At 34.2% G+C, this 69,866-nt stretch overlaps 10 protein-coding genes, 1 long non-coding RNA gene and 2 other non-coding genes across 14 annotated transcripts in view; 4 read left to right on the top strand and 9 right to left on the bottom strand.

Moving 5' to 3' along the window:
• LOC123881629 overlaps positions 1 to 2,529 on the top strand; it is a 6,255-nt gene extending 3,726 nt beyond the window's left edge. The window contains exons 6-13 of the mRNA XM_045930349.1: positions 1 to 62; positions 464 to 522; positions 613 to 718; positions 850 to 929; positions 1,268 to 1,585; positions 1,671 to 1,799; positions 1,909 to 2,129; positions 2,234 to 2,529. The exon at positions 1 to 62 is cut by the window's left edge and continues 421 nt beyond it. Of these exons, the coding sequence (XP_045786305.1) occupies positions 1 to 62; positions 464 to 522; positions 613 to 718; positions 850 to 929; positions 1,268 to 1,585; positions 1,671 to 1,731 (686 nt within the window). The 3' untranslated portion in view covers positions 1,732 to 1,799; positions 1,909 to 2,129; positions 2,234 to 2,529. The remainder of the gene's footprint in view (positions 63 to 463; positions 523 to 612; positions 719 to 849; positions 930 to 1,267; positions 1,586 to 1,670; positions 1,800 to 1,908; positions 2,130 to 2,233) is intronic.
• Positions 2,463 to 4,164, bottom strand: LOC123881630 (salicylic acid-binding protein 2-like). Of its 2 annotated transcripts, none has more exons than XM_045930350.1 (3): positions 3,482 to 4,164; positions 3,032 to 3,157; positions 2,463 to 2,912 (listed from the first exon to the last, which is right to left on the bottom strand). In XM_045930350.1, exons 1-3 carry the CDS (start codon positions 3,857 to 3,859, stop codon positions 2,613 to 2,615), a joined length of 804 nt encoding a protein of 267 aa, XP_045786306.1. In that variant the 5' UTR covers positions 3,860 to 4,164; the 3' UTR covers positions 2,463 to 2,612. The 2 variants fall into 2 exon arrangements, with proteins under 2 accessions (XP_045786306.1, XP_045786307.1); XM_045930351.1 differs by having other exon boundaries at positions 2,463 to 2,897.
• Positions 4,165 to 10,082: 5,918 nt separating this feature from the next.
• On the bottom strand, positions 10,083 to 12,256 carry LOC123881628 (salicylic acid-binding protein 2-like). The gene is made up of 3 exons (XM_045930347.1): positions 11,703 to 12,256; positions 10,732 to 10,857; positions 10,083 to 10,547 (listed from the first exon to the last, which is right to left on the bottom strand). The coding sequence occupies exons 1-3, from the start codon at positions 12,078 to 12,080 to the stop codon at positions 10,263 to 10,265; spliced, it is 789 nt and encodes a 262-aa protein (XP_045786303.1). The 5' UTR covers positions 12,081 to 12,256; the 3' UTR covers positions 10,083 to 10,262.
• Positions 12,257 to 13,390: 1,134 nt separating this feature from the next.
• Positions 13,391 to 16,216, bottom strand: LOC123881627 (salicylic acid-binding protein 2-like). Its single transcript, XM_045930346.1, has 3 exons — positions 15,408 to 16,216; positions 14,253 to 14,378; positions 13,391 to 14,053 (listed from the first exon to the last, which is right to left on the bottom strand). Exons 1-3 carry the CDS (start codon positions 15,783 to 15,785, stop codon positions 13,763 to 13,765), a joined length of 795 nt encoding a protein of 264 aa, XP_045786302.1. The 5' UTR covers positions 15,786 to 16,216; the 3' UTR covers positions 13,391 to 13,762.
• A 1,347-nt stretch (positions 16,217 to 17,563) lies between these two features.
• Positions 17,564 to 22,524, bottom strand: LOC123881626 (autophagy-related protein 101). The gene is made up of 8 exons (XM_045930345.1): positions 22,306 to 22,524; positions 22,190 to 22,226; positions 21,996 to 22,081; positions 21,764 to 21,859; positions 20,809 to 20,971; positions 20,513 to 20,678; positions 18,028 to 18,105; positions 17,564 to 17,985 (listed from the first exon to the last, which is right to left on the bottom strand). The coding sequence occupies exons 1-7, from the start codon at positions 22,336 to 22,338 to the stop codon at positions 18,030 to 18,032; spliced, it is 657 nt and encodes a 218-aa protein (XP_045786301.1). The 5' UTR covers positions 22,339 to 22,524; the 3' UTR covers positions 17,564 to 17,985; positions 18,028 to 18,029.
• A 9,821-nt stretch (positions 22,525 to 32,345) lies between these two features.
• Positions 32,346 to 34,970, top strand: LOC123922791. The gene has a single exon (XM_045975481.1). It carries the CDS (start codon positions 32,346 to 32,348, stop codon positions 34,968 to 34,970), a length of 2,625 nt encoding a protein of 874 aa, XP_045831437.1.
• On the bottom strand, positions 32,847 to 32,953 carry LOC123882506. Its single transcript, XR_006799836.1, has one exon. It is a non-coding gene; the product is annotated as a small nucleolar RNA R71 (small nucleolar RNA).
• Positions 34,971 to 51,619: 16,649 nt separating the features above from the next.
• On the top strand, positions 51,620 to 58,524 carry LOC123881623. The gene is made up of 2 exons (XR_006799546.1): positions 51,620 to 52,225; positions 57,994 to 58,524. It is a non-coding gene; the product is annotated as an uncharacterized LOC123881623 (long non-coding RNA).
• On the top strand, positions 53,306 to 58,524 carry LOC123881620. Its single transcript, XM_045930342.1, has one exon. It carries the CDS (start codon positions 53,586 to 53,588, stop codon positions 56,286 to 56,288), a length of 2,703 nt encoding a protein of 900 aa, XP_045786298.1. The 5' UTR covers positions 53,306 to 53,585; the 3' UTR covers positions 56,289 to 58,524.
• On the bottom strand, positions 54,099 to 54,205 carry LOC123882507. The gene has a single exon (XR_006799837.1). It is a non-coding gene; the product is annotated as a small nucleolar RNA R71 (small nucleolar RNA).
• Positions 58,525 to 61,599: 3,075 nt separating the features above from the next.
• On the bottom strand, positions 61,600 to 64,644 carry LOC123881622 (salicylic acid-binding protein 2-like). Its single transcript, XM_045930344.1, has 3 exons — positions 63,193 to 64,644; positions 62,225 to 62,350; positions 61,600 to 62,040 (listed from the first exon to the last, which is right to left on the bottom strand). The coding sequence occupies exons 1-3, from the start codon at positions 63,568 to 63,570 to the stop codon at positions 61,756 to 61,758; spliced, it is 789 nt and encodes a 262-aa protein (XP_045786300.1). The 5' UTR covers positions 63,571 to 64,644; the 3' UTR covers positions 61,600 to 61,755.
• A 56-nt stretch (positions 64,645 to 64,700) lies between these two features.
• Positions 64,701 to 67,213, bottom strand: LOC123881621 (salicylic acid-binding protein 2-like). Its single transcript, XM_045930343.1, has 3 exons — positions 66,719 to 67,213; positions 65,563 to 65,688; positions 64,701 to 65,377 (listed from the first exon to the last, which is right to left on the bottom strand). Exons 1-3 carry the CDS (start codon positions 67,094 to 67,096, stop codon positions 65,093 to 65,095), a joined length of 789 nt encoding a protein of 262 aa, XP_045786299.1. The 5' UTR covers positions 67,097 to 67,213; the 3' UTR covers positions 64,701 to 65,092.
• A 1,660-nt stretch (positions 67,214 to 68,873) lies between these two features.
• Positions 68,874 to 69,866, bottom strand: part of LOC123881619 (autophagy-related protein 101-like) — a 4,676-nt gene continuing 3,683 nt past the window's right edge. The window contains exon 7 of the mRNA XM_045930341.1: positions 68,874 to 69,412. Within this exon, the coding sequence (XP_045786297.1) occupies positions 69,337 to 69,412 (76 nt within the window). The 3' untranslated portion in view covers positions 68,874 to 69,336. The remainder of the gene's footprint in view (positions 69,413 to 69,866) is intronic.

Here is a 69,866-nt window from a genome sequence, read left to right as displayed (position 1 = left end):
AAAACTACTCCGAGATATGTATGAACTTCATGTCATCTTTTCTCCAGCTATATCTTCGTGAGGTATGTCTAATCACCTTTTCCATGTTGTTTGTGCAAAGTAGCTTATGAGTGTGAAGCTTGTCTGGCATGGCCATTGTTTTTACAACAGTTTTTTGCTCCGAAAATTTAGCTTTCTTAAACTCTGGAGTCATATGAATCTTTGATATGGATGATGAGTCTGACAAGTCCAGCTTGGTGAAGCATGAATTTTTTTATTAAAAAAAGCTCTGCTATGTTCATACCGATGTACCTCAAATTTTTATGGGAATGTTTGGAAATCCCTATGCTTTCTAGATTAAAAATATATTTGCAAAACTGCGGCTTTAATGAGAGTCCAGAGTCTTATATTCTTTAGCAAAATAGTTAAGTTTCTTGACATCATCTTGTAGTTTCATCAATGTTATTTAACACTTGAATGGCAGGATGATCTATTGTTTGAAGTGCTTTTGCAATTGCTTAGCATTTCATCTCTCCAGCAACAGTAAGCAAGTGTATTAAACCTTTATACTTTTGCTAGTAGCCACTTAATCAAAATATTCACTCTCATGATAATGAGTTTTTGTTGACGTAGGTTTGGAAGAAAAGGTGTTGCATATCAAGATGTAAAAAGAGATTTTCCTTTTGATCTGTCTGAAATTTTTAATCCTTTTCACCTTTTCCACCTGTTTCTTTCCGAGGCTAGTACTACACTACCTTAGTACATGCAGATAATTCATCATCTACTTCATTATTTTATTTTATTTTTTTTTAATTTAAAAACACAAATAATTCTTATTAATTGTGGTATCCTTTACTTGCTAATCTTCAGATACATTATGATCATCAAGTGCTTCTTGACTATCTCATTTCAAAAGATACTGGAATTAGCTGTGCTAAATATCTTCTGAGGTATTAATATACTGACTATTTTGGACCACAAAATGTCCTTACCGAGTTTCTGTGATTATAAACAAGCAGGGAAAGTTATAATCATATCTGGTTTTAGTGACTGATTTTCTGCCATATGCTTGGAGCATGTCTTATTTTTCCCTTGTGGTGTTTCGATGTTATGGTTGGTTTGTTGCATCTACGACTCATGTATGGTTAGTTTAATGTCAAGGGTGAAGCAATTCTAGAAAGAGAACTACTGATTAAATCGTGACTTTTGGTGTTTGTACTTACCCCAACACTTATTGCTATTTCAAAATTGGGATTTACTTTTTCCTCTTTTGCACATTTGTTGATAGATGCATGCATTTGATATGCAACTCATGGAAATTATTTGTGGAATTTCCATCATCTGGAGAACTTTTAAATCAATCATCTTGCAAGAGAAGAAAACTTTTAGGGGATGGTCTACAGTTTGTTGCAGATGAAACACCTTCTTCAGTTGACAATAACGGAAGTATTGAATTGAATATCAAGAATTTTAAGGCTGACTTCAAGCACCGTAATATTGAACAATTCAAGAAAGCTGCAGAATGTTTACTATCTTTGAACAATTCCATTGGAAATCTTCATCAAAAGAGCCTGTTTCCATATAATCCTGAAGTGCTTCTGAGACGGTACATTGCTTAACAATGATTTATTTCAATTTATTTCTTGTATACATTCAAGTTCAACAAATAATAATGAACTTAATTCTTGTAGTCTAAGAAAATTTCAAGAGTTATGCTGCCAGGAAAAGTTATTCGACGGACAGAAAACTTGAGTAATTAACTGAACTACTTGAATCTTGCCAATCTTGTGATTATTGATGGTTATAGAACTACATATTTGGTGAGTAGGCCTTTCTTCTTTAGTTATTTCAAAAAAATTACCAGCACTTATTTTGTTATCATGCTCAAATGTTAATTTGCTGATTGAATGGAACACTTAATGAAAACAGGTAGTGGTAGCATTGATGGACAGAAAGGAGAGAGAAATGGCTGCTAGTAGTGTCCTTATAATCTTGGGCCACTCCACATGTTTTGAGTTTTCGAGAGAGAAAGGAGAGAAAAATGGCTGCTGGTATGTGATAGCATGGATATCGAGTGCATAGAATCTAAAATCGCGATGTATACTATAGGATTTTGTGCCTTGTTCCTGCCACTGTTTCCATTCTTGAAGGTACCAGTCCTTTCACTCGAAACTATTTGGTAGCAGCGCGATCTTCCCTTGGAACCTTTTGTGATATGTCCTATTAGTGATAAGTTTTTTTTATCATGTTTCAGGGTGAGCAATGCTGTAATGCTTTGGAGATTATACCCACGACCAATCCCTAGCTGGAGGGGTTGCAGTCTACACAGGCAAGGGAGGAGGATCCAAGTCCGAAAGAGAAGTCACATACTTTTAGAGGTTCAATTGTCTAATCATGAGTAAACCATAGGTGAACGGTATTTATAATCCAAAAGTTGTATACATGCATGTAAAATAAACAATCCGGAGATTTCTATAAGAGAGTGCAACAACATACTCTTTATTATTAGTTAAAATTCATATAAGTCACACCAAATTATTTAGTAGGTCATACAGATTTGGTAATGTAGAAAGTATTGCTAGCATTATTCTATTACAATTCGAACACATAAAGCTAGAGTCCATTTCATGACTTCATGCGTATTTAATAGATATCTGATTGAGAGAATCACATAGTTCTTGTGGCTTGCAAAGCATAGCCATATGATCTGTGTCTTTGATCTCGAATACATCATTAATCCCAGCATTTTGGATCATCCAGTGTTGAAATTTCAATGTAATTGCAAGGTCATCATCGCAAACAATAAAAGCAAGTGGAACTGACCCATAACCCTGTTTAGTGAATAAGTTCTTTTGCTGAGTCAAGTCTTCCATAAAGAGGGACCCTGGCCTCGATAAAATCTTGGCCAATTCAAGATCCTGCCAAATCCCATTCTTTGTTTTTGTTAGTATCATCGTTTTATTTTTACTATTGCAAACCTCAAGTGAAGGCTAAACGTGTCATATATTGCAAATGCATTATTTTAAGAGCAGTAAATTTTAGTAACGTGTACCTCAATGGAGGATTGTTGATAGAGCTTACTGGACAAGACTTTGGGACCAAATGACATTGCTGTTTTGTTTCCACTCTGGAAGTATTCAGAGTCTAACCGTGCATCCGCCGGGTAACTTTCAATTTGCTGTTAAAGTTTATAAAAAAATAAATAATTATTACTTTATCTGTTTTATAAAAAAGTGTCTCAAAATAATTTCTTTGTACGTGCCTCCCCATAATGTAGCTGAAATGGTTGAGGCGAGACATCGGAAGGAATTGGCGACAGAGCTTTTTTTTTTTAGAATTCTTGCTGCTAATATAACAGATTGTAATCAAATATTTAGAAAACAAATGCAGCATACATTGCAGCATATATTGTGACTTGAATTCTACTATATTTCGGAATAAGTTATCTGGTAAATTGATGATTAACTCTGTAACCTTATATTGTAAGACTCAGAAAACAAACCTTTTCCAGTACATAAGATGCAGCGTGTTCAGTGTCAGGAGCAAAAGCTGTTAAGAAAACACCAACAGCTACTTTTTCTGGAAACTTTTCCATTGCAAGAGCTATGTTAAGTCCTCCAAGGCTATGACCAACAAGAATCACCTTTTCATTTGGTGGAATTGTCGCCAATAGCTGCAACAAAGGTTCAGAGTATTCTGAAAGTGTATTAACATCTTCAATTTTCTTCAAGTTAGTTCCAGAAGCTGCAAGGTCAAGTACTGTAACAAGGTGACCAGCAGATTCTAAGAGTGGTTTGACCTTGTACCAACACCAAGCGCCATGGCATGCACCATGTACAAGAACATAATGTTTCCTATCTATTAAATTTTCAGTACTCATAATGTGTATTGTTGTTATTGTGGTTAATTGCTGTATTGTTGCTTAATATTGCTTCTCCAGACTCCATCATTCCTCTATATATACATATATATAGCCATTTATAAAAGCAAGGAAAGTTAAAGATCGGTTAATCTTGCCGTATTGTGGACTAAATGCGTTGGTGTGTAAAATTTGAGTTTAACGTCTTATATTAAATTGGAGGTTGCTATTGTGGTTAATTGTTGCTTAATATTACTTCTCCATCATTATTCTATTGTTGACTAACTGTGTTGATGGTTACCAATCGTTAGTTGGTTCAGTGGTGATTGGCGCTGAACTTGGTAGGGAGGACCACGGTTCGATCTCCTGCAACTGCGATCGAAAGGGTGCTGAAACCATTTGATGTCAGAACTGTCCCTCGAACCAGATTAAATTGGTAGCGAAAGCAAAGAAAATAACTGTGTTGATGGTTAAGTTTGATTTTGAAGTCTTTATATTGAATGAGAAAATAGATATTGAACAACGCTTGAGTTTGAGTTACAAGTTAATTAGCAGAAGTTATCTTTGGAGAGATTGAGTGAAAGAGAGAAAAGTAAAAAAAAATTCTTTCAACTTATGTGCACTTCACTAAGATGGAAAATTAATTCGTCAAAAAAAAAAAAGGAAAAAAAAAACTTTGTACCAGGATGATAAAATTATATATTATTTTTTTGAAATAAACACCAAGATATCGTTTGACCTATCTTTTTTCCTCTAGTAAGAAAAAAGTTCCAATAAAAAAAAAAACAACTTCTATATTTAATATTTGAAAAAATTATAATATTTTTTTTAGATAAATTAAGAGCATTATAAAACATCATAGTAGACATCAGAGAGACATTTAATAACACTAATTGTATGTCTCTTTGCTCATATATAGAAATACAGTATATAAAAAGGGGAAACTATATAAAATGGGGTTCAAACCTTACCCCGATAAAAAAGCAAATGAAAGGAAAGAAATAAAATAAAAATAAAATAGATTTACCAAACAAAAAATAAGATATTGTCAAATATATCTTTTAACCCTATTATAATAATTAAAAAAAACTTTTAACCTTTTTTTTTTTAATTTTTTTTTTTACCAAATAACTTTAATTTTAGCTTTAAAGCTATTATTTATAGCTTTATGGTTAAAATAGCTTCTACACCTAAAAAAAGTCAGGTCAAACGGTACCTAATGTATCGTTTGACATACCTTTTTTCCTCTTCTTTTCCTTGGAAGTAAGAAAATAGGTCAAATAACAATTTTTAAAAGCTTTAGTATATTTTTTTTAAAGCTCTAGTAAGAAAAAAAAAAGCTTCTATATTTTAAGAAAAATTCTAATATATTGTCAAACATATTTTTAATCCTATTATAATAAAAAACTTTTAACCTTCTTTTTTTTAAAAAAGTAACATTTACCAAACAACTTTAATTTTAGTTCTAAAACTATTATTTTTAATTTTATGGTAAAAATAGCTTCTACATCTAAAAAAAGCTGGGCTAAACGGTACCTAAATATATGTGAAATTACACTTATTTAATTAAATAGAAAGAAAAAAGGCGATTTAGTATACTGGTTATATTTATAGGCCTAAAATGATCACAAATTATTCACATATGAATATGATACATTAAGAAGAAGAGTAATTTGTATGGTAGATATGAAAGGAGGAAAGTCCAAGATCGATTTATCTTGGCTAATTGGTACTCCATGGCTATTACAACCTTGACTAAATAGAACGTAAATTTTGACACGAAACTTAAATAAATATTATATTGATACATGTGGATAAAATGAGACAAATTTAATTTTAATTTCTTCTGTTATTTGCTTATGTTTTTTATATCGTCCCGATATTTATTTATTTTTGTTTGCTTTTCTTTTAGTGTTTTTCCTACAATCACAAATATGAGGCACATTTTATTTTGACCTTTAGCGGCAAATGTCCAAAAGGATTCACACAAAAAAATAATTGCTCTACTAATTCCAACTATTTAGAAGCCTGATTCTAAATATTAAATTTTTTTTTTTTACTAACAATAAATTGGTCCAAGTGATAAGAGTCTTGGTTCCCTTAAGCATGTGATCAGGGATTCGATTCCTGGCTTATGCGTATGGAGAAAATTCGGTTGAAAGGGGATAACCCACCTTGTGTGCCCCACAAGTTCCTCGAAAGAGATTAGTCATCGCTAACAGCGGTAAAAACTTCGTACTAATATCATGGTAACCCCAAAAAAAATATTTTTTGAAAAAAGCAAAATAATAAAAAGAGTAATCGTCATTTAAATTGTAAATAACATTAATAACCTACAAAATAATCATTTTTTTTTTTGACAAAAAATAATCATCTTTGTTTTTTTTTTTTTGAAGCAAAAATAATCATCTTTGTTATTAACGTACAAAATATTCATATTCTCATTATAGTTTACACATGTTCTGTTTGTTACCATGAGTCCGTTTAGATTGGTTTATTTTTTAGCTAATGCAAAAAAAGCTTATTCAAATAAATAAGTTTTTGCATATAAATTATTTTTTTATAAGTTCAAATTGTCTACCCTCAGGGCCAGGCTTGATTGTCATGCCTACTAATGATCCGTACCTTAATTTTTTTTTTATAATTGGAGTTTCATTACATGACATAGATGATATCAAAATTGATGATACAGTACCATATATCAATTTAATACCATCAATTTAAATTAAAAAATGAATATAATATGAACCACTTGTTAATAATGTATGATACGCAAAATGATATCACCATTTGAGCAAAATATGCATGAGTTGCATAAATATTACATAACATTGTAGGGATCACTTATTAGTATAATATGATACTCAAAGTAGTATCACAATTGATAATGTTCTAAGTTACTAAGATAAATTTATGATACAAATATGACAATTATTATAGAACAGAAGGAGCGAATACCTTTCATTTATTCATCATGAATTTTAAAAAGAATATAAGTAGTCAAAAAGAATATAGCTCAATATTTCAAAAAAGAAAGTCAATGTTGATCCTAACGTTTGAAATGAGCAAAATAAGTTTTTTTTTTTTTTAAAGCTGGATATCCGAACTAAAAACCGACTAAACATTTTAACTTTTGATGAGCTTCATTTATAGTTTATAAAAAAGATCAACGCAAAAAAACAGTAGTTAGCGTAGAGACACCCATAATCTACGAATTAGCTATCTAGTTGATTAACTACAAAAGTTTAGTTTGTACTTTTTAAAATGAGAAATGATAATTCAACACAAAAGTGATAAAAATACGGTTTCAGAATTTTTAAATAGTTTTTTGGCCCTGATTTGCGTGCAACATGTGTAAATAAGAACATGTCCATCTTTTATTTATATTTTTTTGTGTCTAAATAACAGCTATCTTTTAAAATACTAAGGAGCATAATATAATATGTTAGAATTAGCACTCATTAGCTTTCCATTATTCTGAAAATCAAAATACAACAGAATACACATAACTCGGTTCCAGACTATTTTTATTTTTGGTACAAAAGAGTGCCGAAGCCCAAACCCAGTTTCGGACTATTAAATCACATATTTGCTTAAAGATGTATATATACATGCAACACACTTTTTAACACATTATTACTAGTTAAAACTAGGGGTAAACCCGTGCGTTGCACGGGTTCGATTAAATATATAATTAAAATATTTTTATAAATGAAAAATAATAATTGTTATAAATATAATAATATCATATAGTTAAATGATAGATATTAAAATAGCTTATTTAACTCCTCTTCATTGTATTATTGGTCAAAAAAGAATAAGAAAATATGAGATATAAGAGCAATTTAAAGTTCGCTTATAGAGATGTCGTAAAATAAATTATAACCTTTAACTTCTAAACTTTTGCATAGGTCATATACATTCAAATTATTTCTAATGTAGTTGAGACATACATATTTTTTTTTTACAAAACATACCAAATCCATGGTTTAAATAGAAGGAAAACTTCCGATCAAATTGACGTGCTCCACAATCATCACACTGCAATGACCACATTTATTCCATAAAGCAATCTTTAAACTTCAGTCCTTAAAAAGGTGAAAAATGGATATTGAAAATAGAATAACATTCATATATATACTTAAAAAGATAAAGATATATAGTGGCTGACTTACTTGTTGAGAATATATATAGACATAATTTGCTAAAATGTCTATACACATACAAAATAATTTAAATACAAAAAATGAGAGAGCATGACTAAACAAAAAGTATGTGATACAGGTGAATAGATATTAGTTATATAAGGTCCATGGTTACATTGAGAAGCATTCCAACGGTCATAAGATTTAATTGTAATGAATGTTTAATTATCATTGCATTATATTTTTACAAATTAACTATGCAAAGGTTAATTTATAGCATAAGAAATTAGAACTTTTTATGCAAAAACCACAATAAAACATGGAGTTTTATTCTTTTCATTTTAGTGTGTCGTTTCTTTTGCAGATAATCAAAAGTCACACTATTAATTGGTGTTTCCAATTATTTGCAATTAAGCATAAAATAAATCTCATAACCGATTTCAATTATTTTTTCTTCTATGGACTAATAATAGACATATTGTTCTCGTATTTATCAATTATCTTTTGTAAAAATTCTGGTATCAAATATAAAATTATATTCATAGTTATACAATAACTTTAGTAAAATTACATATTATTAATTTTTTTTCCTAAGGAAGATTTTTTTTTTTTTGTTTATCAGAGAAGTTTTTCTCAATTACATTATATAAGAATACATAATTGTTTGTTGATATATCTTCTTGTGAGAATTTCATTTTAGAATTCCAACAATCATGAGAATTTGATGGTCATAGTATCATTTATGTCTCTCTCTAAACCATAACCGAGATATAAATTTGTAGGTCTTATAATATTAGTTGGTCACTTTTAATTAAATTTTTCATTTTTCATTATTGATATATTCTTTTGTAAGAAATTCTCTTAGTGCCACATCATCACAAAGAAGGCCTAAGAGCAATTCAAGCTTCCTTTTAATAGTAAAAGAAGATGTTATATCAATTTTCAAGATATAATTTGCCCGATCAATATAATAGATATCCAACCATAAAAATTATGGATTAACATATATGAAGAATATGAAATACAAAATGGATAAATAATAAAAGGGTGAAACTAAATATACAATAGATAATAAGATATTCTTATATGAGTGACCATTTGTTTTACAAATTTCTCAATAGATACTTTGGTCAATATTCTGCCATAGAAATCAATAAATTAGTGAAGGCATACATGAAAAGTAAGAAAAGAACATAAGACATTATTAAAAGTTGAAGAATACGTACCCAAGAGTTATTTTGGAGAAAGTAAATGATGACTCACACAAAAAATCTATAAATTAGTAAATACATTTTTCTTCCTCTGGTTCTATCACATGGATCTGGAGTAAGTAGACTAAAATAATATAATCGTTCTATGTTCTCGATAACAAATGAATAACCGATATCAATAAATAAATGAGAAAAATAAGATTGTTTACTTACAATCATTGTTATGCTAAAAAAAATATTTTAAAGATAACTTTTAAATGAACAATATAATTTGATAAGAGTAATTGAGAATATCGACCTTTTCATCCATTAACATTCTATTTGTAGTGAAAAATTATTTCTTTCAACCTACAAATGAAGAACAAAAACTAAACATTAGTACAAATGAATATTGTTGGATATCAATACATAGCACCATGGTAGAAATACGCTCAAAGATTGAGTGAAAATGTCAAATATTAAGATTTAGAAATGAGTAGAAAAAGAATGTGGGGTGGTGGTTATAAAGAGTGAGAGTGAACCTATTAGTCACTAAACTTTCTCATTTTATAAGTTATATTTGGAGGAATGTAAAAGGATGCATACAATTATGATGATTTTTTTGGTTACTCATACAATTATGATGATGCTAATTTAGTTTTTTTTAGATTTAATTTAATAAGTTAAAAGAAATAAGTAAAAGATTTTAATAGAGATTAGAAACATTTTCTTAGAGTGACACATCATCAAAATGCTTGCCTATGAGCAACTCAACCTTCCTTTTACTAGTAAAAGATTCTGAAAATCAAAATACAACAGAATACACATAACTCGGTTCCAGACTATTTTTATTTTTGGTACAAAAGAGTGCCGAAGCCCAAACCCAGTTTCGGACTATTAAATCACATATTTGCTTAAAGATGTATATATACATGCAACACACTTTTTAACACATTATTACTAGTTAAAATTTATTTGAGTCACACAAAATTGTGTAGATCTCATACAAATTGTGTATTAGAGAAAGTATTGTCAGCATTATTCTATTCCTATAATTCAAACACATAAACCTAAAACCACTTCATGACTTCATGTGTATTTAGTAGATATCTGATTGAGAGAATCATATAGTTGTTGTGGCTTGCAAAGCATAGCCATATGATCTGCGCCTTTGATCTCAAGTACATCATTAATTCCAGCATTTTGGATCATCCAGTGTTGAAATTTCAATGGAATTCCAAGGTCATCTTTGCAAACAACAAAAGCACGTGGAACTGAGCCATAACCCTGTTTGGAGAATAAGTTCTTTTGCTGAATCAAGTCTTCAATAAAGAGGGACCCTGGCCTCAATAAAGTCTTGGCCAATTCAAGATCCTGCCAAATCCAATTTTTTTTGTTTTTTATATCAGTATCATCATTTTATTTTGGTAAAATTATTTTCTACTTTTAATTTTAGGTAACAATTTAATATTTTAATCCAGGTCATCCTACTTATTCATCTTAAGAGTAGATAGAGCTACTTGACCGAAAAAGAAAAAAAAAAGTATCATGTAGTTACCTCAGTGGAGGATTGTTGATAGAGCTTATTGGACAAGAATTTGGGACCAAACAACATAGATTTTTTGCTTCCACTCTGGAAATTTTCAGTGTCCAACCATTCAGCCGCGGGAATACTCTCAATAAACTGTTAAAGTTTATAAAAAAATAAATATGATTAATGGTAAAGATAATTATTGTCAAGAGTTTCTCAATAGAAATGATCTGAAAATATATTTATAGGTGAAGAATTTTTTTTATCTTATAAATCAATTTTATAAAATTCAAATAAGTCCAATTCAAAGTTCTAGGACTCAATCAATTTCATATCTCTTGACATTTAAGATTGAAGCAAAAAGTAAAAGAAGTTATATGTATTCAGACTAAAACATTAATTATTGATACTTAAAAATAGAGTATACTAATACTAATACTCCATCCTTCTCATTTTATAACATTTTCTTTGATTAAATGAATTATTTATATGTCTTGTTTTGACCGTATTTTATTAAAAATATATAAATGTAAATATTATCATATAAGATATTGTTTGATTTGTTTCGATGTATATTTTTAAAATATCAAATTTCTATAATTTGTACTAATAGAGAATTAACGATATTCGTAATCAAAAGTATGTATTGGCATACTTGGAACGGTAAAAGAGTACTTATATTTTTTACCAATTTTGACTTGACCTCTCTTTATGCACGGTTCTCGAAACATTCAAAAAGTATTAAAAAAAATAAAAATGGCATGAATACATAGGTTGTCATATTTTTTTTGAAAATTAATTGTTCAAATAACATTTTTCATAAAATCGCAGGGAGTATTTCACAATAAGTTCCTCAGTAAAATTTGCAATTCTCTCTAAACTTAGATATTCTCTTAATCTAACAAGTGGAGAAGGAGCATATAGAAATTAAATTATATTATATTTGTAAGGTTTTTTAATGAAACTTAAGAAAAATTGTCAAGGCTTAGAAAACAAACCTTTTCCAATACATAAGATGCATTGTGATCAATATCAGGAGCAACAGCTGTTAAGAAAACACCAACTGCTACCTTTTCTGGAAACTGTTCCATTGCAAGAGCTATGTTAAGTCCCCCAAGGCTATGACCAACAAGAATCACCTTTTCATTTGGTGGAATTGTGGCCATTAGCTGCAACAAAGGTTCAGAGTATTCTGAAATTGTATTAACATCTTCAATTTTCTTCAAGTTAGTTCCAGAAGCTGCAAGATCAAGTACTGTGACAAGGTGACCAGCAGATTCTAACCGCGGCTTGACCTTGTACCAACACCAAGCACCATGGCATACACCATGTACAAGAACATAATGTTTCCTATCTATTAGTTTTTCAGTACTCATAATGTTTGTTGTTGTTGTGGTGGTTAGTTGCTGTATTGTTTCTTAATATTGCTTCTCCATCATTACTCTCTATATATAGACATTTATAAAAGCAAGGAAAGTCAAAAAAGATCGGTTGATCTTGGCTAATTGTAGACTATTTGCGTTGGTGTGTCAAATTTGAGTTAAAGTCTTTTGGGCAGTTACGGACGAGGTGTTGTGGGAAGTGTGAAGTGAATTAAGTTTCACATTGCTTAGAAAAGTGGAGGTTGAACACTTTATTAGTGAGATGATTCATAAACCTAACATATTAAGATTTTGGGTTAAGATGTGGTGCCCAACTCATTTGTAGGATTGTTCCGAGCCCAATGTGAATGATCCCCTAGCTGTCCCCTCGTGAACCAACCGTGGTATCAGAGCCGATGGTGTTTTTATTCTTAAGAAGTTCCAAATCGGTTGCGGGATGACCTGAATATGTATTTATAAGTGTGGGCAACCAATGTGATACTTTTTAGCACACCCCCTCGCGCCCAACACTGTTGGGCTTGGGGCGCGGATATAAATGGTGGATGGGTCGATCAGAACTTGATAACAGACGGCCTAACGGATTGTGGAGGAGACTCTAATATCATCTTAGAATTAAGTATTGCGCCTAACTCAACCTTACAAAATCAACTTGTAAGGTGAGGATTACCCTCACAAAGGTGGTCAGGCGGTGTGTCCTGTTAAGTGCGCAGCGGCAACAACAGTGCAAGTACCATGTGCAACAACAAAATGTTTCTTATCTATAAAACATTCCGTGCTCGTGATGGTTTATGTGTCCGTTATTTTTGATGCTGCATTCTTGCTTCCCCACTACTATATTTGTACCGTAGATAATGAAAGCAGAAAAGTTAGAGATTGGTCTAATTTCTTGGCTATAATTGGTGTGATTCGTATGACCTTATTATGACTAAGATCTCATCCACCAGAACGTAAATTTTTAGATTTTGACACGTAATTTAAAATAAATATTATATCAATATATGGATCAAATTAGACATAAATAATGAGTTACATCCCTTATTTTCAAATTCTCTAAAGTTCAAGTAATTGCAGCACAGCCCAAATACAAGATCTAACACCTAATTCATACACTTTTTATCCCACATTTTATACTTCTCTCATGTAACAAAAAAAAAATCCCACACTTTATTACTTGTTAGTTGAAATTCATGAATCACATCAAATTGTATAAATCTCATAAATTTGGTACTAAATAATGTTGTTAAGAACAACTTTTTAGTTGTTCATAAATTGGAAGAGATAAAGAGACTAACAAACTAAACTAATTAAGCTAACAAATTACCTTCTTTTATTCATCTTACTTGATCATTACATTCACCCATGCCTTTATTTATAGCATTGGTTAAGCATAACAAACTAACCAATGACTTATCTAATTGAACTCTTATAGATCCTAAAAAGCATGATTAATCACCTAAAATTATTTAATGCATCTTAAGCTATTTTATTCTCTAGCATGGAGTATATTCATTCATTACAAATGTATTGCTAGCATTATATTCCCTATTATTTGAACACCAAAGCTAAAGCGCTCACTTCATGACTTCATGTGTATTAATTAGGGTTATGCTAACTAGTGTTTCCGAAACACTAATTAAGGATACTAAAAAAGATTATTAATAACTATATTAAGTTTTTTAACTGGTGATACACTGGTTAGCTATGTGATTGAGTGAATCACATAGTTGTTGTGGCTTGCAAAGCATAGCCATATGATCTGCGCCTTTGATCTCAAGTACATCATTAATCCCAGCATTTTGGATCATCCAAAGTTGAAATTTCAATGGAATTGCAATGTCATCATCGCAAACAATAAAGCCATGTGGAACTGACCCATAACCCTGTTTGGTGAATAAGTTCTTTTGCTGAATCAAGTCTTCCATAAAGAGGGACCCTGGCCTCAATAAAGTCTTGGCCAACTCAAGATCCTGCCAAATCCCAATAAATATATTATTAATATAAACCAAGTATATGTACAAAACGAGCAGAGACCGATAAAAGAGCACTTACAATTATTTTATTTTTACTATTGCCAAACTTCAATTATTGATTAACTTCAAGTAAAATTAAACGTGACATATTGCAAATGCATTATTTTAAGAGTAAATTTTAGTAACGTGTAGTTACCTCAATGGAGGACTGTTGATAGAGCTTGTTGGACAAAAATTTGGGGCCAAAGAACATTGATGTTTTGTTTCCACTCTGGAAAAATTCAGTGTCCACCCATTCAGCCGTCGGGGTACTCTCAATATACTGTAAAAGATTATAAAAAAGTTAAATAATTATTAATGGTGAAGATAATGGTTATTAAGAGTTTGACATTGGATTCTCAACAAGACTTGATGGTGAGGATAATAGCTTTTGATTGGTTTCGGGCTATTTTAGATTCTCAACAAGACTTGATAAGAGACAGATCTCATTTTGCCTCTATTGTGCCGGGTCAATCTATCCGAATCACTCTTTGATTTTGGACTATTTAGAATGAAAAAGTGTTGGGTTTTAAGTGTGAGTGTTTAAGTCACACATCGACTATGTGTGGGAAGAATGTTGGATTTACAAGAGAGGTGACTCATTAACCTAACACCTTAAGGTTTTGGGTTGGGATGTGGCGTCTCCCTCTCTTGTGTGGTCCTGGAGCATTGCCCCATTGTTTCTCCCGAGCTCCCCCGGACTCCCCAACAGTGGTATCAGAGCCTAAGTTCGGCTTGGTGGGGGAGCAGGAGGGGATCCTGGTTTGGATCAACTATAGTATGTGGGGGAACTCACACTTGGGGGAGAATGTTGGGTTTCAAGTGTGAGTGTTTAAATCTCACATCGACTATGTGTGGGAAGAATATTGGATTTATAAGAGAGGTGACCCGTTAACCTAACATCTTAAGGTTTTGGGTTGGGATGTGGCGTCTCTCTTGTGTGGTCATGGAGCATTGACCCATTGTTTCTCCCAACCTCCCCCGGACTCCCCAACAAAAAGCTATCATTGCTCCCTGCTTGATGTAGGGAGTAGTGGGTACGTGGATCGTTTCTTAGTTGATAGTCGGTTCATTTGCCAATTTCTAGGGACTTCTATTTTGTGTCTATATCTCTGATGTCAGGATGTTCTTCGTCTTATAAAAAAAAAAGTCTTAAATTGGAAAGGGATGATCTGAAGATTTGTTTGTAAGTGAAGATAATTTTCACCAAGACAATTTTCAGGAAGAAGTGGTGAAGGAACTTATAGAAATTATATTTGTGAATCATTGTGGTGAAACTTTAGAAAATATTTTCAAGGCTCAGAAAACAAACCTTTTCCATTACATAAGATGCATTGTGTTCGATGTCAGGAGCAAAAGCTGTTAAGAAAACACCAACTGCTACCTTTTCTGGAAATTTTTCCATTGCAAGAGCTATGTTAAGTCCTCCAAGGCTATGACCAACAAGAATCACCTTTTCATTTGGGGGAATTGTTGCCATTAGCTGCAACAAAGGTTCAGAGTATTCTGAAACTGTATTCACATCTTCAATTTTGTTCAAGTTGGTTCCAGAAGCTGCAAGATCAAGTACTGTGACAAGGTGACCAGCAGATTCTAAGAGTGGTTTGACCTTGTACCAACACCAAGCTCCATGGCATGCACCATGTACAAGAACATAATGTTTTCTATCTATTAATTTTTCTGTACTCATAATGTTTGTTGTGGTTAATTGCTGTATTTTTGCTTAATATTGCTTCTCCATCATACCTCTATATATAGACATTTATAAAAGCAAGGAAAGTTATTCCTTATTGGAGATGGTTTAAATGCACTGATCTGTAAAATTTCAGTTAAAAGTCTTGCTATATGTTTGATTTTGCGGTGAGAAGATTTTATTTTGAATGAATTGATTCTTTAAAATTGATTTTGACTAAAATTGAGTTGAAGGTAAATGGATTTATGTTTGAATACATTCATATAAAAGTGAGTTGACCAATAAATTTAAGTGTAAGAATTAATTCTAGTTTCAAAAGCTACAATTTATAGCTTAAGGTAAAATCAATTCTTAAAAAAAATTAATTCTATTTTTGACAAAACAAACATGTCAAAATCAATTTTACACCTCTTGAATCAATTCTGACCGCTTCAGAGTTGAAACCAAACATACATTTATATTGATTTAAAAAGTAGATTTGGAACAACGATTAGAAGTGTCTTAAGAGGGCAAAAAGGGGAAAATAAAAAGAGAAATTTTTCATGTTATTTGAAAAGTCTAACAATGCAACTTGAACATTATTAGGGTGACTTGAGCTTTTACCAACCCCAGCTCCATGACAAGCACTATATACAAGAGACAAAATGTTTCTTATTTATTCCTTCTGATTTTTTTCATTAGAGACATTTCACTTTTTAAAATTTATTAAATAATTAATATATCTAATTTATAATATAGACTTAATACATTAATTATTCAATAAATTTAAACAGGTGAACTATCTGTAACCAAAAAAAAAAAAACAGGTGAACTATCTCTTGTAGAAAAAAACCGAAAAGAGTAAAATGTGGTCGTGATGGTATTGGTTTATGTTTTTGTTTTGTTGTGGTTTAATTGCTGGATGCTGCATTCTTGCTTGTTATTGCTTCCCACCAGTACTATACTGTAGATAATGAAAGCACAAAAGTTAGAGATTTGTCTATCTTTTGACTAAGACCCCATTCACTGGAACGTAAAATTTGACACGTAATACAAATAAATATTATATTATAATGAGGAGAAATTCATTGACTCTAAAAAATAACTTTTTTTATATACAATTTTTAATTAATACCTTCCATGTATTCCAAAGATATTTGGCACATATCAATACAATTTGGTATGATAAAACATCTAATATCCTAATTAATATCATTTTGCATATATCGATATCGTACAATTAAGCACAGTTACTGAGGTAGGCAGGAGAATGGGATTTATCATCAAAACAAACGAGATAGGGAAAATGGAAATGATTTATCATCAAAACCCAAAAATGCCCCAATTTTTTGGATCCAAGATAGTTTGGTTAATTTCGAATTGTAACTTCTGAAATATATAAAAAAAATTGAAATTTTTTTTTTTCAAAACATACGTTCTAAAATTAGTTACGTTCCAAAATTAACTAATTTCGGATTGCAACTTCCGAAATATATAAAAAAAATTGAATAAAAAAAGTCATATCCGAATGTACGTTCCGAAATATCAATTTTTTTTGGAAAAAAAAGGCATGAAGTAGATAAAATGAGACATTAAGTGCATCCCTCTATTTACCACCTTCTATTATGGACAAGCTTTCTAAAAGCTAAAATGAGCAATTTACTACGATAAAGTGAATAATATCAATTATTGATAAAATAAAAATTAAAGGTTGATATTAGGCAAATCAGACAATTATAAAGTGTTTCACCGAAACATGTAAATTAGGCAAGCTTCTTGAGAAGCTGATATGGAGATTCTTGAAAAAATTGCATAGAATTATGCAAGTGGGGTTTACAAACTCAAGCAAAATATATACATTAGATAAAGCAAATGATTAGGAACAAGCAGAACCACTGAACTGGAAAATACAGATATGGAAGTGTTCATCTTTTGTTATAGTAGCCAGACTCATCGTCATATTGACGCAATCTGTGACAGTATGTGATCTGGGTCACACATGACATTGGAGATACCTTCAACAGAACTCTGAGCTATGGAGAGAATATGAAAGAAATAAATACAATATTATGAAAATGAGATTTTGAAATAAGGAAGTATTTGAAAAGACAAACGGTTCTTTTAGCTCTTTTAGATTCTTCTTTATTTACAGAAAGGTTGAACCTTGCTTTCCATAGTAGCTTTCTTTATCACCAGATTTCCAGCTCCAACATATGAACAATAATCCATTTAATCTCATAAGCTACTCTATAAATCTGAAGATCAACTTAGCATTGTTGGATGCCCAGTCTGGAGCATTCTCTTGATCATGTCCATCCCAAAAGCAGAATCTGATGAACTGGTCAAAAACAACAGTGTTAAGTTGGTAGCTTTAGCAAAATTAAAGAGAAGTACATGAAACTAAAACTCATCATGCAAGATCGCAAGGTTAGAAATCTTCATCCAATACAGATATCCTCATAATCTTGGCTTTATGAGACAATTGCTGTTTATACTTACCAGACAATGCCAAGATGAAAAATTGAGAATGTAATGTCCAAAATAATAAGTTACTTTTTGATTATGACCCTCTTTTCCAAAAAAAATTATTTATTTATTGTGCCAGAGATCGCTAAACAAAACGGAGATCACTTGACCCTTACTGGTACTACAGCCCAGCAAGTCCCATGAACCAGGGCAGATATCATACTGTTGTTTTGTACAGACCCTCATAAACACATCCAACTGGTTGATTTACGGAATCTTTTGCGGTGACTCAAGATGTCAGCAGCAGCTATGAGTAAATATGAGACAACAGAATAGGTAAGAGTGAAGGTCTGGAAGACTATGATCCGGAATACCTATCATACTACGAGTCTATGAAGGATGGGAAAATCCCTCCCCAATGAGTCGAAAATGTAAAGGCTTAATAGTATATTTAGTCCCTATATTACAACCAATATGTGATTTTGGTCCCTTAAATTTTTTTAGTGGGTCACAAATTGAATTGAATGAATCATTTTAAGTCTTCTTCTAGACAAAACTCCCCAACCAAGAAAACTTGAATTTTCAATAAAAAAAAAAAATTTGGCAATAAAAAACTCCAAAAACAATTCTGTTTTGGAACACTAATCATCCTACAAAATCCTTCAAATTTTATCAATTTTCCACTAAATTTCTAAACTTCGGTTATTTCATATCCAGAATCTATTAAAAACATTCAAATATTGGAATAGAAAATGAAAATGAGAATAGACGGACTTAATTGGCTTGAAAAAATGTTGAGGAGTCAAAATTGGGAAAAGTCTAAACTAGAGGGACTGAAAATACAATTAAACCATATATAAAATATAAAAGAGCCAAGGGACTGAAAAATAGAGGTTGAAAAAGCCACGGGAGTGAGTAGATAAGCATTCTAAATAAAGCAACTAAAACAATACATAAAACATGCTCTTTAGGCAGATTACCAAGTACCCAACACCAAACAATATGCAGATTTATAAACATTTCTATCTTCCAAAGCTACGGCTTTATGAATTAAAACACAATCTGGATATTTATTTCCCCAAACACAAAACTTGGATGAGATAATTTAGTATTTCACAAAAATATGCTAATGGGATCACAGCGTTGTGCAAGCATAAGACTTGCATTGTTTAAATGATGAAATGCCCTACTTCACTACATCTAATATCTATCAGGAAAAAACAAGTCACTAAATGTGGAGAGGGAATTCCTCACATGACAAAATAAGTGCTATAGTTCCTTACAGAAGGATCAGAAAAAACAATGAAACCAATAATAATGGAGAGGGAATCTTCTTCAGTGTAATGCGTATCATCCAAAACTCTACTATCAAATTTAGATACAAGCCATGAGAAACAGAATATCGGCAATATAAAGTACAAAATATGTCAGCACTACTTTTATCCAAAACTAATTTCTAATTTTCTATCAACATAAAATCATTTAAAACTTATCAAGCTCATTAACACTTTCCATCAAAATAGAATTGATCACCAACTTCCATGCAACTTCATCAACCACTAAACATAGGATATTCACAAATCACAACTCATTTGGTTACTTATAAAACTCATTTGGTTCCAACTCTGCTTCAATTTCATTTGGTTCCAGCAAAGTCTTTCCAAATAGTTTCTCTATATTTTTTTGAGGTATGAGGTCATTTTCTACCCCTTTCTGTCTTATTGGATTGCTAACATGACTGAACCTCACAAGGTAACTTTTCACATCTTCTACTCAATAAGTGCTCCTATAATTTCCTGGTATACATTTATTCCGAAAACTAATACTATTTTCTTGTAAGTTCACCAAACCACCTTAGCATTTCCATATACAATACACTTTTCATTTGGTCTGCACTCGAGTGGCAAAAATTAACTATAAAACTACAATTTATGATTGCCAACCTAATAGTTCTGTACAGTTCTGCTTTATTTTATTTTTAATGGCGTACAGTTCTCCTTTATGTTTGATGGTTCAAATCATGACCACAAGCAATTTATTCATCCATCTTGAATCCTATGTCAGATCTTTTCTCAAAGATGGATCAAGAGATACCAAAATTATAAAACTTATATGATTTTATATTCAAATTTCACCTTTAAAGACTGCACATCATCACTACAATCAGCATCTAACAAAGCAGAACAGTTATTCAGAACCAGAGATATCAAAATATGAAGAAAATATATGAGATGCACAATCACAACAGATATGATTAGACAAAGTATACACCGACTCACCTAGGTATTGTAATTTCGTAGGGAAATGAAATAGCACCCTCGAGATTTGGTATTGGTGGAACATGATCCTTCTTCTCGTTGACAAATTTAATTATTTGAAATAAAACCTCACGAAGCGATACTTCAAGTGCTGCACTGCGAGCATTTCTATCCTCTAATGCTCCCTCTACTCATGAGAAACATGGCAAAAGAGACAAATAAACAAATAAAGGGTGAGGGCGCCAGAAGGAATTAATTGCATCGTAGGAGTGAAATACGAATGAAATTTAGTTTATCGAACACAGAAGCAACTGCACCTCCTGGATCAACAAATTTAGAACGATGAGGTTTGCTAGAATGTGATTTCAGATGCTGGGCTACATTCAGATTAATATACCATTGCTCCCAATACAGGCGTTCAATCTTGTTACTAAACCAAGATGCCTGTTTGTTTTTAACCTCATAGAAAGATAAGCATATCTGCATCATCAAATTGAGAGCCTTATAAGAAAACTTGTTTACAATTAAATCAACTTCCATGCCACTGAAGCTCTTATTTCACATTAACATTTCAAAAAGAGCATATGTAAATACATAACATCAGATTGAAACAAATTTCAAGCAGAAGCAAATTTGTTTGAACAATGAACAAAACCAATAACAGGATGCTCCATTCCTTTCATTAAAGCCATTGGAAAACAGAACTGCATTTTAATCCTAAAGTCCAAAACAACATATTTAGACGAAAAATAGAACACGGTCAAATGAAATAACTAACACTAATCTTCAACCTAGAACTGACACTAATCTTCAACCCTAACTAATTGTTTGACGCAACAACTCCCACGAGTAAAATCCACAAGGACATAACTAGCCTGACTCTTTTTGTTAGGATGGTTTCTCACTCATAAACATCTATGAATATGTTACCAAGATTGATGAAATGTTAAAGATTGTAGCACAAGTTCATCCATTACAATTTCAAGCAGAAGCAAATTGGTTTGAACAATGAACAAAACCAATAACAGGATGCTCCATTCCTTTCATTAAAGGCATTGGAAAACAGAACTGCATTACCCCTTTTAATCTTAAAGTCCAGAACAACATATTTAGACGAAAAATAGAGCACGGTCTAAGAAACCTCTTTTTATTTTCATTTACTTGAGCAAAATTGTCATCTTATCTTCAACCTAGAACTGACACTAATCTTCAACCCTAACTACGTTTGACGCAATAACTCCCGAGAGTAAAATCCACAAGCAAATAACTAACCTGACTCTTTTTGTTAGGATGCTTCTCCACCCAACAAATAAACTGCTCAATCTTTTCTTCTATTTTCTTTTCAACCTCCACCTCTCCACATTGAACCTACACAATAAAAAAAAAAACTGGAAATTCAAATTCAAATGTTACTGTAAAAAATAAGCATAATTCGACAGTATTTTCTATACGAACAATGAATCCATGATTATGATAGCAACAAAAATTGAAACTGAAAACATACATAAGTAACATCAAAGAGTTCCAAGTCTACATCTTTTGGACGAACAAGACCTAACGCACGATGAAAAATGATGGTGTGTAATATACCTACAAAACCGTTACTCAAAATAATCAATTAATCTTCATTCAATTCGAAAATTTTCAAAATCAAACAACAACAGTGATAAGATTATTCCAATCAGTTGTGAAAATTACATCGCAGAACTTCACGTATCTCAAAGTGTTCGAGTTCCTGCAAAATAGAAACAATTGAAAATTGATTAAGAAGGTGAGAAGCGAATAGTAGAAGATTGAGAGAGAAAAAGGTTTACGAGTTCTTTGAGCTGGCAAACTTCACAGTTCATAATTGGATGAAATGAAACCCTAGATTGTGAAATGGATGAAACTTCTCCGATTACGTGAATCGGAGAAGAAGGAGAATAGCGTGTGAAGTAGTTGAATTGGATGAGTTAACTTGCAAGCGTAAGGAAGTGGCAATTGCGATCAGAGGGAGTACAGAAGAGGGAGATGATTTTAATTTTATGGATGGTTTTTTTTTTTTTTTTTTTTGGTACATCAATTTTTATGGATAGTTAATTGAATAAATAATTACTATTTTTTTTTTGTTGACAGAAAGAATAAATAATTACTATTATAACATTAAATTCAAAATATACTCTCTCCAGTCGCTATAAATCAAAAATTCACTTTTTAGATTCATTCAAAAAGTAATGTATCTGGTTAATAATATAGACCATATACATTAATTTTTTAATGAACCTAAAAAATAATTTTTTGCTTATAATATTGAACGGAGGGAGTAAGAATTTATCAATTTGTGTAAGGATTTATATATAAAAAAAAAAGTGTTTAAGGAGAATTCAAAATAAAGAAATTATTACTACTAGTATTTATTAGTAAAAAAATAATTGAGTACTATATTTTCACTATATTGAATACACAAGTTTTTATAAAAATTATTATTATCCTTATTATTATTTTATCAAATAGTCTAGTGAATAAAAATTTCAATTTAAAGATAAATAAGTTGAGCGTTCGGAGTTCCGACATAAAAATTATTTTTCTATTAAACAATATTAGTATCATGTTGTAAAAAACAAAGTTATCATCCTTATTTCTCAAGAAGAAATAAATGTTATCGAGGTACTCATTAAACTTTTCATTTTATATTCATAAAAAAAAAAAAAAAAAACATATCCAATGCCACTTAAGCACTTTAGTGGGTTGTGCTTCACAACTCTCCCGATACGTGACACGATACCGATACGATACGACACCGATACGGGAAAATTTTCAAAATTCTCGATCCGATATGGCCGCGATACGTTATTTAAAAATTAAATTTAAAATTAAATATATATATATATAAATGCACAATATACAAACATAATTAAAATTGATAATAATAAAAAATTAATATTCAAATTACTCAAATTGAGCAAACAAGTAACAATTTAGGCTAAATTATATTTTTGGCCCCCTAAGTTTCAGAAACTTGCAATTTTGGCCCCTTATGTTTCAAAATAGCACTTATAGCCCCCTAAGTTTCAAAAAGTTGCGATTTTGGCCCCCTATATTTCAAAATAGCAATTTTGGCCCCCTAAGTTTCAGTAGTTGCGATTTTGGCCACCTATGTTTCAAAATAGCACTTTTGGCCCCTATCTTTACCCCTTTTGCAAAAAGTCAATTTTGATCGAGTCAAAGTTGATGTGGTAAGTCACTTAAGTGACTCAGCTGCCACGTCAACATTTTTTTGTCATCTTATAATTAAGAAAACTAAAAGAATAAAAAAATAAAAGGAAGAAGTCACATGCTTTAAATTTATTCTTTCACTACGTTCAAAAAAAAAAAAATTATTCTTTCACTAACACACATATATAATCTCAAATCCTAAAGAATTAACCAAATACTTCGTGACGTTTATTCAAAAGGATTTTTCGCTATACGTAAAAAAAAAACCTAATTCCAAATCCAAAAATAGGAAACAATGGAAATTGAAAACTCTTCGTGCTTTTTGTTATGTCTTTTTAATTATGTAATGTCTTCATATATGTAATGACTTGATTTGTTATGTCATTTTGATTTAGAAAAGTGTCTTGAACTTCCATTTAGAAAAGTGTCTTGAACTTTCATTTTGCAAAAGGGGTAAACATAGGGGGTCAAAATTGCTATTTTGAAACATAGGAGGCCAAAATAGCAACTTTTTGAAATTTAGGGGGCCAAAAGTGCTATTTTGAAACATAGGGGGTCAAAATTGCAACTTCCTGAAACTTAGGGGGCCAAAAGTGCTATTTTGAAATATAGGGGACCAAAATCGCAACTTTCTGAAACTTAAGGGGCCAAAAATGCAATTTAGCCTTACATATTTAAGTTAAGTACTATCCAAAAAGGGGAGTGAGATGAGTAACTTAACTAGTTAATTAGTTGAGCTAAGAGTTAAGAAGTTGGAGATCCAGGGTTCAAGTCCTGACAAAGAGAATAAATAACATAACAATATAATATACTAACAATTTGTTTATAAAAAAAAATATGTACTACCCAAAGACACAGTTAGTAACATCATACTCTAACATTCAATACTTAAGAGAAAACACAAATTGTATCAATCTCCTTTCCTATATTTTCATCATCAAAGAACATTAATTGTCCGATAATTTTCCGATACGTGTATCGGAGAAGTATACGACACGTATCGGTTATATTTTTTTTTAAAAAAAATAATATTAATTTTCGATACTTTTTCTGATACGTGTATCAGAGAGTATCAAACAAGTATCGGTATCGAGTATGTATCAGACACGATATTTTCCCATTTTTGGAGTATCGGGACTTCACAGCTGCCAATTTTTAGAGCAATTCCTTTTTGTGTGATGAAACATTTTGGTTAACACTATTCCTTAAGGGGGCTGAATGAGCAATAGCATGCGTAATGGGAGAATAAGACCCATTTTATGACAATCCAATCGGCCCAATGTTTCCAATAGGCCCAATGACAATCCGATGCGTCCAATTTTTTTACTCAATATTTAATGCACTATCTTCCTCTTCTTTCTTTCAATGTTATTATTATTTTGGTACTATAATGAGAATATTTTTTTTGTCAAAAAAATCATTTTTTTAGTCTCGTGACTTTAACTCAGTTAACAAAGACATTGTATTATAGAAAAAAAAACATTTTTTAAAGATGAAATTTCTAACCACTAACCACTTGACCCAGGAAAAAACATTTATTACCAATTTCACTTGTGTAATCTCTTATATAAAGTGTTACTTGCACCAAAGTGTAGATCACACAAGCTTTCAAAAAATTGGGGGCAATGAAATTTTTAAATGGATAAATGTTTTGAGATAAAGTAAATATTTGAGGAAATTTAAATTTTTAATCTAAATATTTTTGTTTGGATGATTAATTTAAAAATTTCTTCCTCCACATTTCAAAAATTTTAAATTGACCGCTATACTATACACTTTATAAAAATTGTAAATTGGCCCTTTTTTAAATTACAATTATGCCACATTTTTTTTTTAAATTGGTCCAAATTATAAATGCATGCTTTTTTGTATGGAGGGATATATTTTTTTTCCAGTAACCTAGTGGTTAGAAAATCTACCTTAAGTGAGAATAATTAAAATGTCTGAGGTTCGAATTCCAACTCCTACATAATATATGTGATGTTCCTGTCAACTAAGCTAAGCTCACATGAAAATACATGTTTGTCAATTATACTCTCTCTATAGTTAATTATAAGTAAATATAACCTTTTTAAATTTATTAAATGGCGGACATTGGGTCTTTAATAGTAACAAAATATATACATTATTTAATGAATTTAAAAAATTAATATTTTCTTAAAATTACGGTGCTAGAGGGAGTAAGTTGATTGATAAAATTAGAAATGCTACGTGCTGGATCAATTATTAGTTATGGTTGTTAAATTACTTACTCTTACAAATAAACTTTGACTTGGGATCTAAGTATTTTATGCATAATCACATCCTATTTTATGGATAATCACATGCTAATTGAGCTAAGTAACGAACTTAATCAAAAGAACAAAATTATTCGTTAATCCTGCCCAATAAAGGCTGCCCAAAATTGAAGAATCCAAGAAGGATGATCAACTCCTAGATAACTAGCAATAGCATTGGTATCATAAAATTCTCTTGAACAGTCACTTATCTTTGGTCGTCATTCATGGTTTTTTGTGGGCTCCAATTTGATTGTCAGAAATTCTTCATATAAGACACTTCACGCCATATTCCCACACAGAGACAAGACAATCTATGTAATTTTCCATACCTAAAGAATCTTGTTTAACAACCATATCTTTTGTCAGGTATAATGTAGTCTAGTTTAATTTATATGAACTCTCTCACTCACTCCTCAAATCAATCTCATTGTGGAATGTGGTTTGCCCTTACCTATACATACATACATACATGGACTCATTTTATTGCTTTTAAGATTGGGACCATCTAACATGGAAATGAAAGCTACAACTAAGAACCATCCACTAATCTCTATTGAGGGATAGGTAAATTTTACTCTTGATCAATTTGATAGATTATTCATTGTGAATCATTATTTAAAAATTGTTTGAACTTATAATCATGGCATGTGTTAGTTCTCCATAGAAGTAACATCATATAGCCTTTCTTATCCTCACAATTGAGACGGAGATTTGATTAGTGTTTGCCTTGACTCAAATGATGAAAAATGAGTTTTTATATTTCAAAATTGAATTCATATTCATATATTTTATGTTGAATTCACATAAATTAAACTTAGTCATTGATTGTCTCATTATCAGACGGTCCATAATGAAGTCATGTTCTGATTTTATAAAATATATGAAGTTTTTGTCAATCGAGATCGACCAGCCAGAAATCCGTGACTGCACAACTGCATGGAATCTAAATCCAAATTATTGGTACACAATTGATGAATGATGATGCAAGTTTTTGTTAGTAGACCAAACAACTGGACCATGCATGCGCATGGTCAACATACTGAGAGCAGCAGCACATTTATCAAACGTACACTCTCTTTAATCAAATGGATCGATTGGCTACTCATCATACACATTGAAATTCGATAGCATATAATTAAGACAAGTAAATTCACTAAGTATATCAAATTGTGTAATTATATAATTTGAGCAAAACTTCATAGTAGCTACTAGCTAGAAGACATTGCATTTGCATCAGTGCTGGTGGATTAGAAACGTACCTACCATCATGACAAGGCAAAAGTTGAGGGAGAAAATTGGAAAAATACAAGAAAAAAACGAAATGAGAGGAGCCATAGGAAAGCTGTGATGTTGGATAAAGGGAGACATGAGTAGGGGTCCATCTATAGGAATGTGGGATATTACATCCCATCTATTCCATTACCATGGATTCTTTCTAGTCATGTCCTTTCATATTTCCTACCTACCTATGTGTCATGTTTCCCTATACAACAGTAATACTTCCTTAAATAAAACAGTAATACTAGCACTAATTTGATGAAATTATATATTTGCACTTCAATTAATTATATATTCGCGTTGGTTCAAGGTTCTGTTTTACTGACGGTGGTTGAAGGTCATCGTTGTGGGCCTTTTCAAGTTCATTCTTCAGGTTATTAGACATTGGACTGTTTTGCTCGAAAGACTATTGTTGTTTGTTGTTGATGTTGCGGGAGTTGTGGCAGTGTATCTGTGTTGGCGGTCGTAGGTTTTTTTCGTTTGGCTAGAAATGGTTGTGCTAGCTCGCTGCTTTCCATTATAGTGGGTTGGATAGTGGTTTGTGGATCAGCTATCGTGTTGGTGGTGGTATTCATTATCGGCTTTCATTTGCACTTGTTTGAATTTTTCATCATCCCCATCATGGGATGTTGGAATGCCTGACTTAAAAAGACCGTTTTGATTGTTGTTGTTCGCTGTATGGAGTGGTTCTTGGATCAGTTCGATGTTTACTATTGGTCCATTCACCAAAATGTAGACTTCTAATTTGTCTACTAAGATTAACTAGAAATTATTTGATTGTCCTACACTTTTGTGTGGACTCATTGGATTAGGTTTATGTTACCTAATTTTTATATATATTTTATTTATTTTTCTTTTCTATTAATATATTAAAAATATATAAGCAACGGTGGTCAATCTCTAAAAATACAAACTAATATAATGTTCAAATCCTAATTAAAAGAGGTGTTCATATTTAATAGTATTTTAGTATCACCTCTTGTTGAAGGAAATGATAGGAAATAAAAATATTTGTAGGAATGATATTTCTTATATATAATTTAACATATAAAAATATGTATATAGAATAAAAATATTTGTAGTGGCATGTCGTGAGTGAATGACAAGTGAAAATTGAAAGAATATAAAAGTTGAACATTATTAATAAAATGAACAGTGACATACTATATAATAGAATAGGATGGAGGTCAGGGTCAAGTAACAACGAGGCATGGCTGTTGATTGAAAACGACCAGAGGGGGAGAAGGGTAAAGTATCAATGTCTTAGCTAAGTGCCCGCCATGCCCGCGCTGCCCAACATGTTTTTACTCACACCTTGCGTCGTTTTCTTAATCTAACTTTTTATTTTCAGAGAAGAATAAGGTTGCAAACCAAACACACCACTACTAAGTCTAACATAAAATTCTAATCAACTTCAATGATTTTGTCTACGGGTAAAAAGACAATTTTCAATTTAGAAGTTTTTTGTTTGAGTAAGTATCTTTTAAGGTAGGAGATTTGAGGTTGATTAGAATCTATAGTCATCGTCGAGTAATAAATCACTAAGGTTAAACAGTCACGGGACTGGAATAATTAAATAATAAATATTAAATAAATCATAATTATACTAGTACTTAAATATACTCAATAAAAAATAAAAATAAAAAAAAACTTGTTCAAAAAAAAAAATACATCACATTGTTTATCTAAATACACGACATTGCTATATATCATAAAATTCATTAATAACTGAATTTGTATTAAATTTTTCAACAATTCTTCTCTCGGTGTAACTAATCACATAATTAGTTTGAAATTCATTTTCTATCTTGTTTCTCAACTTATTTTTCACAATCTTCATAACAGAAAATAATTTCTCACTTGTAGCAAACAATCAGAACTAACTTAATTGAATTAGGACTTTAGTACTGTATAATATATATTATCAAAATATTTTAAAGTAAATTGTTACAATTGTAGGTGCATGTTTTGTACCAAAAGGTCGTTACTAATCTTTAAACACATATCTCAAATATCAATTTATGTGTACATGGGGGGTGCTCAGCCCCTACTTGCCCCCCTTATGTTCATCCCTGAGGTTAATGTTGATGGTGAGACGAGTACTTGCAAACACATCAAAGTTCAAGATAGTATGAAAACGTGAATTAAGAGGTTTAGGGTTTGGAATTACATACTTGAATCCTTCTTGAAAAGAAATATTTATAGGTAAACTAGCTTATAGAATTTGTAGTCTTCGATAAAATCGCGGGTTTTCGAATTTAGTCTTTTAGATCCTCTTGGATTTTGATTGAATGCATGATTCTTGATTCAATCCAAATCAAAATTTAAATACAAAATTATTTTAAGTGTTGTTTCCAAATATTTTATCTACCTAGTGAAGGTGTGAAAACACAAGAAGGGGGGGGGGGGGTTGAATTGTGTTTTAGTCAAGTTTAAAACTTTTTCAAGTTCTTAACTTAACTACAACAGCAGCGGATAAATAACACAATAAAACAAGTTAAGAGAGAGAGAGATCACACAAGCAATTTATACTGGTTCCTCTCACAAAACGAGAGTAGTCCAGTCCCCTTGCACTTCCAAGGGATTTCACTATAATCACACAAGATTACAACTGCTCAAGCACACAAGCAAGAGACTTCACCACAATGCTCAAGCACACAAGCAAGAGACTTCACCACAATGCTCAAGCACACAAGCAAGAGACTTCACACTTAAGCACACAAGCTTAAGTTACCTCAAGTACTAGATATAATAAAGTAGTGGAAAGTATACAACAGCTCTTAGTCAGAACCTAGAAGAACAAATACTAAATATTTGAACTAAAAGTGCAACAACACAGTTCAGAGGTTCAGAGCTTTGTATGAGGAATTCAGAGTTTGTTCGTGCGTGTTAATAATTCTTGATCTATAATTACAGCTGATTCCTTTAGAATATATACGACTAGAAAAGAGTCGTTGCAAAGAAGACCGTTGAAGTAGATAATCTTTTGTCTTCAAGCAGCCTGTCTTGATGCAGTTTGGTTGTATCCAAAACTAAGTAAGAGTTTCAGGTACTTTGACTACTGCAGAGAAGACTTTCCTTATTCAGCTAACACAACTGATGACCCACGTTCTCAAAAGAGAACAGACAGAAAGAGATTAGCTGTTCTGATCAAGCTTGAAAGGTCCTTTTCTTCATTGGTAGAAGAGTTGACTTGCAAAAGAGAATCTTTACAAACTTCAAGAAGATTGATACACCTAAAAATATGCTATTTATTTAGTTAATTTACTATTATATTTTATATGTTTTTATTTCGATTCCGAAGTTTTATTATATAAATAGTTACTTATTTCTCATATTTTAAATAAACAGATAAAAAATGTACGAGTTGAAGAAAGGAGCGAAAACAGACCGAAAAGGAGCAAGAATGGACAAAAATGGGCCACACAAGTGCAGCCAAGCCACACAAGTGCAGCCCAAGCCACGAGCCAAGCCAAGCCCACAAGGAAAACACATTGGCGTCCGCCAACCAGGCCAAGATGGCGCCCGCCACTTGCTCCCTAGTGGCCCTCGCCACTTCCTTTTCATCATGGCCCTCCATTTGATCAAACGGCCGCACGCTAATTTTTCTAAAGTCCCACATCGGCCAGATTTATGCTTTTCCTCCTTGTATTTTAGTATAAATAGGCTAGTTCTCTACACTCAAAAATATAACACTTGACTTGGAGAATTGAGAACTAGGCTTAGTACCACAAGGTTTTCTTCTCTAAAGTTGAGAGTTTAGTATTATTTTATTCTCCGTTGAGAATAAAATAAGTTTTTTTTATTTTCCTACCGTTACGCTGTCGGAGTCCGTACTCGAGATTCCTTTTGTTATTTCAGGTTCTTATTTTATTTTATGGTCTTATTTATTTCTTGTCTTTATTTTATTGCTTTTATTTTATGCTTTTAATTTCTGTTTTTATTTTTATTATGTCTTTTTATTTATTTGCTTATTTTATTTTTATGTCTTTAGTTTTAGTTATGTCTAGCTAAATTTAGCGTTGCTAGGATGTGTAGTTAGTAGCTAATAGGGGTTCGGTAGTTAATTCGTGCTTAATGGTTTTCAACCACCAGTTTTAAATAAATACGTTTTCAAATAATTCGTCACGAGAGTGAGGATTATTTTAAAGGCAATAAACCAACATTGACGAGAGTTGAGGTTTAGGGTCGGATAGTTAAAACTGACCGTTAGTTCTAAAGTCCGCGAGAGCTATTTAGGATTAATGAGTTTTATATTGATTTTCAAAGGTACTTATATAGGTAAGTGAGTGTGTGAGAGCTGAGCATTTATTTTATCTAAGTATAACGCTAGTCAAGATTTGCGAGAGCTGAGATTAGTGTTTTTAAATCAAATATAATTCTTGAAAACCGGCGACTGTTTTATTTTCCTAAGCAGTTTTTAATTAAACGTTGACTATAATTCGTCACGAGAGTGAGAATTAATTAAAGTAAAAATCAATAGAGCGAGAGCGTGAGATTTCTACTAGATAGTAAAAACTGAACATTAAATCTAATTCGCAACGAGAGTTGGGATTAGAGTTAATTAAATTATATTGTTTTTCAAAGAGTATTTTATTAGCGGGTGTGAGGACGAGAGTTAAGCACCACCTTTATAATTTATAATACTAGTCAAGATTTGCGAGAGCTGAGATTGGTATTTTTAAAACAATATAGTTTCGAAAATTTAACAGTTAAGCCTAGCGCGAATTAAGCATTGAACCCTCTGAAGCAACTAATAGCACGTCCTAGCAATATTTCATTTACATATTAAAAATCTAAAAAAATATTTACTTTTCTTATTTTAATTATTTATTTATTCAAAAATCCTTCTAATCATTAGCCTTAGATTTACAAAGCAACACTAGAATACGGTAGGTCGATTATTGGTCCTTTGGGTTCGATATCTTTTAAAACTACACGACACGACTGTATACTTGCGGTCATTGTCGCGTCACACGATCAAGTTTTTGGCGCCGTTGCCGGGGACCAATTTAGTCGATATCGTAACTCCAGTGTTACACCGTAGAGACTAAGGCAATTTTATTTTATTTTTATTTTACCCCGATTAGTTCGTTTGTTGCATGCCAAGCACTCGCTCTAGAGGCGAGAGATTGGTGCAACTAGTTAGCGAACCCGAACGTCTTTTAAGACGTAGAAATTTAGAAAATCAATTAGAGATTCCTCTTCCCGATTTAGTTATGGTTGAAGCCCCACAAGAACGACCACTAAGGTCCTACGCTATTCCTTCGCAAGAAGAACCGCACAATAGCATCGCTGCCCCCGCTATTGAAGCAAATAACTTTGAGCTTAAACCTTCATTGTTGTCGGCCGTACAACAAAACCAATTCTCCGGAAACCCCACGGACGACCCCAATTTACATTTGTCCATATTCTTGCAATACGCGGATACCGTGAAGGCAAATGGTGTCAGTCCCGAAGCTATAAGACTTCGCTTATTCCCATTCTCGTTAAGAGATAAAGCTAGAGCCTGGCTCCAGTCCCTACCATCCAACTCAGTCGCAACATGGAACGAGTTGAAGAAAGTCTTTTTAGCGAGATATTTCCCGCCTAGCAAAACTGCTATGCTAAGAGCCCAAATCAATGGATTTAGACAAAGAGACAACGAATCTCTTTTCGAAGCATGGGAAAGATACAAAGAAATGATTAGGATATGTCCTCATCATGGGCTCGAAAATTGGCTAATTATCCACACCTTTTACAATGGTCTCTTGTATAATACAAGAATGACAATAGAGGCCGCAGCTGGTGGCGCACTTATGGATAAACCATACAACCAAGCCTATCAGCTTATCGAGAGCATGGCTCAGAACCATTATCAGTGGGGAAACGAGAGAACAACAGTAGAGAAACCTCAAACGAAAGGTGGAATGTACGAAATCAGCAACATGGACCACATCAACGCCAAGTTAGATGCCTTAACTCAAAAGATAGAGAGTCTAACCAACGCACCCAAAGCCACCGTGGCTGCAACAATACAAAATTGTGAGTTGTGCGGAGCTCAAGGTCATGCTATCACTGAATGTCGACTTCTAACCGAAGCTCCCACCGACCAAGTGAATTACACTCAAGGGAACTCTTACAACCAAAACCAGAGAAATCACCCGTACCTTTCGTACAATAGCAACAACGCTTTATATGTACCTGGCCAAGCACCTACTCCTTCGCCACCAGGATTCCAAAAACCTGCTCAAAATGCTCCTATGAAGTCAAACCTTGAATTGATGATGGAGAACTTCATAGCCGTACAAACTCAAACTAACAAGGAAGTCCTAAATCAAAACATACACACTAGTGAGCAAATTAAGCAATTAACAAGCAGGCTAGATGTCTTGACCACTCACAATAAGATGTTAGAGACACAAATTGCACAAGTGGCTCAACAACAAGCATCTACCTCTGCTCCTGCAGGCATATTTCCTGGCCAGCCTCAGCCAAACCCTAGGGGACATGTGAATGCTGTTATATTACAAAGTGGGACACAATACGATGGACCAACTGATCCCATAACTAAAAATCCTGCCATGCAACCCAATAAGACAACCGAGAAGGAGAGTGAACCAAAAGAAAAGGAGGATAGTGGAGAGGAAACCAAAGAGAAAGAGAAACCTTACGTTCCTCCCCCACCATATAAACCACCAATCCCGTATCCTCAAAGATTAGTACAATCCAAAAACGTAGGGCAGTTTAAGAAATTTGTAGAGCTTCTACAAAAACTAAACATCACAATACCTTTTACGGAAGCTATCACACAAATGCCCTCGTACGCTAAGTTTCTTAAAGATATCTTAACTAATAAGAAAAAGATCGAGGAAGAAGAAACCGTTATGCTTACTGCCGAGTGTAGCTCCATACTTCAAAATAATATGCCTCCTAAGCTAAAAGACCCAGGAAGTTTTTCCATACCATGTGTCATTGGAAAACATGTCATAGATAGAGCACTATGCAATTTAGGAGCCAGTATAAGCTTAATGCCTATGCCCATATGTGAAAAACTTAAGTTAGGAGAATTGATACCAACTAAAATGTCAATACAATTCGCTGACCGTTCTGTCAAATACCCCCTAGGTATACTAGAAAACGTGCCAGTACGTATAGGTCAATTCTTTATCCCAACTGATTTTATAGTCATGGACATTACGGAAGATTCCAATACACCCATAATCTTAGGAAGGCCATTCTTAGCAACCGCCGGTGCCATAATAGATGTGAAAAAAGGAAAGCTCACCTTTGAAGTAGGTGAAGAAAAAGTTGAATTTATCTTAACACAATTCATGAACGCATCGGCCATTGAAGATAGTTGCTATATGTTAGACGTCGTCAAAGAATGTGGAAAAGAGATGGAGAAAGATAAAACCAAAAATTCTGAAATTCTAAAAACTCTCATCCCTCCGACTCATAAAAATGGTAATGACGACCTAACTAAATGTTTAAAGAAAAGCTCTTGCTATAGACTCAACATAGCTGAATCAAATGGCGATAACACACCCTTTAAACGAGTACCTCCCGACATACTAAAAGCCCACCCAGAAAGTAATATCTTCCAAAATAAAACATCTCCGTTTGCCTCCAAGAAAAAGAAAAGAAAAAGGAAAACACCTATGAGATGGTTTGACATGTTCAAATGGAGACCTAAGGATGTTGGGCATAATTTTAAGAACGTGAGTTTGGAAGAGGCACCATACTAATCTAAAGGGTTAAGAAGTCGAGCTAACCGACGTTAAACAAAGCGCTGCATGGGAGGCAACCCATGAGTTTTCTTTAATTCTTGTTTAATTTTTGCTTTCTTTTATTTTTGATTTTTTTTTTATGACTATCTCTGATGATCCTGTGACTAATAGAGCTCCCACGCACATTTCTCCAAATGTTGCTGCTGGTGGGGGCGCAAGCATTGTTCCACCTGCACACACTACACATTTTTCTAACACTTTTGCAGGTAGTTCCTCCTCATCAAGGCAACGCACTATCGATGATGTACTTCATGAGATACGCACCCAAAATGCACTAAATCAAGAGCGCGATGGATTATTTTATGCCATGCATCAACAACAAGAGGAGATGATGGAACAAATGACATTCATGCAAGCCCAGCAAAACCAAATTCTTCAAAACCAACATGAGATGCAGGGCTATTATCATAGATGGGAGAGCTCAGAAGAGCACCGTCAACAACAGCTCGACAATGTCATACAAGAGCTAGGCGGTTTGAGGCTCCAGTTCAACAATTTCCAAAATTATCAACAGCCTCCCTCATGATCTATCACAGGTTTTACGCTCCAATTCTGCTCTTGAGTCGCAACAGTGAGGACACTGTTGGATTTAAGTTTAGGGGAGTATTCTACTATCTTTATTTACTTTTAATTTTTAGTTATTTGAATTTTTATTTCCTTTCGCATAATAAAAAATTGAATTTATAGTATATTCTTTGGTTTTTCTAAATTTTTCCTTTTCTTGAGCCAAATTAAAATTTTTTCCAAAGACTTAGGATAATAGCTCACTTAGAAAGTATATAGGTTAAGAAAAGACGAGAGGCTAAGTTAATGAAATTAGGGAATTTTACAAACAAAATCGGTATTCTTCCAACACCCAGAAGTCTCCCTAGTATAGATATCAATTTGAATAACCATTGTGCCAAAATCTCTTGATTTAAATTTGTGGAATCCTTTAGTAGTTTATCTATCCAGTCGGACACCATCTATAAAGTCACACATTAAGTAGGTTTGTCGATGAATATAAGCGAATCATCTAAGCAAATTCTTAAGGTCATACTGTGGTAATACGGTTAAACCTTAAAGAAAAAAAAATATATAAGGTCATACTGTGGTAATACGGTTAAACCTTGAAAAAAATATTTATATGATTGCTCATACAAAAAATTTTGCATCATCAAGCTAATTGCGAGTTGAAAAAGATGAATAAAGACGCTAACCGACTTTCTTACCATGTGTGTGGCATAGATAAAGGGTCTTAATGTGACTGTCTAGAATGAAAAAGGATGAAACAAAGGAGAAGATTTAGATTTTAGTACAACGGCATGATCCAAATTCGATATGTATAAGAGGGAGAACTTTGTGTGTCGTTGAAATACCATTCTTGATTGTGTAAGAACCTAACTAATTAATCTTAGCCGATTTAAATTTCTGACCACGTATGAGTACTTGTGATGTTATTTTTCTCTAAGTCTGTGTGTGTGAGTTGCTTCGCATTCCAAATGTTTTCTATATGCAAGCTAAATTGCTTGAGGACAAGCAATGGTTCAAGTTTAGGGGAGTTTGATACACCTAAAAATATGCTATTTATTTAGTTAATTTACTATTATATTTTATATGTTTTTATTTCGATTCCGAAGTTTCATTATATAAATAGTTACTTATTTCTCATATTTTAAATAAACAGATAAAAAGTGTACGAGTTGAAGAAAGAAGCGAAAACAGACCGAAAAGGAGCAAGAATGGACAAAAATGGGCCACACAAGTGCAGCCAAGCCACACAAGTGCAGCCCAAGCCACGAGCCAAGCCAAGCCCACAAGGAAAACACATTGGCGTCCGCCAACCAGGCCAAGATGGCGCCCGCCACTTGCTCCCTAGTGGCCCTCGCCACTTCCTTTTCATCATGGCCCTCCATTTGATCAAACGGCCGCACGCTAATTTTTTAAAGTCCCACATCGGCCAGATTTATGCTTTTCCTCCTTGTATTTTAGTATAAATAGGCTAGTTCTCTACACTCAAAAATATAACACTTGACTTGGAGAATTGAGAACTAGGCTTAGTACCACAAGGTTTTCTTCTCTAAAGTTGAGAGTTTAGTATTATTTTATTCTCCGTTGAGAATAAAATAAGTTTTTTTTATTTTCCTACCGTTACGCTGTCGGAGTCCGTACTCGAGATTCCTTTTGTTATTTCAGGTTCTTATTTTATTTTATGGTCTTATTTATTTCTTGTCTTTATTTTATTGCTTTTATTTTATGCTTTTAATTTCTGTTTTTATTTTTATTATGTCTTTTTATTTATTTGCTTATTTTATTTTTATGTATTTAGTTTTAGTTATGTCTAGCTAAATTTAGCGTTGCTAGGATGTGTAGTTAGTAGCTAATAGGGGTTCGGTAGTTAATTCGTGCTTAATGGTTTTCAACCACCAGTTTTAAATAAATACGTTTTCAAATAATTCGTCACGAGAGTGAGGATTATTTTAAAGGCAATAAACCAACATTGACGAGAGTTGAGGTTTAGGGTCGGATAGTTAAAACTGACCGTTAGTTCTAAAGTCCGCGAGAGCTATTTAGGATTAATGAGTTTTATATTGATTTTCAAAGGTACTTATATAGGTAAGTGAGTGTGTGAGAGCTGAGCATTTATTTTATCTAAGTATAACGCTAGTCAAGATTTGCGAGAGCTGAGATTAGTGTTTTTAAATCAAATATAATTCTTGAAAACCGGCGACTGTTTTATTTTCCTAAGCAGTTTTTAATTAAACGTTGACTATAATTCGTCACGAGAGTGAGAATTAATTAAAGTAAAAATCAATAGAGCGAGAGCGTGAGATTTCTACTAGATAGTAAAAACTGAACATTAAATCTAATTCGCAACGAGAGTTGGGATTAGAGTTAATTAAATTATATTGTTTTTCAAAGAGTATTTTATTAGCGGGTGTGAGGACGAGAGTTAAGCACCACCTTTATAATTTATAATACTAGTCAAGATTTGCGAGAGCTGAGATTGGTATTTTTAAAACAATATAGTTTCGAAAATTTAACAGTTAAGCCTAGCGCGAATTAAGCATTGAACCCTCTGAAGCAACTAATAGCACGTCCTAGCAATATTTCATTTACATATTAAAAATCTAAAAAAATATTTACTTTTCTTATTTTAATTATTTATTTATTCAAAAATCCTTCTAATCATTAGCCTTAGATTTACAAAGCAACACTAGAATACGGTAGGTCGATTATTGGTCCTTTGGGTTCGATATCTTTTAAAACTACACGACACGACTGTATACTTACGGTCATTGTCGCGTCACACTGAAATTCCTGGCACACAGTGGACAGGTGTTGCTCAAGGTGTAGCAACACTTGTCTGTTGTAGACAGATGTTGTTACTGGTGCGCCAACACTTGTCTATAAACAGAGCAAATAACATAAAACAATACAAACAGTAAAGTAAATAACACACGAGAGTTGTTAACCCAGTTCAGCCTAAAGCCTACTCTGGGGGATACCAATCCAGGAATGAAGTCCACTATCAGCAGTATTACTTCGAAGCTAAACTCACCCGTTTACAACTTCTCACTTAATCACTACCCAATGACCCTTCTACTTAGGAACTCCTAGATATGAGACCCCGTCCCAATTCCCACCTTAGCAACACAGACAGCGCTGCTATTCAATTCAACAATCACAACAGGTGGAGACACACTCCTAAGAAACTAGGATTCACTCTTGCTTAAAAGCTTGCGAGTAAACCACACAACACAATAGAACAATCTCCGTACTTCAAAGCTTAGGTGAAGTTCACACTTACAACTCAATAAACACTCAGGTCCTAAGCTTGCATCAATGAGACACAAGAAAGGCTCACAATTAACACTCTAAAATCCCTAAAAACTCACGCTTTGTAAGACTCGATTTTAGATGCTTGAAACCGTATGCTTGCCTTCGTATTTATAGTAGTTGAATGACTTGGGCTTCAAGACAAAATTAGGGCTTCTAGAATTACGGCAGCTGTGATATATTTCTGAAAATAATAGTCATATTTTTGAAACCGCAAAAATATATTTTCCAAAAATATAATTCCTTTGGAAAATAAAACTAGGGTTTGGCTGCCTCATGAAACACATTAAACACGTGCGCCTTCCTCTGTAAGAAACCTTGAAATAATTCTTCAAACAGATCTTCAAAAGATTGAGTAGAAAATAATAACATCCAGCTGGCGCGCGCAGAACAGAGTCAGGTGTTGTTCCAAAGTGTAACAACATTTGTTACAACACTTGGGGTCAGCACACTTGTCTCAACACTTGGCTAAAATATGTTTTTGCAAAATGTAGCCAATATACAAAAACCCAACAATCTCCCCCTTTGGCAAATTTTGGCTAAAACAATATTAGACCAGTATATAGAGAGATACAGTATTACCTTTCCTTCGAGTCAACATGATCACACAACTAGGAAAGAAAGTAACACTCAATTAAAACTACTTCCAAGATAGTCAAGTAGCATCAGAGGCAATGCAACAGCGGAATAAAACACAACTAGCCTCATGGAACAACACAAGGGAGAAATAAACTCCCAATAGTAGATGCTAGGACGTAGGAGAAATAAACTCCTCATAGTGTAACGTGCATCCATTCATCATAAGAACAACAGGAAAAATAAATTCCCATAAACCATCTGAGAAAAATAAATTCTCAGTCATAGTGGATAGTGGACTCAATAGTCAGGTGCCATAACACTTGGCACAACATTTGTCGTCAAATATATTCAGGCGATCAAGAGATATTATTACTCACACTCCCCCTGAATTCATGCATACACACCAGATAGAGAAAGAATATCACTACTCCCCCTCAGTACATGCATATTACTCACACTCCCCCTCAGTACGAGCATACGAACAATTCATGCAAAAACACAGTCACCAGATGTGAGAACAACTGTCCACACACTTGTCACACACACACACTACTCCCCCTTTTTAGCCACAATTTTGACAAACATCATGCATAGGAAATAGAAGTGTCAGGGTGCAATTATTACAGACCATAGAGCACACACAGGTGCTAGAAATCCAGGGCCTTGCCCATAAAAGGAACAACAAAGAAACACCAAAAGTACATTAGTAACAGGTAAGAAAATATCAGAAATCATATAGAAGAACTTTCATCAGAGTCCTCCATCACATCCTCAGTGTCATCATCAGAGCCACTAGTTCCTTTACCTTCTTGTCCATCAGGCTCACCCTCAGCAGTCTCAGCAGCTTCCTCAGCCTTGAGGGCTTCAATCACACGATCTATTTTCAGTTTCCTGGCCTCAAGAGCTCTGCTAGTCTCAGTAAGATCAGCAATCATCTGCTTTCTTGAAAGTACACCAGCCTGGACAGATGTGCCAACACCTGCTGCAGCATTTGTCCCATCCAGCAGCCTCTGCTCAATCACCAACACCCCTTTCCTTTTGCAAGGAACATCAGAACTTCTTAGTATATCTGGGTGTTGTTCAAGTATAATATTGCATAGCAGAGTGGGAAGAGCAACCGGTTTCTCAACAGCATATGTTAAAGCATGGCTCAGAGTCTCTTGAAAGAAATATCCACCATAGTCAAATTTGGCTTTTGTGCCCACAGCATAAATGAACTTACCCAATCCTCTTGCAATATCACCTGAGTGAGTGGTTGGTACCCAATTATGGGCAGCAATCCTATTTAAAACAGCATAGAATGGTGAGAGGGAAGTTGCAGACAGCTTTGCCTTGCTTGGCCACACTTTAATTTTTCCACCAGTGAGGACCTTGCAGATTTCATTATCTGTGGCTTTTAGAGGAGCCACTTCATCAGAACTTCTTTGGAGATATTGGTTTATCACAATAGGGGAGAATTGAACACACTTTCCACGAACAAACACTTGCCTGTATTCAGGACTTGCTGGATCATTACAGTCTGCAGCCACATTAATCAAAAATTCCTTGACAAGCCTGTCATAGCACTTGTCCAAACCAACCACTGTTTTCATCAAACCTGCATACTCAAGAGCTTCAACAACAAGAGGACATTCAAGAATATCATCTTTCAAATTCCTTTCTAGGGCCAGCCTCCTGTGATACACAAATTTCCATCTTGCAGACCCATTTTCTAGATGGAATGAGACATTATCCAGAGGAGCATAGGGAACAGTTTGAGGGACCTTCTTCCTTCCTATACTCTTCCTAGATGTGCTGCCAGATGCAGCAACATCTGTCTCTGGCTCAAAATCAGAATCACTATTTGGTGGAGCCTTCCTTTTCCTGGTTTCTGTTCTAAGTATTACCTTACTCACAGGTTTTGGAGGTCCATACAGAGGCTTTTTACCAGTATCTTTTTCCAGCCTTAGAAGGTTTGGGTGTATGGGCAGGTGTGTTAGCAGTTTCTACCCTTTTTCCAGCCCTACTTCTAGTCCTTCTAGCCACACTAGCCTCAGAATTTGTAGGAGCAGCCTTATCACTAACAGTAGCTTCATTTTCATTAACAATTATAACCTCAGGAGTTTCATTCACAACTTTATCAGGAACAGCTTCTTTATCAGTAGCCTTAGGTTGGGGGCTCTCATCAGATTCAGAATAATTCACCAGATTTTCCTGTGCCAAAGATGTGGTAACATCTGGCACCACATTTGGCGCAGCGCCATGTGTTGCAGCACTTGGCATAACATGTGTCTCAGCACCAGTTTTTCTTGAGAGACTCATCAGCAACAACATCATTGGTCTCAGTGGAAGCACCAATATTAGCATTAACAATAGCAGGGGGACACAAGAGAATCAACCATCAGTAGTTGATCAACCTTCAATACCAAAGAACAATAATCCTTTGCTCCCAAAAATAATAACTCCTCCTTGCTTGAACTAACTAAAATGCTCATCCTAGGTGATTTGGATGACGCTCCAAAGTACAGATAATAATTAACCATTGAACATAAGTTGAAACAGCTTCAATGTTCATAATCCCTTGAAGTGCTTTTTACTACAACAAAACAAGAGTTCCATGCTCTCATAGACTTGATAATATCAAGTTAGAGTAAACAACCTCTATCCTGTTTCAGAGGAATACCACCATTCATACTGAGAAAAATAAATTCTCAATATAAAGATGTCAAGACATTGAGTCTGACATGTCTTCACGGTCTTCCATCTTCAGATTAAGGACTCCCCCTTAATAACTGCCTAATATGCTGGTCAGATGTTCCAACATTTGGGAGGACATCAGTTCCATTTTCAAGGAACATACTAGGAGATCTTTTATCAAAGCCACTAGAGGTTGACTCTTAGGTCTGGAAAAATATATTGCTAATGACATCCTTCAGATCTCTCTTCAACCAACTCATATATGAGTGCCTTTTTGAGTGGACTTGAGATCACCCTCAAGTATCTTTGGCATCTCTAACAAGTTAGTTGGACCTTTCATTGAGTATCACCACACTAAGGGATACATCTTTAGAGAACGACATAGTGTTGCATACTCAGCACTCAAAATCACCAGGAGTTTTCCATCAGATATATGTGCAGCGGAATTCAAACTAGAAAACTCATTAACAAACTTCAGGCACAACATAATGACCTTTGCACAAACTCCACATTCTAGGTGTAACAGGTTAAAATAGGTTTGAAAATAAATCAAACCATACAACAAATCATCACTGAAGCTACACGCCTGAATAATAATGGACAGGTCTATTACACACCCTGTCATGAATAGTCCATCCTCCACTTCTAGGGACCATTCAACCAATATGAACTTCTCTAAGTTCAAACAACTTTTCTCATTAGATGGGGAATTAACATCAGTGTGTTCATCAGACACTTCTTCCTTATTATCAGTCATCACCTGGCTATTTTCATTTACAGGAACAGTCACATGTTTGGGGATTTCAGGAACAGTTTCACCTTGTGTATTCTCTCGGGCCAAAGATGTGTCAACATCTTGCACAACATTAGTCTCAAGAACGGTTTTCTTGAGCCAATCAATCACATAGTCAATCATGACTTTTCCAAAAGTACCACCATTAACATTAACTTTAGTAGAAGAGTTCATATCACATTTTCCTTGATTAGCGTGCACCATACAATGAAGAGAGGAAAAAGAGGTGGTTGCACGCGTTACATGCAGTAACTGCTACAGTTCTTTAAATAGGCAAATACTTAGCTTGCCCCTTAATTTTCTAGATTGAGCTTCTTCTTTCAAATTCTTGGGAATTACATATGTAGATCTTCTTATGGTAACTTCTTGGTCAGGATTTCTAATAGAGATTTCCTTTGAGTGGTTCTTCTGAACTCTGATTGATGGACCTTTGTTTGGTCTCAAATTCTCTGTATTAGCCTCAAAGTCTTGAACAGAATCAGATTCAGCTTGATCATCATCTGGTGTTGGGACAGGTGTGACTACATCTGTCTCTTCAGCTGAATCTATACTTGTCAAATCAGTATCATCAATTACGACATTGATTGATTCCATCATGGTTTTCGTTCTAGAATTGAAAACTCTATAGGCTCTGCTGTTGGTTGAATAACCTAGAAATATTCCCTCATCACTTTTGGGATCCAATTTCCTCCTAGGTTCTCTATCGGCCAAGATGTAACATTTTGATCTGAACACATGGAAATATTTTACAGTAGGCTTTCTGTTCTTCCATAGTTCACATAGTGTTGTTGCAGTACCTGTTCTTAATGTTACTCTATTATGGATGTAACATGCAGTATTCATAGCTTCAACCCAAAATTTATAAGGAAGGTTTTTGGCATGTAACATAACCCTAACAGATTCTTGTAAAGTTCTGTTCTTTCTCTCAACCACACCATTTTGTTGAGGTGTAATAGGTGAAGAGAATTCATGAGCTATTCCTTCAGCAGCACAAAACTCAGCAAATTTAGAGTTTTCAAACTCCTTTCCATGGTTACTTCTAATTCTTAAAATACCACAGTCGTTTTCTTTTTGAAATTGTAAGCAAAGATCTTTGAATTCATCAAAGGTTTCTGATTTTTGCCTAATGAAAATAACCCAAGTGTATCTAGAGAAATCATCAACAACAACAAAAGCATATTTCTTACCTCCAAGGCTTTCAACTTGCATAGGACCCATCAAGTCCATGTGTAGTAGCTCAAGAACTCTAGAAGTGGACAAGTGTTGCAGCTTTTGGTGCGACACTTTGGTTTGCTTGCCCATCTGACATTCGCCACAGATGTTGTCTTCCTGTATTTGTAAGTTTGGTAAGCCTCTGATAGCTTCCTTAGATATAGCTCTTTTCATACTCTTCAGGTTAAGATGTCCTAGTTTTTGGTGCCACAACTTAACCTCATCTTCTTTTGTTAAGAGACATGTAGATACATTAGCTTCTTCTAGAGGAACCCACAAGTAACAATTATCCTTCGATCTAACACCCTTCATCAGGATGTCACCTTCATCATTGCTAACAAGACATTCATTTTTTGTAAAGTTGACTTGCATGCCTTGATCACATAGTTGGCGTATACTAATTAGATTAGCAGTTAACCCTTTTACAATAAGAACATTTTCAAGTTTAGGTAGACCATTGTCAATCAGCCTTCCTATACCTTTAATTTCTCCTTTAGCTCCATCTCCGAATGTTACAAAACTTGTTGCATAGGATTTTATATCCATCAAATATTTTTCAACACCGGTCATGTGTCTAGAGCAACCACTATCAAAGTACCAATCTTCTTTTGATGAGACTCTAAGAGAGGTGTGAGCAACCAAGCTTTTCTCACAACTTTCAGCTGCACAACCCTTGGTGTTGGTTACATCAACCTTTTGTTTCCACTCCTTCTTTGCATTAGTTATGGATGGATCAAGTTTTTCATGAATAGTTTCATTTGGATACCCATATAACTTATAGCAGTAAGGTCTTATGTGCCCCTTTCTTCCACAGTGATGACATCTCCATGAACGATATTTGCTTTTATGCCTTGGTATAAATCTAGGATTCTGCCTTCTTTGACGATGTGGAGCCATATGTGGTAACACTTGTCTGTGTGTAGTATGATGTCCGGTGGACAAGTGCGGTGACATTTTTCCATACATTGTTGGAGAGGGTTGCTTACTTATCTCAGGCATATATTTTCCATCTTTGTTGTAATCCTTAATTCTATTAACGCTTTTATACTCATACCCAATGCCTGTTTTGGCTCTACTAGGGGTAGGTAGTTTTTCTAGGATTTCATCTAGGTCAGTTCCTTTAAATAACATAACAACATGCTTCTTTAGATTCTCAAGATGAGAGTTCAATTCAGTTACCTCTTCATTCAGCTTAGATATTTCTGCTAGTTGCTCAAGCTTATCTGTTTCCAGATTGGCGATGATTGCCTTCTGCTCCTCAATTGTTTTCAACCCTTCTTCACACTTAACACCAATCTCAGAGATTTTTGTTAGATTGACAATTCTTTCAGTTTGCAACTTTGAGATTGTCTCCTTTTGTTTTTCTGAGATTCTGCAGACTTCTTCACTCCTTAGACACAGCTCCTTGTATGATTCAGCAAGTTCATCAAAGGTCAGCTCTTCATCACATGATTCAGTGTCAGATGTGCATACACCTGTCAGTGCATGAATAGACTTTGCAGTATCAGTTTCTCCTTCAGAATCCTCATCTGACCATGAAACAGTTAACCCCTTTTACTGTTTCTTCAAGAAGGTTGCACATTCAGTTCTAATGTGTCCATACCCTTCACATTCATGGCATTGAACACCTTTATTTGGAGCTGATTTCTCATCTGTTACAGGTTTTCTGAAATTCCTGTAAGTGTTGCGACCAATGTCAGCTGCACTTGTCTTTGGACGTTTGTCCATTATTTTTAGCACCTTATTAAATTGTTTTCCTAGAAGAACCATTGCATCAGAGATGCTATTCTCAGACTCCGTGTCACTCTGTTGATCTTCTTCCTCAGCATTCGAGACAAAGGCAATGCTCTTGTTTTTCTTATGCATCTTTTCATTTGTAGCTACCTCATAGGTTTGTAGTGAACCAACTAGTTCATCTAGCTTCATATCTGTGATATCCTTTGCTTCTTCTATAGCTGTGACTTTCATGTCAAACTTCTTAGGTAAAGACCTAAGCATTTTTCTTACCAGCTTTTCTTCAGGTATCTTTTCACCCAAGGCATCAAATTGATTGTCAAAATCAAGTATGGTCATGTGAAAATCCTGAATGGTTTCATCATCATTCATTCTTAGATTCTCAAACTTAGTTGTTAGGAGTTGTAGCTTTGACAGCTTCACTTTAGAGGTACCTTCATGAACAGTCTCAAGAATTGTCCAAGCTTCCTTAGCAGAGACACACTTTTTGATGAGTCTGAATATGTGTTTGTCAACACCATTATATAGTGCATATAATGCTTTTGAGTTTGCAAGAGCAAGCTCATCCTCTTCTTTGGACCATTCTTCAGCAGATTTCAACTCAAGAGTTGGTTTACCATCTTTGTCCATCTTCACAGGTGGAGTCCACCCTCTCAGCACTGCCTTCCATGTCTTGCTATCAATTTGTTTTAGAAAGGCCATCATGCGGGACTTCCAATAGTCATAGTTTGAAGCACCAACCAGAAGAGGTGGTCTGGTAACAAACCCTCCTTCTTTGTCCATCCTTGCCAGAAAAAGTTTCCCTGGAGCTCACCCTAAAATTCAGAACAGGGTGCCTGCTCTGATGCCAATTGAAATTCCTGGCACACAGTGGACAGGTGTTGCTCAAGGTGTAGCAACACTTGTCTGTTGTAGACAGATGTTGTTACTGGTGCGCCAACACTTGTCTATAAACAGAGCAAATAACATAAAACAATACAAACAGTAAAGTAAATAACACACGAGAGTTGTTAACCCAGTTCAGCCTAAAGCCTACTCTGGGGGATACCAATCCAGGAATGAAGTCCACTATCAGCAGTATTACTTCGAAGCTAAACTCACCCGTTTACAACTTCTCACTTAATCACTACTCAATGACCCTTCTACCTAGGAACTCCTAGATATGAGACCCCGTCCCAATTCCCACCTTAGCAACACAGACAGCGCTGCTATTCAATTCAACAATCACAACAGGTGGAGACACACTCCTAAGAAACTAGGATTCACTCTTGCTTAAAAGCTTGCGAGTAAACCACACAACACAATAGAACAATCTCCGTACTTCAAAGCTTAGGAGAAGTTCACACTTACAACTCAATAAACACTCAGGTCCTAAGCTTGCATCAATGAGACACAAGAAAGGCTCACAATTAACACTCTAAAATCCCTAAAAACTCACGCTTTGTAAGACTCGATTTTAGATGCTTGAAACCGTATGCTTGCCTTCGTATTTATAGTAGTTGAATGACTTGGGCTTCAAGACAAAATTAGGGCTTCTAGAATTACGGCAGCTGTGATATATTTCTGAAAATAATAGTCATATTTTTGAAACCGCAAAAATATATTTTCCAAAAATATAATTCTTTTGGAAAATAAAACTAGGGTTTGGCTGCCTCATGAAACACATTAAACACGTGCGCCTTCCTCTGTAAGAAACCTTGAAATAATTCTTCAAACAGATCTTCAAAAGATTGAGTAGAAAATAATAACATCCAGCTGGCGCGCGCAGAACAGAGTCAGGTGTTGTTCCAAAGTGTAACAACATTTGTCACAACACACTTGTCTCAACACTTGGCTAAAATATGTTTTTGCAAAATGTAGCCAATATACAAAAACCCAACACACACGATCAAAGATCATCAGAGTTTGATGAAGCTAAGACCTTAAGAAGTTCTGAAGACTTCATCGTCTGAAGTTTACAACTTTTGAGTCTCACGATCTTCTGAGCGCTTACAAACTTCTGAAGTCCTTATCTTCTGATCATTAATCAGAGCTTAATTGAATCTAAGTCCTGCACACTTAAATTAAATTTTTAGTCCTTCCAATTGTTTATTAATACTTTGTTATCATCAAAACCTTAATAGATTTAGGGGCAAATATTTTTAAATCAATTTTGTTCCAACAATCTCCCCCTTTTTGATGATGACAAACATAAGTATTAATTGACAATTGTTGTTAAATTAACTTATCATGTTTCTCTTAGGTTTGTGAGGTTTGCAAGCTCCCCCTAAGATTGATACTCCTTAAAGCCTAAGCTTTAAGTTTTATCCATGATATTTTAATTTAGTATAAGATTAAGATAATTTGAAATAAAATAAATTTCATATCTTTCTTCAGAGTGAGAGGTTTGCAAGCTCTCCCCCTAAGTCTCATAAGGCTAAGTTAAAATTGCACTCTTAACTTATCCTTACTTATGAAATTTATTTCAGTTTCAATTTACTTAGTCTCCATATCGAAATACGTAAAACAACTTAAAAGTAACAGCTTTTAATTTAACGGATAAAAGCGAGAGCGTGGTTTCAGCTTTCAAACTTATCACTTATCAATTAATGCGTAACTACTCCCCCTTTTGTCATTATCAAAAAGTAAAAAAAAATTTAGATAACCAAGACAGTGAAAGAAGAAGAGTGGTTGTTACAAAGGTGAATTTATTTCAAAAACCAAAAAGAACCACGCGCTAAAAAGTTTATAAAAGGTGAACGAGTTAACATGCATTCTTCACATAAAAACAATAATAAACGAGTATATCAAGAAAGATCAAGAAGAATGAGAAGATTTAGTTCACGTATTGCAGAGTTTCGGAGAAAGAAGGAAGAAGAAAAACGCGAAAAAGATGAGAAAGATAAAGAAGACGACAAGAAACCACAAGATGCTGAGATTATAATCATTTCATCAGATTCTGAAGCTGAAGAAAATGAAGATGATGCTGACTATGTTGAGTTCTTGGCTGGCTATGTTCCAGAAGAAGAACAAGAAGAAGAAGAAGAAGAGCAGAACCCAGATTCCATAGAAATTTCATCAGAGGATGCTGAGGAGAAATCTGAGATTTCTTCTGAGTATTATCCATCTGACTAGGATTAGGTTGTCTTTTTCTTTTTACCAATGTACTCAACATTGTTAGATCATTAATAAAAATTTTCTTTTAAATTCATCTTGTGTTCTTATGTTCTTGTTTATCAAAGAAAATTAGCACAAAAAAAATAACAAACCACATAACTAAGTTAAAATCCAAAATAAAATTGTTCAGACAATATAAAAATAAAGTAAAGAAAATATGAATATCAAGTTCAGAAGATAAATATCATGAAAGACATAAAGTGCAAAGAGTCCTAAGGTTTCTTGAGAAAGGCTAAGAGCTGGTCAAATTTGTCATTCAGAGATCCCACGTTGGAAACTAGACCATCCACTTTAGATTCCAAATTGAGGTGAGCTGTCCTTTGCCTTTCCAAACCTTCTTGTTGTTCCCTCAGAGCTTCTTGAAAAATCTGCAGCTGATCTACAACCACAGGTGCTTGATCTTCAACCAAAGGTGCCTTGCCTTTATCAGAGGAGGGTTCGCCTTCCTTTGGATAATCAATCATCAGAATATCAGCATTTGGAGCATCTTCTTGGTTCATCTCAGAGATTTCTTCAGCAAGTCTTGCAGCAGCTTCAGCCAGACGTTCATTCTCAATCCTTTGATCTTCAAGGCTCTTGAAAAGCTTAGAATCCACCCAGCATTCCTTAAAAACAGACATATGCCTTGCAGTAGCAGCAATAGCAGCAAGCTTAGCACGCTCATGCTCTTCATGGTTAAACCCAGTCAGTCGTTTCAAACTAGCTCTTGCTAAGCTGTCCTTCAGCAGATGTACCAAATCCAAATCTCGTTGACCAATCACAGTCTTGATTTCATCACCCATTGCATCCAGAGCATTGCAGATTTTAGCCTTAATAAATGACACCTCCAAATCCACATCAGAGGGACACGCCAAAAACCTGTCCTGAATATGGGATAACCTAAGTAAATAATCATACAGCTGATTGGAAAGGTTACCAAAAGAGTCAGAGGATGAGGGTGAGAGATTGGGAGTGGTAGAGAGTTTTGTTGGTTCATTAACAGGGTTGTCAATGATGACAACTTCTGCTTCTGAAGGGGTAGGAGCACAAGTATGAATGCGTGGATTAGGATTAGGCTCAGGAGTTGATTCAGAGGAAGAGATGTCAGATGTTGATTCAGGATATATGTGTTCAGGTGATGGTTCAGGAGATTTGAGTTCAGTTGTGGGTTTAGGAGATTTGTGTTCAGAGATTGGTTCAGGAGATTTACGTGGAGAAGGTTGTTTGGTGGGAGAACCCACCTTGTGTGCCCCACAAGTTCCCCGAAAGAGATTAGTCATCGCTAACAGCGGTAAAAACTTCGTACCAATATCATGGTAATAAAAAGAGTAATCGTCATTTAAATTGTAAATAACATTAATAACCTACAAAATAATCATTTTTTTTTGACAAAAAATAATGATCATTGTTGTTATTAACATACAAAATATTCATATTCTCATTATAGTTTACACATGTTCTGTTTGTTACCATGGGTCCGTTTAGATTGTTTATTTTTTAGCTAATGCAAAAAAAGTTTATCCAAATAAATAAGTTTTTGCATATAAATTATTTTTTTATAAGTTCAAATTGTCTACCCTCACGGCCAGGCCTGATTGCCATGCCTACTAATGATCCGTACCTTAATTTTTTTTAAATTAAAGTTCCATTACATGACATAGATGATATCAAAATTGATGATAGAGTACCATATATCAATTTAATACCATCAATTTAAATTAAAAAATAAATATAATATGAACCACTTGTTAATAATGTATGATACGCAAAATGATATCACCATTTGAGCAAAATATGCATGGGTTGCATAAATATTACATAACATTGTAGAGATCACTTATTAGTATAATATGATACTCAAAGTGGTATCACCATTAAAGATGTTCTAAGTTACTGAGATAAATTTATGATACAAATATGACAATTATTATAGAACAGAAGGAGCGAATACCTTTCATTTATTCATCATGAATTTTAAAAAGAATATAAGTAATCAAGTTTAGTGAACATGGCAAACTGAAGTTTTGAATAACTTTACTAGCTCAATATTTCAAAAAAAAAAGTGAATGTTGATCCTAACGTTTGAAATGTGCAAAATAAGTTTTTTTTTTTTTTTAAAGCTCAATATCCGAACTAAAAACCGACTAACCATTTTAACTTTTGATGAGTTTCATTTATAATTTATAAAAAAGATCAATGCAAAAAACAGTAGTTAGCAGAGACACCCATAATCTACGAATTAGCTATCTAGTCGGTCGATTAACTACAAAAAGTTTAGTTTGTACTTTTTAAAATACTAAGGAGCAGAATATGTTAGAATTAGCACTCATTAACTTTGCATTTTTCTGAAGATCAAATACAACATAATACACATAACTCGGTTCTGGAATATTTTTATTTTTGGTACAAAAGAGTGCCGAAGCCCAAACCCGGTTTCAGACTATTAAATCACATATTTGCTTAAAGATGTATATATACATGCAACAAACTTTTGAAAATTGCTTTTTTTTCCCCATTGTTTCCTCCAAGGCCTCCTAAAGTGACCATTTTGACCCTATAAATGCGTTTGGACTCTAGAATCCGAAATTTGTTTGTTATGGTCCATACAATCCGAAATCAGTTTTGATACACCTAAAAATATGCTATTTATTTAGTTAATTTACTATTATATTTTATATGTTTTTATTTCGATTCCGAAGTTTTATTATATAAATAGTTACTTATTTCTCGTATTTTAAATAAACAGATAAAAAGTGTACGAGTTGAAGAAAGGAGCGAAAACAAACTAAAAAGGAGCAAAAATAGACAAAAAGTGCCACACACGTGCAGCACAAGGCCACACGCATGCAGCCCAACACTTCATTCCTCCACAAAGCCATGGCGTCCATCATAAGGGACATGGCGTGCGTCACCAAGGCTAAATGCCTTTCTACCAACTTGCTGAGAAAGAAAGAATGTCCATCCATTTATGATCACACCATATGCTGCTCACCAAACAAATGCATGTGGCGTTTTCAGCATGCATAAATTTCAAATCTCGCCACATTTGTTTAGTCCCACATCGGCCAAAACAAATTCTGCACCACTTGTATTACCCTATAAATATGTGTCCTTTCTTACACTTTAAACACAAAACCAACTGGTAACAGTTGAGGAAGAGAATTGAGACTAAGATTTAATTCTTGATTTCTTCTCTTAGTTTAATATTTTTATTTCCTACCGTTATGCTGTCGAAATCTGTACTCGAGATTACTTTTTAATTCAGGTTCTTATTTTATTTTATGGTCTTATTTATTTCTTGTCTTTATTTTATTGCTTTTATTTTATGCTTTTAATTTCTGCTTTTATTTTTATGTCTATTTATTTATTTGCTTATTTTATTTTTATGTCTTTATTTTTAGTTATGTCTAGCTAAATTTAGCGTTGCCAGGATGTGTAGTTAGTAGCTAATAGGGGTTCGGTAGTTAATTCGCGCTTAATAGTTTTCAACCACCAGTTTTAAATAAATACGTTATCAAATAATTCGTCACGAGAGTGAGGATTATTTTAAAGGCAATAAACCAACATTGACGAGAGTTGAGGTTTAGGGTCGGATAGTTAAAACTGACCGTTAGTTCTAAAGTCCGCGAGAGCTATTTAGGATTAATGAGTTTTATATTGATTTTCAAAGGTACTTATATAGGTAAGTGAGTGTGTGAGAGCTGAGCATTTATTTTATCTAAGTATAACGCTAGTCAAGATTTGCGAGAGCTGAGGTTAGTGTTTTTAAATCAAATATAATTCTTGAAAACTGGCAACGGTTTTATTTTCTTAAGCAGTTTTTAATTAAGCGTTGATTATAATTCGTCACGAGAGTGAGAATTAATTAAAGTAAAAATCAATAGAGCGAGAGCGTGAGATTTCTACTAGATAGTAAAAACTGAACATTAAATCTAATTCGCAACGAGAGTTGGGATTAGAGTTAATTAAATTATATTGTTTTTCAAAGAGTATTTTATTAGCGGGTGTGAGGACGAGAGTTAAGCACCACCTTTATAATTTATAATACTATCTGAATTGTATTTTTAAAACAATATAGTTTCGAAAATTTAATTGTTTACACCACTAAAATCTAGAAGTAATGCAACTACTTTGTAAAGTATTTTATTAATTTCATGATGAGAGTTGTGAGAGCTGGAAGTGAGAACGGCTTTCGCCTGGAGCATCGATTTTATTAAAATACGACAATTAGATGTGGTAGTAATTTTGTCTAGCGCGAACTAAGTATTGAACCCTCTGAAGCAACTAATAGCACGTCCTAGCAATATTTTATTTACATATAAAAAAAATCTAAAAAATATTTATTTTTCTTATTTTAATTATTCAAAACCCTTTTAATCATTAGCCTTAGATTTACAAAGCAACACTAGAATACGGTAGGTCGATTATTGGTCCTTTGGGTTCGATATCTTTTAAAACTACACGACACGACTGTATACTTGCGGTCATTGTCGCGTCACACGACCAAGTTTTTGGCGCCGTTGCCGGGGACCAATTTAGTCGATATCGTAACTCCAGTGTTACACCGTAGAGACTAAGGCAATTTTATTTTATTTTTATTTTACCCCGATTAGTTCGTTTGTTGCATGCCAAGCACTCGCTCTAGAGGCGAAAGATTGGTGCAACTAGTTAGCGAACCCGAACGTCTTTTAAGACGTAAAAATTTAGAAAATCAATTAGAGATTCCTCTTCCTGATATAGTTAACGAACCAGATATGGCTGAAGGACCGCAAAACCGTCCACTTAAGTCATACGCTATTCCTTCGCAAGCTGAACCTCACAATAGCATCGCTGCCCCCGCTATTGAAGCAAATAACTTTGAGCTTAAACCTTCATTGTTGTCGGCCGTACAACAAAACCAATTCTCCGGAAACCCCACGGACGACCCTAATTTACATTTGTCCATATTCTTGCAATACGCGGATACCGTGAAGGCAAATGGTGTCAGTCCCGAAGCTATAAGACTTCGTTTATTCCCATTCTCATTAAGGGATAAAGCTAGAGCCTGGCTCCAGTCCCTACCATCCAACTCAGTCGCAACATGGGATGAGTTGAAGAAAGTCTTTTTAGCAAGATATTTCCCGCCTAGCAAAACTGCTATGCTAAGAGCCCAAATCAATGGATTTAGACAAAGAGACAACGAATCTCTCTTCGAAGCATGGGAAAGATATAAAGAAATGATTAGGATATGTCCTCATCATGGGCTCGAAAATTGGCTAATTATCCACACCTTTTACAATGGTCTCTTGTATAATACAAGAATGACAATAGACGCCGCAGCTGGTGGCGCACTTATGGATAAACCATACAACCAAGCCTATCAGCTTATCGAGAGCATGGCTCAGAACCATTATCAGTGGGGAAACGAGAGAACAACAGTAGAGAAACCTCAAACGAAAGGTGGAATGTACGAAATCAGTAACATGGACCACATCAACGCCAAGTTAGATGCCTTAACTCAAAAGATAGAGAGTCTAACCAACGCACCCAAAGCCACCGTGGCTGCAACAATACAAAATTGTGAGTTGTGCGGAGCTCAGGGTCATACAATCGCTGAATGTCGACTTCTAACCGAAGCTCCCAACGACCAAGTGAATTACACTCAAGGGAACTCTTACAACCAAAACCAAAGAAATCACCCGTACCTTTCGTACAATAGCAACAACGCTTTATATGCACCTGGCCAAGCACCTACTCCTTCGCCACCAGGATTCCAAAAACCTGCTCAAAATGCTCCTATGAAGTCAAACCTTGAATTGATGATGGAGAACTTCATAGCCATACAAACTCAAACTAACAAGGAAGTCCTAAATCAAAACATACACACTAATGAGCAAATTAAGCAATTAACAAGCAGGCTAGATGTCTTAACCACTCACAATAAGATGTTAGAAACACAAATCGCACAAGTGGCACAACAACAAGCATCTACCTCTGCTCCTGCAGGCATATTTCCTGGCCAGCCTCAGCCAAACCCTAGGGGACATGTGAATGCTGTTATATTACAAAGTGGGACACAATACGATGGACCGGCTGATCCTAGAACTAAAAATCCTGCCATGCAACCCAATTCTGATAAGACAACCGAGAAGGAGAGTGAACCAAAAGAAAAGGAGGATAGTGGAGAGGAAACCCAAGAGAAAGAGAAACCTTACGTTCCTCCCCCACCATATAAACCACCCATCCCGTATCCTCAAAGATTAGTACAATCCAAAAACGTAGGGCAGTTTAAGAAATTTGTAGAGCTTCTACAAAAACTAAACATCACAATACCTTTTACGGAAGCTATCACACGAATGCCCTCGTACGCTAAATTTCTTAAAGATATCTTAACTAATAAGAAAAAGATCGAGGAAGAAGAAACCGTTATGCTTACTGCCGAGTGTAGCTCCATACTTCAAAATAATATGCCTCCTAAGCTAAAAGACCCAGAAAGTTTTTCCATACCCTGTGTAATTGGAAACTATGTAATAGATAGGGCCCTATGCGATTTAGGAGCCAGTATCAGCTTAATGCCTATGTCCATATGCGAAAAACTTAATTTAGGAGAATTGAGACCAACTAAAATGTCAATACAATTCGCTGACCGTTCTGTCAAATACCCCTTAGGTATACTAGAAAACGTGCCAGTACGTGTAGGTCAATTCTATATCCCTACCGATTTTATAGTCATGGACATAAGGGAAGATTCCAATACACCTATCATTTTAGGAAGGCCATTCTTAGCAACTGCCGGAGCCGTAATAGATGTAAAGGAAGGAAAGCTGACGTTTGTAGTAGGTGAAGAAAAAGTCGAATTTATTTTAACGCAACTCATGAAAGCACCAGCTATAGACGATAGTTGTTACATGGTAGACGTCATCCAAGAATGTAGAAAAGAGAGTGAGAAGGATCAAACTAAACATTCTGAAATTTTAAAAACTTCCACCCCTCCAACTCATAAAAATGGTGATGACGACCTAGCTAAATGTTTAGAGATTACACAAGTTCCTAAACCTAGCCATGTTAAACCAACTTTAAAACTAAAAACTCCATCAAGACTCCAAAAAGGAACCCCTGTGGCTCCGAATAAATTAAAAGGTCCCGTTTCTAAGAAAATACCTCCCGACATATTAAAAGACCACCCAGAAAATAACATCGCTCAAAATAAAATACCCCCGGGTGTCTCTAAGAAAAAGAAAGAAAAAAAGAAGAGAAGACCTATGAAATGGTCTGACATTTTCAAATGGAGACCCAAGAATATTGAGCATAATTTAAAAGATGTGAGTCTAGAGGAGGAACCATGTTGACCTATAGGGCTAAAAAGTCGAGCTAACCGACGTTAAACAAAGCGCTGCATGGGAGGCAACCCATGAGTTTTCTTTAATTCTTGTTTAATTTTTGCTTTCTTTTATTTTTGATTTTTTTTTATGACTATCTCTGATGATCCTGTGACTAATAGCGCTCCCACGCACATTTCTCCAAATGTTGCCGCTGGTGGGGGCGCAAGCATTGTTCCACCTGCACACACTACACATTTTTCTAACACTTTTGCAGGTAGTTCCTCCTCATCAAGGCAAAGCTCCATCGATGATGTACTCCATGAGATACGCGCCCAAAACGCACTAAATCAAGAGCGCGATGGATTATTCTATGCCATGCATCAACAACAAGAGGAGATGATGGAACGAATGAAATTCATGCAAGCCCAGCAAGACGAAATTCTTCAAAACCAACATGAGATGCAGGGCTATTATCATAGGTGGGAGAGCTCCGAAGAGCACCGTCAACAACAGCTCGACAATGTCATACAAGAGCTAGGCGGTTTGAGGCTTCAGTTCAACAATTTCCAAAATTATCAACATCCTCCCTCATGATCTCTCCACCAGGTTTTGTGCTCCAAAGCTACACTTGAGTCTCAACAGTGAGGACACAGTTGGATTTAAGTTTAGGGGAGTATTCTACCATCCTTACTTTATTTCTCAGTTATTTTATTTTTAGTACAATTTCCCTTTTCGCAAATAAAATAAAAGCACTATTTTTGGGTAAATTTTAAATTTTTCCTTTTCTTGAGCCAAATTAAAATTTTTTTCCAAAGACTTTGGATAATAGCTCACTTAGAAAGTATATAGGTTAAGAAAAGACGAGAGGCTAAGTTAAGGAAATTAGGGAATTTTACAACAAAATCGGTATTTTTCCAACACCCAGAAGTCTCCCTAGTATAGATATCAATTTGAATAACCATTGTGCCAAAATCTCTTGATTTAAATTTGTGGAATCCTTTAGTAGTTTATCTATCCAGTCGGACACCATTTATAAAGTCACACATTAAGTAAGTTTGTCGATGAATATAAGCGAATCATCTAAGCAAATTTTTAAGGTCATACTGTGGTAATACGGTTAAACCTTAAAGAAAAAATATATAAGGTCATACTGTGGTAATACGGTTAAACCTTAGAAAAAAAAATATATTTATATGATTGCTAATACAAAAATTTGTATCATCAAGCTATTTGCAAGTTGAAAAAGATGAACAAAGACGCTAACCGGCTTTCTTACCATGTGTGTGACATAGATAAAGGGTCTTAATGTGACTGTCTAGAATGAAAAAGGATGAAACAAAGGAGAAGATCTAGATTTTAGTACAATGGCATGATCCAAATTCGGTATGTATAAGTGGGAGAACTTTGTGTGTCGTTGAAATACCCTTCTTGATTGTGTAAAGAACCTAACTAATTAATCTTAGCCGATTTGAATTTCTGACCACGTATGAGTACTTGTGATGTTATTTTTCTCTATGTCTGTGTGTGTGAGTTGCTTCGCATTTCAAATGTTTTCTATATGCAAGCTAAATTGCTTGAGGACAAGCAATGGTTCAAGTTTAGGGGAGTTTGATACACCTAAAAATATGCTATTTATTTAGTTAATTTACTATTATATTTTATATGTTTTTATTTCGATTCCGAAGTTTTATTATATAAATAGTTACTTATTTCTCGTATTTTAAATAAACAGATAAAAAGTGTACGAGTTGAAGAAAGGAGCAAAAACGAACTAAAAAGGAGCAAAAATAGACAAAAAGTGCCACACACGTGCAGCACAAGGCCACACGCATGCAGCCCAACACTTCATTCCTCCACAAAGCCATGGCGTCCATCATAAGGGACATGGCGTGCGTCACCAAGGCTAAATGCCTTTCTACCAACTTGCTGAGAAAGAAAGAATGTCCATCCATTTATGATCACACCATATGCTGCTCACCAAACAAATGCATGTGGCGTTTTCAGCATGCATAAATTTCAAATCTCGCCACATTTGTTTAGTCCCACATCGGCCAAAACAAATTCTGCACCACTTGTATTACCCTCTAAATATGTGTCCTTTCTTACACTTTAAACACAAAACCAACTGGTAACAGTTGAGGAAGAGAATTGAGACTAAGATTTAATTCTTGATTTCTTCTCTTAGTTTAATATTTTTATTTCCTACCGTTATGCTGTCGGAATCTGTACTCGAGATTACTTTTTAATTCAGGTTCTTATTTTATTTTATGGTCTTATTTATTTCTTGTCTTTATTTTATTGCTTTTATTTTATGCTTTTAATTTCTGCTTTTATTTTTATGTCTATTTATTTATTTGCTTATTTTATTTTTATGTCTTTATTTTTAGTTATGTCTAGCTAAATTTAGCGTTGCCAGGATGTGTAGTTAGTAGCTAATAGGGGTTCGGTAGTTAATTTGCGCTTAATAGTTTTCAACCATCAGTTTTAAATAAATACGTTATCAAATAATTCGTCACGAGAGTGAGGATTATTTTAAAGGCAATAAACCAACATTGACGAGAGTTGAGGTTTAGGGTCGGATAGTTAAAACTGACCGTTAGTTCTAAAGTCCGCGAGAGCTATTTAGGATTAATGAGTTTTATATTGATTTTCAAAGGTACTTATATAGGTAAGTGAGTGTGTGAGAGCTGAGCATTTATTTTATCTAAGTATAACGCTAGTCAAGATTTGCGAGAGCTGAGATTAGTGTTTTTAAATCAAATATAATTCTTGAAAACTGGCAACGGTTTTATTTTCTTAAGCAGTTTTTAATTAAGCGTTGATTATAATTCGTCACGAGAGTGAGAATTAATTAAAGTAAAAATCAATAGAGCGAGAGCGTGAGATTTCTACTAGATAGTAAAAACTGAACATTAAATCTAATTCGCAACGAGAGTTGGGATTAGAGTTAATTAAATTATATTGTTTTTCAAAGAGTATTTTATTAGCGGGTGTGAGGACGAGAGTTAAGCACCACCTTTATAATTTATAATACTATCTGAATTGTATTTTTAAAACAATATAGTTTCGAAAATTTAATTGTTTACACCACTAAAATCTAGAAGTAATGCAACTACTTTGTAAAGTATTTTATTAATTTCATGATGAGAGTTGTGAGAGCTGGAAGTGAGAACGGCTTTCGCCTGGAGCATCGATTTTATTAAAATACGACAATTAGATGTGGTAGTAATTTTGTCTAGCGCGAACTAAGTATTGAACCCTCTGAAGCAACTAATAGCACGTCCTAGCAATATTTTATTTACATATAAAAAAAATCTAAAAAATATTTATTTTTCTTATTTTAATTATTCAAAACCCTTTTAATCATTAGCCTTAGATTTACAAAGCAACACTAGAATACGGTAGGTCGATTATTGGTCCTTTGGGTTCGATATCTTTTAAAACTACACGACACGACTGTATACTTGCGGTCATTGTCGCGTCACACGATCAAGTTTAAACAAGCAATTAGCTAGTTATGCCTGCCTTGTACGTGATGTTTTGCCCAGGAAAACCTGGGTTTGGACTGTACAATCCGAACGTCCTTATTTTTAACGGTTTTGGAGTATGGAAGCCGAAACTTGTTTGATATGGACCATACAATCCGAAACCAGTTTAAACAAGCCATTGGCTAGCTATGCCTGACTTGTACATCGTTGATGATTTGCCCAGGAAAACTTGATTTTGGACTGTACAATCCGAAATGCTTTGATTTTTAAAATTTTGCATCATTTCGGATTCTACCAACCGGAAACGCTCATATTCGGTGTGTAGGATCCGAATAGAGTCTATATAGCCTATATTTCAGAAGTTGCACTTTCATAACCACTTGGACACTCAATTGGGAGCTTTGGAGCTAGGGCAATTTTTTTGGCGTATCAGGGACTTGAAAGCAACGTTTATTCACTCAAAGAGGGGCGCAATACTCAATCAAAGTCATACAAGAGGTAATAAGCACTTTAAACCGTTAATTTTTTCAATTTTCATGGTTTTATGATCGCAGTTGCGTTTGGCTCATACAATCCGAACCCATTTCGGATCCCACATGCCAAACTGGACAACTTTTTAAAATTTTGAAATTTATTGTGATAGGTAGGGTTTGTGATGGCCGAACCTCCGTTTGAAATGAAACCAAACATCGATGAACCCGACATTGCACAACCTAATGTAGTTGAACCCACAAATATTTTGGTTAACACTGTCAATTATTTTTCTAAGTGTGAAAAGTATAAGGTCCAAGATGAGATGATCGAATGGTGCAAAAAAGAGGCTATAAAAGTTGGATTTATACTATGGTGATTGTGAAATCAGATATGGGGCATATCCTTGCAACGGCCTACAACCGCGTTGTAATTTTATTAACTAAACACAAGATTGGTTATTGTGAAACCTATTTTCCACTGCGTGGTCGTCCACCGTTGGATCCATTTGCACGCATTATGTGTGTTGGTATGGTTCCAAACCATTTTGTGTATGTTAAATTGAAGGTTGGGTGTCCACTGCCTCTAACTTGTAAGGAATGGAAAAATCATAGGGCGCCAGAGGCTGAGACTTGGGAGGATACATTTATGGATCGGATGGTTGAGTTTGACAAACTCATGAAGAATGAAAAAGGTAACATGAAGATGGAAACAAATGAAGATGATCCTGTAGTTGTGAGAGACAAATGAAGATGAAGCCAAATGAAGACGAACTCATTTTGCTTGAATTGTTTTTAAGTTTGAAGTTGTAATTTACGTTTTAGAGTTTGAAGTTGTGATTTATTTGATTATGTTTGAAGTTATCGTATGTAATGACAATGGTTATTTTTCACTTTTAATTTAGTGCAAAAGAGCAAATTCCGAACATGCATAATGTTGGCCTGCAAAACTATAAAAAAATTTATGCAGAAAACTTGATTTTGGACTGTACACTCCAAAGCTGTAATTTTAGTGACCATTTCGGTTCGCAGGATCCAAACCTGTGATTTTCATGACCATTTCGGTTCACAGGATCCAAACTTGTGATTTTCGTGACCATTTCGGTTCGCAGAATCCGAACATAATTGGTTTTGGATTGTAGACTCCAAACCAACGTATAAGCACAATTTTCGCCCCCCCCCCCCCCCCCCCCCCCCCCCCCCCCCCCCCCCCCCCAAAAAAAACGTGTTCCATCTATAATTGGCTTGTTTCGGATCCCACGAACCACACATAATATATTTCGGATCCTAGGATCCATAGCTTCATAAACCCCCCAAATTCAAGGTTATTTTGGGATTTTTGGGGGGTTTAAAAGGAACATGGGGAGCGAAAAAAAACAATTTTCCAAACTTTTTAACACATTATTACTAGTTAAAATTTATTTGAGTCACACAAAATTGTGTAGATCTCATACAAATTTTGTATTAGAGAAAGTAAACTCAGCATTATTCTATTCCTATAATTCAAACACATAAACCTAAAACCACTTCATGACTTCATGTGTATTTAGTAGATATCTGATTGAGAGAATCATATAGTTGTTGTGGCTTGCAAAGCATAGCCATATGATCTGCGCCTTTGATCTCAAGTACATCATTAATTCCAGCATTTTGGATCATCCAGTGTTGAAATTTCAATGGAATTCCAAGGTCATCTTTGCAAACAACAAAAGCACGTGGAACTGAGCCATAACCCTGTTTGGAGAATAAGTTCTTTTGCTGAATCAAGTCTTCAATAAAGAGGGACCCTGGCCTCAATAAAGTCTTGGCCAATTCAAGATCCTGCCAAATCCAATTTTTTTTGTTTTTTATATCAGTATCATCATTTTATTTTGGTAAAATTATTTTCTACTTTTAATTTTAGGTAACAATTTAATATTTTAATCCAGGTCATCCTACCTATTCACCTTAAGAGTAGATAGAGCTACTTGACCGAAAAAGAAAAAAAAAAGTATCATGTAGTTACCTCAGTGGAGGATTGTTGATAGAGCTTATTGGACAAGAATTTGGGACCAAACAACAAAGATTTTTTGCTTCCACTCTGGAAATTTTCAGTGTCCAACCATTCAGCCGCGGGGATACTCTCAATAAACTGTTGAAGTTTATAAAAAATAAATATGATTAATGGTAAAGATAATTATTGTCAAGAGTTTCTCAATAGAAATGATCTGAAAATATATTTATAGGTGAAGAATTGTTTTATCTTATAAATCAATTTTATAAAATTCAAATAAGTCCAATTCAAAGTTCTAGGACTCGATCAATTTCATATTTCTTGACATTTAAGATTGAGGCACAAAGTAAAAGAAGTTATATGTATTCAGACTAAAACATTAATTATTGATACTTAAAAATAGAGTATACTAATACTCCCTCCTTCTCATTTTATAACATTTTCTTTGATTAAAAGCATTATTTATATGTCTTGTTTTGACCGTATTTTATAAAAAAGTATATAAATGTAAATATTATCATATAAGATATTGTTTGATTTGTTTCGATGTATATTTTTAAAATATCAAATTTCTATAATTTGTACTAATAGAGAATTAACGATATTCGTAATAAAAAATATGTATTGGCATACGTGGAGCGATCAAAAGAGTTCTTATATTTTTACCAATTTCGACTTGACCTCTCTTTATGCACGGTTCTCGAAACGTACAAAAAGTATTAAAAAAAAAAATAAAAATGGTATGAATACATAGGTTGTCGTATTTTTATTTGAAAATTGATTGTTCAAATAACATTTTACATAAAATCGCGGGGAGTATTTCACAATAAGTTCCTCAGTAAAATTTGCAATTCTCTCTAAACTTAGATATTCTCTTAATCTAAGAAGTGGAGAAGGAACATATAGAAATTAAATTATATTATATTTGTAAGGTTTTTTAATGAAACTTAAGAAAAATTGTCAAGGCTTAGAAAACAAACCTTTTCCAATACATGAGATGCATTGTGATCAATATCAGGAGCAACAGCTGTTAAGAAAACACCAACTGCTACCTTTTCTGGAAACTGTTCCATTGCAAGAGCTATGTTAAGTCCTCCAAGGCTATGACCAACAAGAATCACCTTTTCATTTGGTGGAATTGTGGCCATTAGCTGCAACAAAGGTTCAGAGTATTCTGAAATTGTATTAACATCTTCAATTTTCTTCAAGTTAGTTCCAGAAGCTGCAAGATCAAGTACTGTGACAAGGTGACCAGCAGATTCTAACCGCGGCTTGACCTTGTACCAACACCAAGCACCATGGCATACACCATGTACAAGAACATAATGTTTCCTATCTATTAGTTTTTCAGTACTCATAATGTTTGTTGTTGTTGTGGTGGTTAGTTGCTGTATTGTTTCTTAATATTGCTTCTCCATCATTACTCTCTATATATAGACATTTATAAAAGCAAGGAAAGTCAAAAAAGATCGGTTGATCTTGGCTAATTGTAGACTATTTGCGTTGGTGTGTCAAATTTGAGTTAAAGTCTTTTGGGCAGTTAGGGACGAGGTGTTGTGGGAAGTGTGAAGTGAATTAAGTTTTACATTGCTTAGAAAAGTGGAGGTTGAACACTTTATTAGTGAGATGATTCATAAACCTAACACCTTAAGGTTTTGGGTTAAGATGTGGTGCCCAACTCATTTGTAGGATTGTTCTGAGCCCAATGTGAATGATCCCCTGGCTGTCCCCTCGTGAACCAACCGTGGTATCAGAGCCGATGGTGTTTTTATTCTTAAGAAGTTCCAAATCGGTTGTGGGATGACCTGAATATGTATTTATAAGTGTGGGCAACCAATGTGATACTTTTTAGCACACCCCCTCGCGCCCAACACTGTTGGGCTTGGGGCGCGGATATAAATGGTGGATGGCTCGATCAGAACTTGATAACAGACGGCCTAACGGATTGTGGATGAGACTCTGATACCATCTTAGAATTAAGTATTGGGCCTAACTCAACCTTACAAAATCAGCTTGTAAGGTGATGATTACCCTCACAAAGGTGGTCAGGCAGTGTGTCTTGTTGAGTGCGCAGTGGCAACAACGGTGAAAGTAGCATGTGCAACAACAAAATGTTTCTTATCTATAAAACTTTCCGTGCTCGTGATGGTTTATGTGTCCGTTATTTTTGATGCTGCATTCTTGCTTCCCCACTACTATATTTGTACCGTAGATAATGAAAGCAGAAAATTAGAGATTGGTTTATTTTCTTGGCTATAACACCTAATTCAAGATCTAACACCTAATTCATACACTTTTTATCCCACATTTTATACTTCTCTCATGTAACAAAAAAAAAATCCCACACTTTATTACTTGTTAGTTGAAATTCATGAATCACATCAAATTGTATAAATCTCATAAATTTGGTACTAAATAATGTTGTTAAGAACAACTTTTTAGTTGTTCATAAATTGGAAGAGATAAAGAGACTAACAAACTAAACTAATTAAGCTAACAAATTAACTTCTTTTATTCATCTTACTTGATCATTACATTCACCCATGCCTTTATTTATAGCATTGGTTAAGCATAACAAACTAACCAATGACTTATCTAATTGAACTCTTATAGATCCTAAAAAGCATGATTAATCACCTAAAATTATTTAATGCATCTTAAGCTATTTTATTCTCTAGCATGGAGTATATTCATTCATTACAAATGTATTGCTAGCATTATATTCCCTATCATTTGAACACCAAAGCTAAAGCGCTCACTTCATGACTTCATGTGTATTAATTAGGGTTATGCTAACTAGTGTTTCCGGAGTACTCATTAAGGATACTAAAAAAGATAATTAATAACTATATTACTATATTAGGTTTTTTAACTGGTGTCCTAGATACATTGGTTAGCTATGTGATTGAGTGAATCACATAGTTGTTGTGGCTTGCAAAGCATAGCCATATGATCTGCGCCTTTGATCTCAAGTACATCATTAATCCCAGCATTTTGGATCATCCAATGTTGAAATTTCAATGGAATTGCAATGTCATCATCGCAAACAATAAAACCATGTGGAACTGACCCATAACCCTGTTTGGTGAATAAGTTCTTTTGCTGAATCAAGTCTTCCATAAAGAGGGACCCTGGCCTCAATAAAGTCTTGGCCAACTCAAGATCCTGCCAAATCCCAATAATTGTACAAAACGAAGTACAAAATGAGCAGAAACCGATAAAAGAGGAGCTACAATTATTTTAGTTTTACTATTGCAAAACTTCAATTATTGATTAACTTCAAGTGAAATTAAACGTGACATATTGCAAATGCATTATTTTAAGAGTAAATTTTAGTAACGTGTAGTTACCTCAATGGAGGACTGTTGATAGAGCTTGTTGGACAAAAATTTGGGGCCAAAGAACATTGATGTTTTGTTTCCACTCTGGAAAAATTCAGTGTCCACCCATTCAGCCGCCGGGGTACTCTCAATATACTGTAAAAGATTATAAAAAAGTTAAATAATTATTAATGGTGAAGATAATGGTTATTAAGAGTTTGACATTGGATTCTCAACAAGACTTGATGGTGAGGATAATAGCTTTTGAATGGTTCTGGGCTATTTTAGATTCTCAACAAGACTTGATAAGAGACAGATCCCATTTTGCCTCTATTGTGCCGGGTCAATCTATCTGAATCACTCCTTGATTTTGGACTATTTAGAATGAAGCGTTGGGTTTCAAGTGTGAGTGTTTAAGTCACACATCGACTATGTGTGAAAAGAATGTTGGATTTACAAGAGAGGTGACCCATTAACCTAACACCTTAAGGTTTTGGGTTGGGATGTGGCATCTCCCTCTCTTGTGTGGTCCTGGAGCATTGCCCCATTGTTTCTCCCGAGCTCCCCCGGACTCCCCAACAGTGGTATTAGAGCCTAAGTTCGGCTTGGTGGGGGAGCAGGAGGGGATCCGGGTTTGGATCAACTATAGTATGTGAGGGAATTCACACTTGGGGGAGAATGTTGGGTTTCAAGTGTGAGTGTTTAAATCCCACATCGACTATGTGTGGGAAAAATATTGGATTTATAAGAGAGGTGACCCGTTAACCTAACATCTTAAGGTTTTGGGTTGGGATGTGGCGTCTCCCTCTCTTGTGTGGTCATGGAGCATTGACCCATTGTTTCTCCCAACCTCCCCCGGACTCCCCAACAAAAAGCTATCATTGCTCCCTGCTTGATGTAGGGAGTAGTGGGTACGTGGATCGTTTCTTAGTTGATAGTCGGTTCATTTGCCAATTTCTAGGGACTTCTATTTTGTGTCTATATCTCTGATGTCAGGATGTTCTTCGTCTTATAAAAAAAAAAGTCTTAAATTGGAAAGGGATGATCTGAAGATTTGTTTGTAAGTGAAGATAATTTTCACCAAGACAATTTTCAGGAAGAAGTGGTGAAGGAACTTATAGAAATTATATTTGTGAATCATTGTGGTGAAACTTTAGAAAATATTTTCAAGGCTCAGAAAACAAACCTTTTCCATTACATAAGATGCATTGTGTTCAATGTCAGGAGCAAAAGCTGTTAAGAAAACACCAACTGCTACCTTTTCTGGAAATTTTTCCATTGCAAGAGCTATGTTAAGTCCTCCAAGGCTATGACCAACAAGAATCACCTTTTCATTTGGGGGAATTGTTGCCATTAGCTGCAACAAAGGTTCAGAGTATTCTGAAACTGTATTAACATCTTCAATTTTGTTCAAGTTGGTTCCAGAAGCTGCAAGATCAAGTACTGTGACAAGGTGACCAGCAGATTCTAAGAGTGGTTTGACCTTGTACCAACACCAAGCTCCATGGCATGCACCATGTACAAGAACATAATGTTTTCTATCTATTAATTTTTCTGTACTCATAATGTTTGTTGTGGTTAATTGCTGTATTTTTGCTTAATATTGCTTCTCCATCATACCTTTATATATAGACATTTATAAAAGCAAGGAAAGTTATTCCTTATTGGAGATGGTTTAAATGCACTGATCTGTAAAATTTCAGTTAAAAGTCTTGCTATATGTTTGGTTTTGCGGTGAGAAGATTTTATTTTGAATGAATTGATTCTTTAAAATTGATTTTGACTAAAATTGAGCAGAAGGTAAATGGATTTATGTTTGAATACATTCATATAAAAGTGAGTTGACCAATAGATTTAAGTGTAAGAATTAATTCTAGTTTCAAAAGCTACAATTTATAGTTTAAGGTAGAATCAATTCTTAAAAAAAATTAATTCTATTTTTGACAAAACAAACATGTCAAAATCAATTTTACACCTCTTGAATCAATTCTGACCGCTTCAGAGTTGAAACCAAACATACATTTATATTGATTTAAAAAGTAGATTTGGAACAACGATTAAGTTAGAAGTGTGTTAAGAGGGCAAAAAGGGGAAAATAAAAAGAGAAATTTTTCATGTTATTTGAAAAGTCTAACAATGCAACTTGAATATTATTAGGGTGACTTGAGCTTTTACCAACCCCGGCTCCATCACAAGCACTATGTACAAGAGACAAAATGTTTCTTATTTATTCCTTCCAAATCATTTTATAAGAGACATTTCACTTTTTAAAATTTATTAAATAATTAATATATCTAATTTATAATATAGACTTAATTAATACATTAATTATTCAATAAATTTAAACAGGTGAACTGTCTCTCGTAAAAAAACCGAAGAGAGTATAATGTGCTGGTGAAGGAATTGGTTTATGTTTTTGTTTTGTTGTGGTTTAATTGCTGGATGCTGCATTCCTGCTTGTTATTGCTTCCCACCAGTACTATACTGTAGATAAGGAAAGCACAAAAGTTAGAGATTTGTCTATCTTTTGGCTAATTGGTGTATGACCGTAGGACTAAGACCCCATTCACTAGAACGTAAATTTTGACACGTAATACAAATAAATATTATATTATAATGAGGAGAAATTCATTGACTCTAAAAAATAACTTTTTATATACAATTTTTAATTAATACCTTCCATGTATTCCAATGATATTTGGCACATATCAATACAATTTGGTATGAGAAAACATCTAATATCCTAATTAATATCATTTTGCATATATCGATATCGTACAATTAAGCACAGGTACTGAGGTAGGCAGGAGAATGGGATTTATCATCAAAACAAACGAGGTAGGGAAAATGGAAATGATTTATCATCAAAATCCAAAAATGCCCCTATTTTTTGGATCCAAGATAGTTTGGGTAATTTTGAATTGTAACTTCTGAAATATATAAAAAAAAATTGAAAAAAAATATATTTCAAAACGTACGTTCTAAAATTAGTTACGTTCCAAAATTAACTAATTTCGGATTGTAACTTCCGAAATATATAAAAAAAATTGAATAAAAAAAGTCATTTCCGAATGTACGTTCCGAAATATCAATTTTTTTGGAAAAAAAAGGCATGAAGTAGATAAAATGAGACATGAAGTGCATCCCTCTATTTACTACCTTCTATTGTGGACAAGCTTTCTAAAAGCTAAAATGAGCAATTAACTACGATAAAGTGAATAATATCAATTATTGATAAAATAAAAATTAAAGGTTGATATTAGGCAAATCAGACAATTATAAAGTGTTTCACCGAAACATGTAAATTAGGCAAGCTTCTTGAGAAGCTGATATGGAGATTCTTGAAAAAATTGCATAGAATTATGCAAGTGGGGTTTACAAACTCAAGCAAAATATATATATTAGATAAAGTAAATGATTAGGAACAAGCAGAACCACTGAACTGGAAAATACAGATATGCAAGTGTTCATCTTTTGTTATAGTAGCCAGACTCATCGTCATATTGACGCAATTTGTGACAGTATGTGATCTGGGTCACACATGACATTGGAGATACCTTCAACAGAACTCTGAGCTATGGAGAGAATATGAAAGAAATAAATACAATATTATGAAAATGAGATTTAGAAATAAGGAAGTATTTGAAAAGACAAACGGTTCTTTTAGGTCTTTTAGATTCTTCTTTATTTACAGAAAGATTGAACCTTGCTTTCCATAGTAGCTTTCTTTATCACGAGATTTCCAGCTCCAACATATGAACAATAATCCATTTAATCTCATAAGCTACTCTATAATTCTGAAGATCAACTTAGCATTGTTGGATGCCCAGTCTGGAGCATTCTCTTGATCATGTCCATCCCAAAAGCAGAATCTGATGAACTGGTCAAAAACAACAGTGTTAAGTTGGTAGCTTTAGCAAAATTAAAGAGAAGTACATGAAACTAAAACTCATCATGCAAGATCGCAAGGTTAGAAATCTTCATCCAATACAGATATCCTCATAATCTTGGCTTTATGAGACAATTGCTGTTTATACTTACCAGACAATGCCAAGATGAAAAATTGAGAATGTAATGTCCAAAATAATAAGTTACTTTTTGATTATGACCCTCTTTTCCAAAAAAATTTATTTATTTATTGTGCCAGAGATCGCTAAACAAAACAGAGATCACTTGACCCTTACTGGTACTACAGCCCAGCAAGTCCCATGAACCAGGGCAGATATCATACTGTTGTTTTGTACAGACCCTCATAAGCACATCCAACTGGTTGATTTACGGAATCTTTTGCGGTGACTCAAGATGTCAGCAATAGCTATGAGTAAATATGAGAC

The sequence above is a fragment of the Trifolium pratense genome, linkage group LG4 (genome assembly GCF_020283565.1).
Source record: "Trifolium pratense cultivar HEN17-A07 linkage group LG4, ARS_RC_1.1, whole genome shotgun sequence".
NCBI lineage: Eukaryota > Viridiplantae > Streptophyta > Magnoliopsida > Fabales > Fabaceae > Trifolium > Trifolium pratense.
This window is presented reverse-complemented; position numbering and strand designations above follow the sequence as displayed.

Excerpts from the sequence above, each read along its gene's own strand:
- LOC123922791 (XM_045975481.1), top strand. The coding sequence starts at position 32,346 with ATGCCAAGCACTCGCTCTAGAGGCGAGAGATTGGTGCAACTAGTTAGC.
- LOC123881628 (XM_045930347.1), bottom strand. The coding sequence starts at position 12,080 with ATGAGTACTGAAAAACTAATAGATAGGAAACATTATGTTCTTGTACAT. Across the intron at positions 10,858-11,702 it reads CATCTTATGTATTGGAAAAG|TTTATTGAGAGTATTCCCGC; the intron begins GTTTGTTTTCTA and ends AAACTTTAACAG. Across the intron at positions 10,548-10,731 it reads ATCAACAATCCTCCACTGAG|GATCTTGAATTGGCCAAGAC; the intron begins GTAACTACATGA and ends TGGATTTGGCAG.
- LOC123881620 (XM_045930342.1), top strand. The coding sequence starts at position 53,586 with ATGCCAAGCACTCGCTCTAGAGGCGAAAGATTGGTGCAACTAGTTAGC.
- LOC123881622 (XM_045930344.1), bottom strand. The coding sequence starts at position 63,570 with ATGAGTACTGAAAAACTAATAGATAGGAAACATTATGTTCTTGTACAT. Across the intron at positions 62,351-63,192 it reads CATCTCATGTATTGGAAAAG|TTTATTGAGAGTATCCCCGC; the intron begins GTTTGTTTTCTA and ends AAACTTCAACAG. Across the intron at positions 62,041-62,224 it reads ATCAACAATCCTCCACTGAG|GATCTTGAATTGGCCAAGAC; the intron begins GTAACTACATGA and ends TGGATTTGGCAG.
- LOC123881626 (XM_045930345.1), bottom strand. The coding sequence starts at position 22,338 with ATGAACTGTGAAGTTTGCCAGCTCAAAGAACTC. Across the intron at positions 20,972-21,763 it reads ATCCTAACAAAAAGAGTCAG|ATATGCTTATCTTTCTATGA; the intron begins GTTAGTTATTTG and ends TTGATGATGCAG. Across the intron at positions 18,106-20,512 it reads TACGAAATTACAATACCTAG|TTCATCAGATTCTGCTTTTG; the intron begins GTGAGTCGGTGT and ends GTTTTTGACCAG.
- LOC123881627 (XM_045930346.1), bottom strand. The coding sequence starts at position 15,785 with ATGAGTACAGAAAAATTAATAGATAGAAAACATTATGTTCTTGTACAT. Across the intron at positions 14,379-15,407 it reads CATCTTATGTAATGGAAAAG|TATATTGAGAGTACCCCGAC; the intron begins GTTTGTTTTCTG and ends AATCTTTTACAG. Across the intron at positions 14,054-14,252 it reads ATCAACAGTCCTCCATTGAG|GATCTTGAGTTGGCCAAGAC; the intron begins GTAACTACACGT and ends GGGATTTGGCAG.
- LOC123881621 (XM_045930343.1), bottom strand. The coding sequence starts at position 67,096 with ATGAGTACAGAAAAATTAATAGATAGAAAACATTATGTTCTTGTACAT. Across the intron at positions 65,689-66,718 it reads CATCTTATGTAATGGAAAAG|TATATTGAGAGTACCCCGGC; the intron begins GTTTGTTTTCTG and ends AATCTTTTACAG. Across the intron at positions 65,378-65,562 it reads ATCAACAGTCCTCCATTGAG|GATCTTGAGTTGGCCAAGAC; the intron begins GTAACTACACGT and ends GGGATTTGGCAG.
- LOC123881630 (XM_045930350.1), bottom strand. The coding sequence starts at position 3,859 with ATGAGTACTGAAAATTTAATAGATAGGAAACATTATGTTCTTGTACAT. Across the intron at positions 3,158-3,481 it reads CATCTTATGTACTGGAAAAG|CAAATTGAAAGTTACCCGGC; the intron begins GTTTGTTTTCTG and ends AAACTTTAACAG. Across the intron at positions 2,913-3,031 it reads ATCAACAATCCTCCATTGAG|AATGGGATTTGGCAGGATCT; the intron begins GTACACGTTACT and ends ACAAAAACAAAG.